A 62,500-nucleotide genomic window follows, 5' to 3' on the forward strand; every position below is an offset into this window, starting at 1 on the left:
AATAATAATAATAATAATAATAATAATAATAATAATATATTATTACATATAATAACATAGGATATCACTGAAGTAATGAGTGATAGCTTAGGGTTTTTTTGTTTAGGTTTTTTTAAAAGACTACATTACGAAATGAGTTAGTTAGTTAGTTAATTAATTAAGCAGGGTTTATCGAATCGTTTTGATTAAGAATCGTTTTTAGATTTGCCCAAAGATTGGGCCTGATTCATAGGTTTATCTTTGTTTATAGGCTGTATCATCAATTTTTTTAGATTTTGCAGATATCGTAAAAGTCGTCAGAGTGTTAAATTAGCGGCCTAATAGGCTACGCCCTATAGAGCCTTGACCGCTTATTAGAGCATCCGTACGTATTTACTGCCCACAATAATATTAATATTAATAATAATAACAATAATGATAATAATTCAAACTTTTCCGTTCCAAAACGATCTCTAAGCACTTACCAGTGTGGGAAAGTTGTTTATTTTCATTTCTTTGAGCCTCCTTCCAAGTGGGTACTCGTACCTTCTTAAAGATGATCCACTGCGATCACTGACGATAAAGCTCTCCTCGCCATCATCTTTTATAGCCAATCCGAGCTAAAAACAAGAAACTTTCGTTTCCTTTGATACACAGCTCACAGGTTAGAAATGCGCTAAAATAGTCGGTTGTAGATTTTTTTTTTCTGGTGTTTCGAGCGCGGAACCAATCTAAGGGAATCATAATTGGAAAAAAGGCTGATTAGGATTGTGTTCTCGAACACTAGTTTTAAAAGAACGATTCAAAATGAGAAATTATTTTAAACGCTGAAACCTTAAGTAGATTGGGTAAAGTAAACAACTCCGCCAAAGATTTTTATTTGTGAGCGGAAATCATGATCGCATCGTCAAAACTTCCCTTGGACATCCAACTGATTACTATCAATCCTTTCACAAAGAACTCGCTGAGGCATTCAAAAGGAAGACAAAATCTACAGTCTGAGACGACACAGCCAATTACACCCAAACAAAATTATATTTTGTTTTAATCGCCAGTTTAATTTTTTTTTAATCTAGCCGAAATCATATGTCAAGTGGAACAAAAAACGAGCGAGCTTCTTCCATCAAGTTAAGTCCCCGTAAGCCTTCATTGGATTCCCTTCATATAAACGTTATTTGATAATCGTGAAGTTAATCTATCATGCGAATCACTGGTTGTTCTAACGTTTCAGGAAAAACTAAATCAAATTTGCTTTCAAAACTGATTCCCTCATTTATCGCTGAAACAAGTTGAGTAGAGAAACCTTACAGAAACCTGAAGCCTTCAACAGGAAATCCGTCAGAATATATTTTGCAAGTAAGATATTCACTGCTAACGAATAGTTTTATACGCGGGACGGTAAAATGTTTAGGATTTGTGGCTAATTCATTAAAAAGATTTAGCATCGTATTTACGGCTTACAGCAAGACTCTGGATAAAATTTCCGATTTGCCAAAAAAAGAACATTAGCGAGAGATATCAAGAAACTTCTCCAAAGAGAGAAATGAACAAGAATACATGCAACAGAACTTTCAGCAGCATCCAATTCAAGCTGCCGTTTCTCATTTGCCATTTCATCCCGTAAACGTAAACTAAGCTAAATCTCTCTACTGATGAAGATGTGTGACAGGGAAGAAGAGTATCCCGTGTTGAGAATGAGCATTGGCCATTAAACTTTCAAGTTAAGAAACGTTTTCCCTGTGTAATTACGCTTGAAGTGAGCTGAATTTCTTTACTGATGAAGAAGATTAGTGTAACATGAAAGAAGAATATCCCGTGTTGAGAATGAGCATTGGCTATTAAACTTTCAGGTTAAGAAAGGTTTTCCCGGTTGTGTAGTTACGCTTGAAGTGAGCTGAATCTCTTTACTGATGAAGAAGATAAGTGTAACATGGAAGAAGAGCATCCCGTGATGATGAGAATGAGCATTGACCATTTAAATTTTCTTGTTAAGAAAAAATAGAAATAGAATGGAAGGAAGGGAAGTGAAACTGACAGGTTCACTGATTTTTCATGATGACATCCTGCAGCCATAAGTCTGTAACAAGCAAGACTTCTTCGTTTTTGGGCTGTCATCTGTAACTACCTGTCGAGTTTTTCAAATTGGCGGCCTGTCGGTGGCCAAATCCCCAAGCTTCACCTGCGTCAGTTAGAACAGTGACACGCGAAAAAGTCTCGTTTTCACGTCATGTTACGGCCACCATTTCGGTGTCCACAACAAGGAAACTGCGTCCATTTTGTTTCCCTTCTCTTCAAACGAGTCCATTCCAACTTTTTTTTCCTTTTTCATTAGTTTAACTAATCAGATAAGGAAAATCCAAACAGAGCATCAAAGTCTGTAAATTCCGTGTCAAAAGAACTGAAGGAAATGCCCTGAGAAATTCTTGTGATTTTTTTTCTTACTAAGAGCACGCGAAATTTGATTTTTTGGGAAAATTTTGAACCCAAAATCGCATAGCCTCAAATTGTTTTATGTGCAAAACTTCGTGAAACTTATTACGAAAAACCGACAATCTTGGTAGCGGGTGCGATGAATATTTCATTTTATTGGCTTACCAATCTCTAGAAACAAAAGATTTTAAATAGTAAGGGAATAAAAAGACATGAAAAAGAGACATAAAGAAACAGAGCGAGAGTTGGTAAAATGACCGTGGCATATGAATTTTATAATTCTTATTTTTTGCATATTCCAAGGGATGGAAATCACTTTCTCTTTACTTCCGCTCCTACATGACGCTATAGTATGATCTCATCAGAGCGCGACAGCAACGGTTCTACCCCTCAGGTGTAATGAGGACGTTTTGGAAAACGGTTTCCCGTTTCTATTCAATTAATCTAAAAATATCTTAACTGAAATTTACATTTTCCAAGAACGGACTTGACCTCTACCTTTCTGAAGTCTTTATTTCCTCTTGGTCAGTATCCACAATAGAACCTCATAATCGAGCAAAGATCGAAACACTCACAAACCCTAAAGGCTAGTTTTTCTCCGTTATTATCTCTGGTTTAAAAACGTGTAGCTAAAAAATGCGATTGCTGTTTATCTTTGGTTGTTCCGGTGGTCTGTGATCCATAATAGAAGATAAACCGGCCATCTTAAATTGCGTACTGGTGTTTAGGATTTATTCGTGGCTTTGAAGGTATATATCGCGCAAATGTGGCTGATTTTATGATACAGCTTTGTAAGCAAGGACCAGCGTAACAAAACAGAAGCACCGGATCCTGGTGAAGGACCTTATCAGCGATTTAAATATTATAAAAAGCTAAAAGAGCAAGGCTAAATTTGAAAGCTAATTGGGGAATTGTACAGAAAACAATAAAGAAAGTCGGCCGAAAGCCGGGAGAACCGCTTGACAATTCTTCCCTTTCGGGATAACTATACAATTTACAATCAAGTATCCATATGGCTTTTGTTGTAAAGAAGTTAATAAAGAAAATGTGACTGTTTTTACGTCAGTGGTTCAGTTGGAAGTTTCTTTTTTTTTGGCCTCAAAAGTCATTGAAGTCGGTTCTGACTTCGGTCCAGTTTATGTAACGTGGAATGGGACAAAACGTTAATCCTTTAGCGAGCAATTGAGGTTCGTCTTGAGTAAGAGTGGTGTTGCTTAAGTTAACGACAGCGGCAGTGTCAAGTTGCATATTGCGGTTACGACTTCTGCAGTGTCTGTCTTTGTTTTTACATTTGTGGCTGCGTCTGTGGTTGCTATGGATAAGAAATTGTTGACAGAAGTGTTGATAATGATGTCTTGATTACGAGTGTGTGGTTTGTGACTGATGGTTGACAGTTCGTTGTGTAGGGTCCGTTACTATGATAAGGATGATAAGGGTGTGTACGAGCAAAGGCAAGAGAAGCACACTTGTTTTTTACGTTGTCCAATTTAAAGAGCGGTAAAAAGGTTCAGCAGCTGAGTTACTGAGAAAATGTTTAATATAGTTCATGCTCGAAGAAGAGCTTGATGATTGAAGCTGACAGAGGGTCAAGTTTTAAAAGTTTCAACCGTTTTTCGCAGTGAACCCTAAGAAGTTTCATCATTTTAAAAGAAGTTTTGGAAAGACTGAGTTGAGTCCATCGTAGGTGGAATTTTCTATGGAATTCTGACTGAATAAGGGCTGGGGTACACTTGATGGCTAGGCAGGTATAATGTTATGGTCGCTGTAATAAATATGATTTGATAGGTGATGTTCGTAGCGGGTGAGTTTCAGTTGAAGTCGTTTCATTGGCGTTGTTGAGGAGCTTGCGTTGTTCTGTGTTGTTGAAATCTTGCAAAATATGTTTTGCTATAGGGCGCCCAGGATTAGGATGAACATCCATGCTTTTGACAATTGTGAAGGAAAATGAGGTGTGCAGATGTTGAAGAGCCCTACACTGGGACCTTAAGTCGCCTTAATTCCATAAACACAGCACACCTTAAAGTTAGCCTCAAACAGTTGAGAAGGAGTCAGCAAAGTAGTGACAGATCAAGGAAAGCATCTTAATGCAATTGTTTCTTAGTTGATTTCCAAAAAAAGGAATAATGGGTGGGGTAGGAGTTGCCTCCCGATACCCATTTGAAAGGTGCTGATGATCGTGGCGAACTCTAGCCGTAACACATAGGAGAGGCCAGAACACACAAGAGCACATGCAGCAGAGATAAATACCTGTGACAAGCCTGTTTTGTAGCTTTGCCTTGCAACATGCAGCTCTAATGGAGACACCACAAACAAGAAGAATCTATAGCTAGTCTCCACACATTTTATTTTTGGCAAGATATTATGCCATTAATCTTTTAATACAATACGCTAGTTTCGAATTGTGCCGCAACAAAAGAACAGAGTCGAGGTTCACGGGAATAATTTGCATTTTCCTTTGTTTTTAACAAAACAAAATGCTAATTATTCCCTTGAACTTTGACTCTGTTCTTTTGTTGCTGCACAATTGGAAAGTTGTCCATTATGCAGAGTTATGAAAGCATAAAAAAAGCTGAAAAATTAGCATTCTAGTCTTTTCAGAGTTAGATTGTAGATATATAAACTACTTTTCTGTTTGATAATATGATATTTCAGTTGTGAGAAAGCAATGATATTTTGATATTCTACGAGACTATCAATGGGTTGATATCATAATATCCAAGTACCTTGAGAAAATCAAACTAACAAAGTGAATATCACAATATTAAATGTGTACACCCCACTAGTTTCGTTTTGTACGAAAAAAGCATCGCACTCCCCACTTTTATATTTCCAATTATCTAAACAGAGGCTTTTGTCACAATGGTGTAAATTGCCTCCTAAAGTGGCATTGACTTATGCCTAAATAGTTCATTTCCGTGTTGCAGTAGTTCCGAGTTACTTTGCTTGAATTATTGGTCAGCCATCCCCTTCCCACTTTTATTGTTCCAATTTTCTAACCAAAGGCATATGTCACAGTGGTGTAAATTGCCTGCAGTGGTTTCAGTTCAGTTAAATTTTGAATTATTATTTAATTATCACTTTTTTATGCAATTTGCTTTTTGTAACCATTTTAATGAGTTTTACATGTGAATAACTTCAGAAGTCCGTGATGAAATTATCTATATAGTATCCAAAATAATTGTTTGTGGTTAATGCTTCAACCGGAAAAACAAAAGCGAAGCGATGTTATCAAGGAATTATCATAATTTATTACATTCCCGTTTATGCAAGATTGAATTTCTGTTTTATTTGTTCACTGTTAATAAACTTAGTGGAGCAGTATAACTAAGTACATAAGTGAGTGTGAAGATTAAAAATACTGATGCAAAATGAATGCTCCTGTTTTAAGCCGAATATACATCTTGGCTTTCGATTGCAGTTCTTTTATTGTTGCATTCCATTGCAAAGTGATTAATAACTGAATGAATGAATGGGAGAGATATTAAAAGGAAATTTATGCGTTATAAAAAAGACAAGACATCCAGAAACCAAGAGAATCCAAAGCATCCAGAGGCCCAAAGACACGGAGACGCAAACATTCAGCAACCCACAAATCCATAAACCCTAAGACCAAAGACCCAGAGACCCAGAAACCCAGAGGCCCAGGGACCTAAACACCCATAAACCCCAAAAACTAATTTGTCACTGGCTCAGAGACCCTGTTGCCCAGAGACTTAAAGACCCAGAAACCCAAAGACCCTAAGACCCAGAAACCTAGAGACCAAGAGACCCAAAGAACCAGAACCCTAGAGAACCAGTTACCCAGAGAACCAAAGACCCAGAAACCCAAAAAACTGAAGATCTAGTTACCCTTGGTGGTCCAGAAACCCCCAAACCAACCCAGAAACCCATCGGCCTTAAACTCGCAGAGATCAAGTGCTCTGGAATTTTTGAGAGAGTGCGCAATTTCAGTTGTTGATATACCAAGAAAGGCCCCAAATTGAGCTAGGAACACTTATGATATTTTGATATCTCATGATGTTATCGCCTTTGTCTCATGGCTTAAAGAGCAAGGAATATACATAGTCTAGGGTATTTTTGTCAGTTTGTGAATATCAATATCATGATAATATCAAAATATCAAGATATGATGATGACATTTGTAACAATATCAAAAGATCAATATATGAGGATGACATCAATTTTGTAACAACAGCAAAATATCAAAATATCATGATAATAACGAAATAGCAAATTTTAGAATGACCATATCAAGATATCAGTATCAATATAGAGGATATTACATGGCCGCGCGGGATACGAATGTTATCTTCTCGTGCTTTTAGTACTCGAAGATAAAATTCGTATCCCCAAGCGGCCATGTAACGTTCTGTGTATTATCATATAGATATTGATGAAATGTCCAGATTTAAAACAACTTGTTTTACTCATTTTCGAAATGACGAAGAAGTGGTCACCAACCGCTAAAACAAGCATGTTGTGCACATGAAACAAGATATGAACACAAATCATGATAATGTAAAATTTTGCAATAAAAATGTTAACACAGTAGAGAAGAATTATATTAAAGCACTAAAGTATCGTACAATGAAGAGGAAGCTCGCGTTTTATTGGCTAAACGTGTTCGTTACCACGAAGACACCTATATTCTCACATGTGAAAGATAAAAATGATATGTTCACTGCGCGCGGTGAAGATACGATATTTTAGTAAAAGGAGAAATCCTGTTATTTCATCAGTATCTATATAATAAATCACAATATCAAATCACTCATAGTACTTTGATATTCTGCAATGTCGCACCAGCTTTTCATGTGTCATGTGGCAAAGTTAAACCAAATACACATGTACTTGTAAATGTAAAATAATGTCAGTGGACCTGACGAAATATGCATTTACAGCTGGACAGAGAAGAGCAAATTTAACAAATTGCAAATATACAAGCAAACAAAAACGAGACATTACAACTCAATGATGCAAAGTGCTTCATCTATCACTACTGCCCGTACATGTACAGTTCTCTGATAGTAGCTGGACAAAAAAAAGGTCTCTACACTGCCTGTTGCTTACTGCTACTCCGGGGTGGGTGATACCATCTCCTTACATCTCGACAAGGGATCAGAGCATGACATCATATATCTTGACTTTACCAAGGCCTTTGACTCGGTTTGTCTGGCCAAACTTCTTTGGATTTTTAAAGCCCTAGGCATCAATGGTCCTCTCCTGATGTGGTTTAAAGACTATCTCTACAACAGGACACAACGTGTAGTGATCAACGCATGTCATTCATCATGGGCAGTTGTTAAGTCTGGTGTCCCCCAGGGCTCGCTACTAGGACCTCTTTTGTTTTTGGTGTATGTGAATGCTCTCGCACTAGTACCAAAATTAGCACAAGCAGAGAACTGAAACGTGTGGAGTCTCAGGTGGACCTTGGTGTCACTATTACTAGCGATCTCTCTTGGAACCTTCAAATTGATACTATTACCGCTAAAGCCAACAAGATGCTTGGATTCCTTAAAAGAAACTGCACCAAGGACATGTCTATGCAATTACACAGCTTAAGTTAGATCTCATCTTGGTTATTGTAGCCAAGTTTGGGCTCCTCATAGTGTTATTAGAGACCTTTCAGCCATAGAAAAAGTCCAACGTAGGGCAACCAAATTCCTCTATAACTATTCTAATGCCCTCAGTTACGAGGACCGCTTATTGGGACTCCAGCTCTTACCTATTATAATTAATTACTGGTTAGAATATCTGGACTTTGTTTTCTTGTTTTAAGTGCAAAACTAACGTATATACATTTGATCTCCGCAATTATATGTACCAGCCTAGATGCAGCACTAGAAGCTGTAGCTCAGGCAATAATTTTAGGTAGTTAACCATTCCTAAAACAAATAGTTTTCGCGATACCTACTTTTTTCGCATAGTCAATCTCTGGAATGCATTACCTAACGAAATTACTACTATTACCTCTGTTTCTCTGTTTAAGTCCAAGTTAAAATCCTTTTACTTCCAAAGACTGCAATACGTGTTTGATCAAAATCATACTATATGGTATAAAATTATCTGTCCTAAGTGTCGTAAGACAAATATCTCCACAAGTTGTCATTGCTAGCGATCTTCTAGTCAGGGTGGGGTTGGGTTCTTAATGTTTTACGCAGGGGCGGGCTGGTGGTTAACCTCGTAGGGGACCTATGTCCTAATGTTGATTCCACCATGTATGTTTTCATACTTAATCAGTAAATAAAATAAATAAAATAAAATAAGTAAGATCAAATTTGAAGGTCGTCAATTGCAAAAAAATGTCTCTTCAATATCAGCACCACAAACACGCAAACTTTTACAAGCGACGCCAACTGAGTTGACTTTATTTATTTGGTCATCAATCAAGGCACATCAAGGAGAAACAAGAATAACAATTGACTTGCCCTCTGGTGTAACGTCTGTCTTAAAGTGACGAAAGCATTTGGTAAGTCAATGATTTCCCGTAACCAGTTGGAGGGACAATTAAACAATCTTGACTGTTCAAAACAATCGCCTGTAGCGCTTCTTTCTGTTTCGGCTTAAATTTAAGGTTTCCTTGACTGTCCTCTACCTAAAAGAATCTCTTCAAGAATACTCGCGAAATCCTTTTTCTTTTTCGCAAAATCACTATAGAGAGTACGAACTTGTGCACTGATAGAAAAGCCCGTACTTCGGGTATCGCTGCTACTGAGCATGCTCCAAATCGAACTTTAACAGATCTCCCTTTGCGGGATCCAGGGAAAATAGCGACAAGAAAAGAAGAACAGCTGACTATTATCATCATTATAAATAAAGCACAAGGCGCGTTCAACAACACGGCCGCGTTTGTCATTGACAACTTAAGTAGTTTTCCTTTTCAAAAGGAAAACTACTTTGCCTACTTGATATTCCTCAATCTGTAGTCGATTACTTGATTCACACAAGCGATGTTGTGTCATCGATAACTGTCATTTTTGTTACAGACAAGTAAAAAGGTAATCGATAACAACTTGCCTCGTCTGTGGAGTCCCTTAGCACACTAAATGACATTTTAGCCTATCTTCGACAAAAATATGGAGGGAAAAGAAAGCGGAAATAATATAAGTATAATACTAGACTAATATTAATAATATATTGCTTGATCATGCATCTTAGGCTACGAAGTGTTCTTTCTGCTACCGAATGTGAGAGATTACGCCATATCTTCGAGAATCCGTATGTTATGCATATGCATAAATGCATCACTCTCAGTGTAGTCTGAAGCCATTGAAGCTACATAACCAAGAAAATAACGTCAAGTATCATGAGCAAAAGGCTTTAAACGATGAATATTGCACAGTCTCCGACGCCGTATACCTAATTTGAAAACACACGTGTGCTATTTTCAAGGATGCAATTGATGGTTCAAATGGCTCTCTTATTATGGGAAGGGGTTATCACGAGTAATTTCCTGGTTCAGTTCATCAGCTTAACTCGAAAATCGCTAACCTCTTTGTTTCCCACCAGCTGGCATTTTTAGAACGTCCTGTTCTACTTAATCCAGCGCTGCACGTTCGTGCGGGATGCCTTGGCCTGGTCCGGCTTAACTCTTAGGATATTAAAGTAACTGAGGAAGAAGTGCCGTCCTGGGAATTTCATCTGCATATGGCTTATCACAATTAATTTGATTTACAGTTTTCTCGGGCAAGGACTACAAATCTATAAAAATCTGCGGGAAGTTAAAGAGCCCACACACTCTTCGCGACGAGTTGGGCCTGACTGGGCTAGCTTGGAGGGCGTTTATGAATGAATGAGACCGTTATGACTCCAGCCAAAACTCTTTTATTCACATTATACGTTGAAGCATTATCTTAAATTAACAGCGATGTAAAAACTCATATTTGATCTCATTTAACCATTTAAAGAGGTGACATTAACTGTTATCCAGAAGATGGGAATAACAGTTTCCTTAGTACTGTAATTCGCAAATTAAATTCGTCGAGCCATTTCTAGGTCCCACTGGCAGTTTTGAAAACACAACGACTAAAGAATTCACCACTTTAAATGACGTGTTTGGTCGACACCGAAAATCAATGCCAACCTGATCAAGGATCTTATTAGCCACAAAGGGCGTAGTCACATTTTGGTGGTTCTAATTGGTTGATTGAGTTCCGACATGAGCTCCTCAGTCTTGGGCCCAGACATATCTCTTGTCGGCTTTAAAGTGAGTAAATGCTAATTACAATCGTTTACTTTTGAATTCTCTCTGTCACCGTGTAACAAGTGATCAACTCTCAACAAATATTCATTAACAATTAGAACCATAACGTTAAAACGAACAAGCGTTCAAACCATTTCGAAAATAATTTTACAACATTGACATTTTAAAACAAGCACACAAGAGTTCTCAGTTCCTCTTTCTGCTTTTGCTGACCCTAACATGCAGGCTCAATTGTTTCCGACCCAGATAAAAGCTACAGGTAGAGTCCTCTGGCCCCAGAGCCATAAATTATGACATTCCTTGAATAGAAATTTGTGAGTGTAATTTACAGGCTTACACCTAGAATCGCATTTTTTACAAGTGGCATAAGCCACAAACTTTGGTAATGTATCTTCGAATCTCTTCAAGTCATACTCGAAAGGACAGTGCGCGCTCCTCCACCTTTGAGTGTTCGGTGAAGCCAAGTCTCTTGTCCTTCTGTTGGCTTCTCTAATTTGCTCCCTGGTTGGTGGGTTGGAAGGTGGTACGATCATGAATTTTTGCCTGTGAATGAATCGAAGAATTTGTTCTGATGAAACGTTTCGGGGTCCTTGTTTGCGAAGGCTCAGGCAGTTAGCTAGTGCTCTCCAGTTCCTCTTGCTTCTTGTAGTCGAATGCGATGATGCTCTTGTAATGAGAAGAACACATCCAAAAAATACAATCTGTTTCATTCGGAGACAAAAGATGTAAAAAGGAGAAATTATCATCATCATCATCATCATCATCACTTTTGTTTGTTACTTATCCGTTTTTGTCATCACCCATTAGGCCATCCCCCTTGTTTTTTCTTTTAGCGTCGAATGCGTTTCCTGATATTGGGTCGGTCGGTCGGATTTTTAAAAAAAAACCTAAAAAAGTCTCGGAATGGGAGGCTTGGTACCCCAGCATCATTGCTGTGGAGCCTGGAAACAACAAGTCATGAACCATCGCTTCCATGGCTTATTCCATTTCGGCGCGGTAGCTGTGAGTCTGACGTAAATGTTGGTCGGATTTAGGTCGACTTGTTCGGGTGGACGGACGAATCGTCTTCCTAGACAGACAATTTTCAGATGGCTATGTCGTGTAAAATGTCGCTCTCTAATTGTTCTGAGACGACAATGTCACATTTTTAGTTCAGTTTATTTTGGTTTCTTATTTCGTCACCCCGGTTACAATAGACTTCCGGACATGCGAGCTTTTTGGTGACGCTTTTTTGCGATCTCTGAGAGTCTTGCAATTTACGACTTGCAAGATCTGCGTCTCGAAACACTTAGCCTTTAGTTGTAAATCTTGTTCCATTGCTTCAAGTGCATGGCAATACAGTCGGTAAGGCATCTTTTATTGGTTCAGTTTCATTTTCCATTTACTCTGTAATGTCAAGACTGCTCTTCTTATTTTGCTTTAGTGCTATTACGTAGACACGTTGCTTTACCTTTTTCTCTAAGGTTTTGTTTCCTTTGTCATTTGTATTTCGTTTGACGTTAAGCGGCCACCGTTAAACCTTCTGAATTAACCTGGTTTATCGTGGCTTATTAGTACCGAACGACACGTAATCGATATCCTGGTGCACTGCTTTCAAACGCGGAACATTTATTCGACCTTTCGACGATGCGAAGATCTAAACTAGCTTCCTATGTTGTAAGTCTACACTTTTGTCGAAAATGCGACTAATACACGGCTCAAATGTGTTAAACATCTCGAACTGGCCCTTTATCATTCCAAATGCCTACTACCCTTTGACAACAACACAAAACTTAGTATTTCATATATATCCTAAAGATTACAACTCCTGAATTGAATACGTCACAAACAGGGCCAATATGGAAGTTTGTTTTCCGCTTAATGAGCCAAAACATGCGATACATGGATCAATTTCATAAATGGCGGCGATTGCCTTATCAATCCTTTGTACTTCCGTTTAAGGTCTACTGCCCTCCTCATTTGGCACAATTTTTCTCTTGGATTTTGCACCTCTCTTGTTACGAGGCAAGAAAGGTTTAATAACTAACATAAAAACGAAAGAATTTTTTGGCCTCCATTTTGAAAGAGGTGTATGTCACTGTGGCAGGTCAAAAACAAAGTATTCAAATTCTTATGGACTCTGTATGAGATATCTGAAGACTATGTTTGGTTTATTGTCTTATTTCAGGACAATATCAATCGAACGCTACCTTAATTACAAATTAGCTCTGGTCGAGTGACAAACCGCTTAAAAATGGAATACAATTCATTTTAGTCTGGTCCCGCTAAACAAGAAAGAAAAAATGGCAAAAATATGTAAACAACCCTCGAAAAAAGAAAAAAACTGAGTCATTTGTATTCAAAAGTGGGCACGATAAACGCACGATTAAGGTACTGAAATGACGAGTTGGGATTCTGCCGAAAAAAGAAATGATATTTTCAGTGAAAAAATGGCGGGAAAGTTCTGTCTAAACGTGAGATACTAGTTTTGTGGAACGTGGAGGGAAATTCTGTCGAAACGTGTATATACAAGTCTTATGGCCACTAAATAAGACGGAAAAATGGCCGCAAATATATGTAAATAACCCTCAACAATAATAAAACATCCATTTGAATGCAAAAGTCGGCTACTGACGCACGTTAAACTGAATTTTTAAAATGGCGAGATTTCTCCCGAAAAGAATTTACCCAAAGTGTAAGCAAGCAGTGAAAACCTGGCGGGAAAATTCTATCGGAAAGCCGTGTGTACACTAGTCTTGTGGAAAATGGCGGGAAAATTATGGCAAAACGTCATTGAATGTCAGGTAGCACGTTTCGAGAGCTATTTTAAAGGTTTCCACAAATTAAGGAAATGACATTAAACTGGATTAAAACAGATTTAAACAATAAGCTCGGTAAACAGTAAACCCAAGCCTTCGATGCCCGCTAGCCTCGAATTTACCGAAATCAAATGCTCGTTTCAAATTTGAAATGAAAGCCAGCTAAGACAAGACAAAGAAAAAAATCAAAAGCGTACTCTTTGAATTGAATAGGTCGGACCACCAGAACACAACTTACCAAATCAAAAACTGCCTTAGCCATTGTTTTGTCTGTTCTTCTGTTGCTTTTTTGGAGCTAATGTTGAGGCGATGCTTGTTTTAAACTTGAGTCGATAGCAATATTGGCCTTACATTACAGCCTTAGCGACGTTAACTGGGGATTTTTTGGATAGCGAAATTGCAACGTTTAAGATGTAAACGTAAGCGTTATAGTGAATAACGTTGTCAAGGGAATTCTTTCGCCTACGCTAATTATTGACGCATACGTCAACTTTCGTGGTGCTTTTTTTCGTTTTTCATTGGTACCAAACTAGTTCTAACTGGAATTGCTGAACAAGCATTTTCAGTCTCCAGAATGTAGTGGATTAAAAATTACTGCAAGTGAAGTTCTTACTGGGGTTTTCCCGAGGGCGGAGCAGGAAGTAATACCTCACACCATATCCGTTGACTGTTTTACGAACACATCATTATTAATTTGATGGTTGTAAAACCGACTTCTTTACAGCCCTCTGTAGATCATGGTTGCTGAATGGCTTTTATGGGTGTGGTGATACAAGGAAATCAACAGGTGTCAACAATGAGAAAAGACTAGAGACCTTATTTTCAAAAGTCTTTATCTACGGTCATGTTAACGAGACACCACGTGGCCAAAATTCCCGTCTTCGTAGACCACCGCGTAGAACCGATGTGTTTCAATAACCGCAAATTATATGCGGCTCGAGTCCGAAAGGCCAAATGAGTAAAAGTCGATAGGCAAAGAATTTATGACTGGTCACAATCACAGCTCTGTCTCTAAGATGAACTAATTATTGATATAGGCAAACAACAAGAACGTGTATCCGTAAAGTATTATTCATATGCCAGGCTTCTCACAATGACAACATGTAATAGGGTTGGTAATGACAATAAGCGGTTAAGGGCCAAAAAAAAAAAAGCTGAGATCGCGAAACGTGTTCCTTTTTGGGCGATTGTACCGTACGTCAGGCATCCGTCTTCGTACATTCACAGCCACAAAGTAAAGAGCGTCCTCTTAGGCCACTTTCAGAAACGGAAGTTTTATCCTGCTTTTTTTTTTTTCTATAGCTCCTGTAGCTTTTCAAAAATATCCTTTGATATATTCTAAAGAGCAGTCATTTAACTTCTGCTGTCCGTTTATTACTTATGCCCTTTTTGCGGTCAGGACCAGTACTGTACGCTAAGCAAGGAATTTAGCGATCAGTGCAAGAAGAAGCAACTGGTTCAATAAAGGAAAAACGTCACATTGGACCTGCGGTACGCTTTTTCAGTACCTTCAGTAGTCGATTTGTTCGAAAGAGCAATTCAGTGCACTTCACTTCACACAATAGGAATAAGTCCATAAACTAAAAGATTGAATGTGTCTTATTCGTCAATCTTCTTTCGAAATCTTAGTATTTTTAGTCCTGAAGATCATCGAGGACCGGATTTGGTTTTTCCGGCTAGAGCAACTGCTTTAGATAGTCACTTCGATAGCATGAGAAAGTAATAATCAAATCTGAGTAATAAAAACACCCATGAAGAATCATTTCAACCTGAATTTCAAATTTATCTGCATGTAGCACATATCGTTTGTGCTGTTCAATGATTGCCTGTCCAGACTCTTGTACTTACACTTGCGTCAGACTTTAAAGTTGATTCACAACAATCGTCATTCATTCATGGGTTTGATCTCCCCACTATCTTAGTGAAGGAAGGACAGTCATGATATACGTTATTTACATTCGGCATTTTTTCAATCGAATACTTTTAATACCTTTAAACAACAAGTTTAATTTTGCTAACACTACAACTGCAACGTCAGCGGAAAGGTCGCTTCAAAACGTCGTGATATCTTAAGTCTTTTACCACCATTGCATCTTGATCTCCTTTTACAATATGTCAGTGCATAGTTTCTTATAACTGGTTTGATAAAGATAGAGAATGAACCACTTACTAATGTGTGCTCATCTTCACCTCCGTGAAGACCTTGCATTTGGCAATTTCACGTTGTCTTTTTGCAGAGAACGGCAAACTGAGAAAGGTACTGAAAAAGCGTACCGCACGTCCAATGCGACGCGTTTCCTTTATTGAATCAATAACGACGGTTTTAATTTTGTGGACCCGGTCGCTTCCGTGGAAGGAACCGTCGTGTTAATAGGAAGCTCTTCTTCAAATCATATGACAGTATCGTATAATTTTATTTTTAACCTTATATTTGCAGTAATTTGTGAATATACTTATTGTCAATGGTATTCGTACGTCCGAGTCGAGCATTCTTTATTAATCTAAATGGGATGTGAATTAGAATTTTAAAAAAAGGTTTTGGGAATTCAAAAATTAAATTGTCTAAAAAGCCCTAGGCCCTAGGCATCAATTGTCCTCTCCTGATGTGGTTTAAAAACTATCTCTACAACAGGACACAACGTGTAGTGATCAACGGATGTCATTCATCATGGGCAGTTGTTAAGTCAGGTGTCCTCCAGGGCTCGCTACTAGGACCTTATTTGTTTTTGGTGTATGTGAATGCTCTCGCACTGGTACCAAAACGTGCTATGGTCGCCATGTTTGCTGACGATTCAAAGCTCTTTAGTGTGATCTCAACCCAAGCCAACGTCGATGCCCTACAGTTTGATTTAGATACTCTGTGCTTTTGGGCCTTACAAAACGAGCTCGCTTTCCAGCCAATGAAATGCGAAAACCTTCGCATCACCCGCAAGAAGAACAGCTTTGACCGCACCTACTACATTAACACAAGCAGAGAACTGAAACGTGTGGAGTCTCAGGTGGACCTTGGTGTCACTATTACTAGCGATGTCTCTTGGAACCTTCAAATTGATACTATTACCGCTAAAGCCAACAAGATGCTTGGATTCCTTAAAAGAAACTGCACCAAGGACATGTCTATGCAACTACACAGCTTTAGTTAGATCTCATCTTGGTTTGGGCTTCTCAGAGTGTTATTAGAGACCTTTCAGCCATAGAAAAAGTCCAACGTAGGGCAAGCAAATTCCTCTATAACTATTCTAATGCCCTCAGTTACGGGGATCGCTTATTGGGACTCTAGCTTTTACCTATTAATTACTGGTTAGAATATCTGGACTTTGTTTTCTTTTTTTAAGTGCAAAACTAACGTATATACATTTGATCTCCGCAATTATATGTACCAACCTAGATGCAGCACTAGAAGCTGTAGCTCAGGCAATAATTTTAGGTAGTTAACCATTCCTAAAACAAATAGTTTTCGCGATACCTACTTTTTTCGCATAGTCAATCTCTGGAATGCATTACTAACGAAATTACTACTATTACCTCTGTTTCTCTGTTTAAGTCCAAGTTAAAATCCTTTTACTTCCAAAGACTGCAATACGTGTTTGATCAAAATCATACTATATCGTATAAAATTATCTGTCCTAAGTGTCGTAAGACAAATATCTCCACAAATTGTCATTGCTAGCGATCTTTTAGTCAGGGTTTGATGGGTTCTTAATGTTTTACGCAGGGGCGGGCTGGTGGTTAACCTCGTAGGGGACCTATGTCCTAATGTTGATTCCACCATGTATGTTTTTATCAGTAAATAAAATAAATAAGATTAAATTTGGAGGTCGCCTATTGCAAAAAATTGTCTCTTCAATATCAGCACCACAAACACGCAAACTTTTACAAGCGACGCCAACTGAGTTGAGTTTATTTATTTGGTCATCAATCAAGGCACTTAAAGGAGAAACAACAATAACAATTGACTTGCCCTCTGATGTAACATCTGTCTTAAAGTGACGAAAGCATTTGGTAAGTCAATGATTTCCCGCAACCAGTTGGAAGGACAATTAAGCAATCTTGACCGTTCAAAACAATCGCCTGTAGCGCTTCTTTCTATTTCGGCTTAAATTTAAGGTTTCCTTGTCCTCTACCCAAAAGAATCTCTTCAACAATACTCGCGAAATCCTTTTTCTTTTTTCGCAAAATCACTATAGAGAGTACGAACATGTGCACTGATAGAAAAGCCCGTATTTCGGGCCTCGCTGCTACTGAGCATGCTCCAAATCGAACTTTCGCAGATCTCCCTTTGCGGGATCCAGGGAAAATAGCGACAGGAAAAGAAGAACAGCTGACTATTATCATCATTATAAATAAAGCACAAGGCGCGTTCAACAACACGGCCGCGTTTGTCATTGACAACTTAAGTAGTTTTCCTTTTCAAAAGGAAAACTACTTTGCCTACTTGATATTCCTCAATCTGTAGTCGATTACTTGATTCACACAAGCTATGTTGTGTCATCGATAACTGTCATTTTTGTTACAGACAAGTAAAAAGGTAATCGATGACAACTTGCCTCGTCTGTGGAGTCCCTTAGCACACTAAATGACATTATAGCCTATCTTCGACAAAAATATGGAGGGAAAAAAAAGCGCAAATAATATAAGTATAATACTAGACTAATATTAATAATAGATTGCTTGATCATGCATCTTAGGCTACGAATTGTTTTTTCTGCTACCGAATGTGAGAGATTACGCCATATCTTCGAGAATCCGTATGTTATGTATATGCATATGCATAAATGCATCACTCTGTAGTCTGAAGCCATTGAAGCCACATAACCAATAAAATAACGTCAAGTATCATGAGCAAAAGGCTTTAAACGATGAATATTGCACAGTCTGCGACGCCGTATACCTATTTTGAAAACACACGTGTGCTATTTTCAAGGATGCAATTGATGGTTCAAATGGCTCTCTTATTATGGGAAGGGGTTATCACGGGTAATTTCCTGGTTCAGTTCATCAGCTTTAACTCGAAAATCACTAACCTCTTTGTTTCCCACCAGCTGGCATTTTTAGAACGTCCTGTTCTACTTATCCAGCGCTGCACGTTCGTGCGGGATGCCTTGGCCTGGTCCGGCTTAACCCTTAGAATATTAAAGTAACTGAGGAAGAAATGCCGTCCTGGGAATTTTATCTGCATATGACTTATCACAATTAATTTGATTTGCAGTTTTCTCGGGCAAGGACTACAAATCTATAAGAATCTGCGGGAAGTTAAAGAGCCCACACACTCTTCGCGACGAGTTGAATGGGCCTGACTGGGCTAGCTTGGAGGGTGTTTATGAATGAATGAGACCGTTATGACTCCAGCCAAAACTCTTTTATTCACATTATACGTTGAAGCATTATCTTAAATTAACAGCGATGTAAAAACTCATATTTGATCTCATTTAACCATTTAAAGAGGTGACATTAACTGTTATCCAGAAGATGGGAATAACAGTTTCCTTAGTACTGTAATTCGCAAATTAAATTCGTCGAGCCATTTCTAGGTCCCACTGGCAGTTTTCAAAACACAACGACTAAAGAATTCACCACTTTAAATGACGTGTTTGGTCGACACCGAAAATCAATGCCAACCTGATCAAGGATCTTATTAGCCACAAAGGGCGTAGTCACATTTTGGTGGTTCTAATTGGTTGATTGAGTTCCGACATGAGCTCCTCAGTCTTGGGCCCAGACATATCTCTTGTCGGCTTTATAAAGTGAGTAAATGCTAATTACAATCCTTTATATTTGAATTCTCTCTGTCACGGTGTAACAAGTGATCAACTCTCAACAAATATTCATTAACAATTAGAACCATAACGTTAAAACGAACAAGCGTTCAAACCATTTCAAAAATAATTTTACAACATTGACATTTTAAAACAAGCACACAAGAGTTCTCAGTTCCTCTTTCTGCTTTTGCTGACCCTAACATGCAGGCTCAATTGTTTCCGACCCAGATAAAAGCTACAGGTAGAGTCCTCTGTCCCCAGAGCCATAAATTATGACATTCCTTGAATAGAAATTTGTGAGTGTAATTTACAGGCTTACACCTAGAATCGCATTTTTTACAAGTGGCATAAGCCACAAACTTTGGTAATGTATCTTCGAATCTCTTCAAGTCATACTCGAAAGGACAGTGCGCGCTCCTCCACCTTTGAGTGTTCGGTGAAGCCAAGTCTCTTGTCCTTCTGTTGGCTTCTCTAATTTGCTCCCTGGTTGGTGGGTTGGAAGGTGGTACGATCATGAATTTTTGCCTGTGAATGAATCGAAGAATTTCTTCTGATGAAACGTTTCGGGGTCCTTGTTTGCGAATGCTCAGGCAGTTAGCTAGTGCTCTCCAGTTCCTCTTGCTTCTTGCACTCGAATGCGATGATGCTCTTGTAATGAGAAGAACACATCCAAAAAATACAATCTGTTTCATTCGGAGACAAAAGATGTAAAAAGGAGAAATTATCATCATCATCATCATCATCATCATCACTTTTGTTTGTTACTTATCCGTTTTTGTCATCACCCATTAGGCCATCCCCCTTGTTTTTTCTTTTAGCGTCGAATGCGTTTCCTGATATTGGGTCGGTTGGTCGCAATTTAAAAAAGAAAGCTAAAAAAGTCTCGGAATGGGAGGCCTGGTACCCCAGCATCATGGCTGTGGAGCCTGGAAACACCTAGTCATGAACCATCGCTTCCATGGCTTGTTCCATTTCGGCGCGGTAGTTGTGAGTCTGACGTAAATTTTGGTCGGACTGAGGTCGACTTGTTCGGGTGGACGGACGAATCGTCTTCCTAGACAGACAATTTTCAGATGGCTATGTCGTGTAAAATGTCGCTCTCTAATTGTTCTGAGACGACAATGTCACATTTTTAGTTCAGTTTATTTTGGTTTCTTATTTCGTCACCCCGGTTACAATAGACTTCCGGACATGCGAGCTTTTTGGTGACGCTTTTTTGCGATCTCTGAGAGTCTTGCAATTTACGACTTGCAAGATCTGCGTCTCGAAACACTTAGCCTTTAGTTGTAAATCTTGTTCCATTGCTTCAAGTGCATGGCAATACAGTCGGTAAGGCATCTTTTATTGGTTCAGTTTCATTTTCCATTTACTCTGTAATGTCAAGACTGCTCTTCTTATTTTGCTTTAGTGCTATTACGTAGACACGTTGCTTTACCTTTTTCTCTAAGGTTTTGTTTCCTTTGTCATTTGTATTTCGTTTGACGTTAAGCGGCCACCGTTAAACCTTCTGAATTAACCTGGTTTATCGTGGCTTATTAGTACCGAACGACACGTAATCGATATCCTGGTGCACTGCTATCAAACGCGGAACATTTATTCGACCTTTCGACGATGCGAAGATCTAAACTAGCTTCCTATGTTGTAAGTCTACACTTTTGTCGAAAATGCGACTAATACACGGCTCAAATGTGTTAAACATCTCGAACTGGCCCTTTATCATTCCAAATGCCAACTACCCTTTGACAACAACACAAAACTTAGTATTTCATATATATCCTAAAGATTACAACTCCTGAATTGAATACGTCACAAACAGGGCCAATATGGAAGTTTGTTTTCCGCTTAATGAGCCAAAACATGCGATACATGGATCAATTTCATAAATGGCGGCGATTGCCTTATCAATCCTTTGTACTTCCGTTTAAGGTCTACTGCCCTCCTCATTTGGCACAATTTTTCTCTTGGATTTTGCACCTCTCTTGTTACGAGGCAAGAAAGGTTTACTAACTAACATTAAAACGAAAGAATTTTTTTTTTTTTGGCCTCCATTTTGAAAGAGGTGTATGTCACTGTGGCAGGTCAAAAACAAAGTATTCAAATTCTTATGGACTCTGTATGAGATATCTGAAGACTATGTTTGGTTTATTGTCTTATTTCAGGACAATATCAATCGAACGCTACCTTAATTACAAATTAGCTCTGGTCGAGTGACAAACCGCTTAAAAATGGAATACAATCCATTTTAGTCTGGTCCCGCTAAACAAGAAAGAAAAAATGGCAAAAATATGTGAACAACCCTCGAAAAAAGAAAAAAACTGAGTCATTTGTATTCAAAAGTGGGCACGATAAACGCACGATTAAGGTACTGAAATGACGAGTTGGGATTCTGCCGAAAAAAGAAATGATATTTTCAGTGAACAAATGGCGGGAAAGTTCTGTCTAAACGTGAGATACTAGTTTTGTGGAACGTGGAGGGAAATTCTGTCGAAACGTGTATATACAAGTCTTATGGCCACTAAATAAGACGGAAAAATGGCCGCAAATATATGTAAATAACCCTCAACAATAATAAAACATCCATTTGAATGCAAAAGTCGGCTACTGACGCACGTTAAACTGAATTTTTAAAATGGCGAGATTTCTCCCGAAAAGAATTTACCCAAAGTGTGGGCAAGCAGTGAAAACCTGGCGGGAAAATTCTGTCGGAAAGCCGTGTGTACGCTAGTCTTGTGGAAAATGGCGGGAAAATTATGGCGAAACGTCATTGAATGTCAGGTAGCACGTTTCGAGAGCTATTTTAAAGGTTTCCACAAATTAAGGAAATGACATTAAACTGGATTAAAACAGATTTAAACAATAAGCTCGGTAAACAGTGAACCCAAGCCTTCGATGCCCGCTAGCCTCGAATTTACCGATATAAAATGCTCGTTTTAAATTTGAAATGAAAGCCAGCTAAGACAAGACAAAGAAAAAAATCAAAGGCGTACTCTTTGAAGGGAATAGGTCGGACCACCAGAACACAACTTACCAAATCAAAAACTGCCTTAGCCATTGTTTTGTCTGTTCTTCTGTTGCTTTTTTGGAGCTAATGTTGAGGCGATGCTTGTTTTAAACTTGAACCGATAGCAATATTGGCCTTACATTACAGCCTTAGCGACGTTAACTAGGAATTTTTTGGATAGCGAAATTGCAACGTTTAAGATGTAAACGTAAGCGTTATAGTGAATAACGTTGTCAAGGGAATTCTTTCGCCTACGCTAATTATTGACGCATACGTCAACTTTCGTGGTGCTTTTTTTCGGTTTTCATTGGTACCAAACTAGTTCTAACTGGAATTGCTGAACAAGCATTTTCAGTCTCCAGAATGTAGTGGATTAAAAATTACTGCAAGTGAAGTTCCTACTGAGGTTTTCCCGAGGGCGGAGCAGGAAGTAATACCTCATACCATATCCGTTGACTGTTTTACGAACACATCATTATTAATTTGATCGTTGTAAAACCGACTTCTTTAGAGCCCTCTGTAGATCATGGTTGCTGAATGCCTTTTATGGGTGTGGTGATACAAGGAAATCAACAGGTGTCAACAATGAGAAAAGACTAGAGACCTTATTTTCAAAAGTCTTTATCTACGGTCATGTTAACGAGACACCACGTGGCCAAAATTCCCGTCTTCGTAGACCACCGCGTAGAACCGATGTGTTTCAAGAACCGCAAATTATATGCGGCTCGAGTCCGAAAGACCAAATGAGTAAAAGTCGATAGGAAAGAATTTATGACTGGTCACAATCACAGCTCTGTCTCTAAGATGAACTAATTATTGATATAGGCAAACAACAAGAACGTGTATCCGTAAAGAATTATTCATATGCCAGGCTTCTCACAATGACAACATGTAATAGGGTTGGTAATGAAAATAAGCGGTTAAGTGCCAAAAAAAAAAGCTGAGATCGTGAAACGTGTTCCTTTTTGGGCGATTGTACCGTACGTCAGACATCCGTCATCGTACATTCACAGCCACAAAGTAAAAAGCGTCCTCTTAGGCCACTTTCAGAAACGGAAGTTTTATCCTGCTTTTTTTTTTTTTCTATAGCTCCTGTAGCTTTTCAAAAATATCCTTTGATATATTCTAAAGAGCAGTCATTTAACTTTTGGTGTCCGTTTATTACTTATGCCCTTTTTGCGGTCAGGACCAGTACTGTACGCTAAGCAAGGAATTTAGCGATCAGTGCAAGAAGAAGCAACTGGTTCAATAAAGGAAAAGCATCACATTGGACCTGCGGTACGCTTTTTCAGTACCTTCAGTAGTCGATTTGTTCGAAAGGGCAATTCAGTGCACTTCACCTCACACAATAGGAATAAGTCCATAAACTAAAAGATTGAATGTGTCTTATTCGTCAATCTTCTTTCGTAATCTTAGTATTTTTAGTCCTGAAGATCATCGAGACCCGGATTTGGTTTTTTCCGGCTAGAGCAACTGCTTTAGATAGTCACTTTGAGAAAGTAATAATCAAATCTGAATAATCAAAAACCCATGAAGAATCATTTCAACCTGAATTTCAAATTTACCTGCATGTAGCACATATCGTTTGTGCTGTTGAATGATTGCCTGTCCAGACTCTTGCGTCAGACTTTAAAGTTGATTCACAACAGTCGTCATTCATCCATGGATTTGATCTCCCCACTATCTTAGTGAAGGAAGGATACTCATGATATACGTTATTTTCATTCGGCATTTTTTTTAATCGAATACTGTTAATACCTTTAAACAACAAGTTTAATTTTGCTAACACTACAACTGCAACGTCAGAGGAAAGGTCGCTTCAAAACGTCGTCATATCTTAAGTCTTTTACCACCATTGCATCTTGATCTCCTTTTACAATATGTCAGTGCATAGTTTCTTATAACTGGTTTGATAAAGATAGAGAATGAACCACTTACTAATGTGTGCTCATCTTCACCTCCGTGAAGACCTTGCATTTGGCAATTTCACGCTGTCTTTTTGCAGAGAACGGCAAACTGAGAAAGGTACTGAAAAAGCATACCGCACGTCCAATGCGACGCGTTTCCTTTATTGAACCAATAACGACGGTTTTAATTTTGTGGACCCGGTCGCTTCCGTGGAAGGAACCGTCGTGTTAATAGGAAGCTCTTCATTAAATCATATGACAGTATCGTATAATTTTATTTATAACCTTATATTTGCAGTAATTTGTGAATATACTTATTGTCAATTGTATTCGTACGTCCAAGTCGAGCATTCTTTATTAATCTAAATGGGATGTGAATTAGAATTTTAAAAAAAGGTTTTGGAAATTCAAAAATTAAATTGTCGAAAAAGCCCTAGGCCCTAGGCATCAATTGTCCTCTCCTGATGTGGTTTAAAACCTATCTCTACAACAGGACACAACGTGTAGTGATCAACGGATGTCATTCATCATGGGCAGTTGTTCAGTCAGGTGTCCTCCAGGGCTCGCTACTAGGACCTCTTTTGTTTTTGGTGTATGTGAATGCTCTCGCACTAGTACCGTGCTATGGTCGCCATGTTTGCTGACGATTCAAAGCTCTTTAGTGTGATCTCAACCCAAGCCAACGTCGATGCCCCACAGTTTGATTTAGATACTCTGTGCTCTTGGGCCTTACAAAACGAGCTCGCTTTCCAGCCAATGAAATGCGAAAACCCTCGCATCACCCGAGGGAAGAACAGCTTTGACCGCACCTACTACATTAACACAAGCAGAAAACTGAAACGTGTGGAGTCTCAGGTGGACCTTGGTGTCACTATTACTAGCGATCTCTCTTGGAACCTTCAAATTGATACTATTACCCCTAAAGCCAACAAGATGCTTGGATTCCTTAAAAGAAACTGCACCAAGTACATGTCTATGCAACTACACAGCTTTAGTTAGATCTCATCTTGGTTATTGTAGCCACGTTTGGGCTCCTCAGAGTGTTATTAGAGACCTTTTAGCCATAGAAAAAATCCAACCTAGGGCAACCAAATTCCTCTATAACTATTCTAATGCCCTCAGTTACGGGGATCGCTTATTGGGACTCCAGCTTTTACCTATTAATTACTGGTTAGAATATCTGGACTTTGTTTTCTTTTTTTAAGTGCAAAACTAGCGTATATACATTTGATATCCGCAATTATATGTACCAACCTAGATGCAGCACTAGAAGCTCTAGCTCAGGCAATAATTTTAGGTAGTTAACCATTCCTAAAACAAATAGTTTTCGCGATACCTACTTTTTTCGCATAGTCAATCTCTGGAATGCATTACCTAACGAAATTACTACTATTACCTCTGTTTCTCTGTTTAAGTCCAAGTTAAAATCCTTTTACTTCCAAAGACTGCAATACGTGTTTGATCAAAATCATACTATATCGTATAAAATTATCTGTCCTAAGTGTCGTAAGACAAATATCTCCACAAATTGTCATTGCTAGCGACCTTTTAGTCAGGGTTTGATGGGTTCTTAATGTTTTACGCAGGGGCGGGCTGGTGGTTAACCTCGTAGGGGACCTATGTCCTAATGTTGATTCCACCATGTATGTTTTTATCAGTAAATAAAATAAATAAGATTAAATTTGGAGGTCGCCTATTGCAAAAAATTGTCTCTTCAATATCAGCACCACAAACACGCAAACTTTTACAAGCGACGCCAACTGAGTTGAGTTTATTTATTTGGTCATCAATCAAGGCACTTAAAGGAGAAACAACAATAACAATTGACTTGCCCTCTGATGTAACATCTGTCTTAAAGTGACGAAAGCATTTGGTAAGTCAATGATTTCCCGCAACCAGTTGGAAGGACAATTAAGCAATCTTGACCGTTCAAAACAATCGCCTGTAGCGCTTCTTTCTATTTCGGCTTAAATTTAAGGTTTCCTTGTCCTCTACCCAAAAGAATCTCTTCAACAATACTCGCGAAATCCTTTTTCTTTTTTCGCAAAATCACTATAGAGAGTACGAACATGTGCACTGATAGAAAAGCCCGTATTTCGGGCCTCGCTGCTACTGAGCATGCTCCAAATCGAACTTTCGCAGATCTCCCTTTGCGGGATCCAGGGAAAATAGCGACAGGAAAAGAAGAACAGCTGACTATTATCATCATTATAAATAAAGCACAAGGCGCGTTCAACAACGTGGCCGCGTTTGTCATTGACAACTTAAGTAGTTTTCCTTTTCAAAAGGAAAACTACTTTGCCTACTTGATATTCCTCAATCTGTAGTCGATTACTTGATTCACACAAGCTATGTTGTGTCATCGATAACTGTCATTTTTGTTACAGACAAGTAAAAAGGTAATCGATAACAACTTGCCTCGTCTGTGGAGTCCCTTAGCACACTAAATGACATTATAGCCTATCTTCGACAAAAATATGGAGGGAAAAGAAAGCGCAAATAATATAAGTATAATACTAGACTAATATTAATAATAGATTGCTTGATCATGCATCTTAGGCTACGAATTGTTTTTTCTGCTACCGAATGTGAGAGATTACGCCATATCTTCGAGAATCCGTATGTTATGTATATGCATATGCATAAATGCATCACTCTGTAGTCTGAAGCCATTGAAGCCACATAACCAATAAAATAACGTCAAGTATCATGAGCAAAAGGCTTTAAACGATGAATATTGCACAGTCTGCGACGCCGTATACCTAATTTGAAAACACACGTGTGCTATTTTCAAGGATGCAATTGATGGTTCAAATGGCTCTCTTATTATGGGAAGGGGTTATCACGGGTAATTTCCTGGTTCAGTTCATCAGCTTTAACTCGAAAATCGCTAACCTCTTTGTTTCCCACCAGCTGGCATTTTTAGAACGTCCTGTTCTACTTATCCAGCGCTGCACGTTCGTGCGGGATGCCTTGGCCTGGTCCGGCTTAACCCTTAGAATATTAAAGTAACTGAGGAAGAAATGCCGTCCTGGGAATTTTATCTGCATATGACTTATCACAATTAATTTGATTTGCAGTTTTCTCGGGCAAGGACTACAAATCTATAAGAATCTGCGGGAAGTTAAAGAGCCCACACACTCTTCGCGACGAGTTGGGCCTGACTGGGCTAGCTTGGAGGGTGTTTATGAATGAGACCGTTATGACTCCAGCCAAAACTCTTTTATTCACATTATACGTTGAAGCATTATCTTAAATTAACAGCGATGTAAAAACTCATATTTGATCTCATTTAACCATTTAAAGAGGTGACATTAACTGTTATCCAGAAGATGGGAATAACAGTTTCCTTAGTACTGTAATTCGCAAATTAAATTCGTCGAGCCATTTCTAGGTCCCACTGGCAGTTTTCAAAACACAACGACTAAAGAATTCACCACTTTAAATGACGTGTTTGGTCGACACCGAAAATCAATGCCAACCTGATCAAGGATCTTATTAGCCACAAAGGGCGTAGTCACATTTTGGTGGTTCTAATTGGTTGATTGAGTTCCGACATGAGCTCCTCAGTCTTGGGCCCAGACATATCTCTTGTCGGCTTTATAAAGTGAGTAAATGCTAATTACAATCCTTTATATTTGAATTCTCTCTGTCACGGTGTAACAAGTGATCAACTCTCAACAAATATTCATTAACAATTAGAACCATAACGTTAAAACGAACAAGCGTTCAAACCATTTCAAAAATAATTTTAAAACATTGACATTTTAAAACAAGCACACAAGAGTTCTCAGTTCCTCTTTCTGCTTTTGCTGACCCTAACATGCAGGCTCAATTGTTTCCGACCCAGATAAAAGCTACAGGTAGAGTCCTCTGTCCCCAGAGCCATAAATTATGACATTCCTTGAATAGAAATTTGTGAGTGTAATTTACAGGCTTACACCTAGAATCGCATTTTTTACAAGTGGCATAAGCCACAAACTTTGGTAATGTATCTTCGAATCTCTTCAAGTCATACTCGAAAGGACAGTGCGCGCTCCTCCACCTTTGAGTGTTCGGTGAAGCCAAGTCTCTTGTCCTTCTGTTGGCTTCTCTAATTTGCTCCCTGGTTGGTGGGTTGGAAGGTGGTACGATCATGAATTTTTGCCTGTGAATGAATCGAAGAATTTCTTCTGATGAAACGTTTCGGGGTCCTTGTTTGCGAATGCTCAGGCAGTTAGCTAGTGCTCTCCAGTTCCTCTTGCTTCTTGCACTCGAATGCGATGATGCTCTTGTAATGAGAAGAACACATCCAAAAAATACAATCTGTTTCATTCGGAGACAAAAGATGTAAAAAGGAGAAATTATCATCATCATCATCATCATCATCATCATCACTTTTGTTTGTTACTTATCCGTTTTTGTCATCACCCATTAGGCCATCCCCCTTGTTTTTTCTTTTAGCGTCGAATGCGTTTCCTGATATTGGGTCGGTCGGTCGCAATTTAAAAAAGAAAGCTAAAAAAGTCTCGGAATGGGAGGCCTGGTACCCCAGCATCATTGCTGTGGAGCCTGGAAACACCTAGTCATGAACCATCGCTTCCATGGCTTCTTCCATTTCGGCGCGGTAGTTGTGAGTCTGACGTAAATTTTGGTCGGACTGAGGTCGACTTGTTCGGGTGGACGGACGAATCGTCTTCTAGACAGACAATTTTCAGATGGCTATGTCGTGTAAAAATTTTCACATTAGACGCTCTCTAATTGTTCTGAGACGACAATGTCACATTTTTAGTTCAGTTTATTTTGGTTTCTTATTTCGTCACCCCGGTTACAATAGACTTCCGGACATGCGAGCTTTTTGGTGACGCTTTTTTGCGATCTCTGAGAGTCTTGCAATTTACGACTTGCAAGATCTGCGTCTCGAAACACTTAGCCTTTAGTTGTAAACCTTGTTCCATTGCTTCAAGTGCATGGCAATACAGTCGGTAAGGCATCTTTTATTGGTTCAGTTTCATTTTCCATTTACTCTGTAATGTCAAGACTGCTCTTCTTATTTTGCTGTAGCGCTATTACGTAGACACGTTGCTTTACCTTTTTCTCTAAGGTTTTGTTTCCTTTGTCATTTGTATTTCGTTTGACGTTAAGCGGCCACCGTTAAACCTTCTGAATTAACCTGGTTTATCGTGGCTTATTAGTACCGAACGACACGTAATCGATATCCTGGTGCACTGCTTTCAAACGCGGAACATTTATTCGAACTTTCGACGGTGCGAGGATCTAAACTATTGTAGCTTCCTATGTTGTAAGTCTACACTTTTGTCGAAAATGCGGCTAATACACGGCTCAAACATCTCGAACTGGCCCTTTATCATTCCAAATGCCAACTACCCTTTGACAACAACACAAAAACTTTGTATTTCATATATATCCTAAAGATTACAACTCCTGAATTGAATACGCCACAAACAGGGCCAATATGGAAGTTTGCTTTCCGCTTAATGAGCCAAAACATGCGATACATGGATCAATTTCATAAATGGCGGCGATTGCCTTATCAATCCTTTGTACTTCCGTTTAAGGTCTACTGCCCTCCTCATTTGGCACAAGTTTTTTCTTGGATTTTGCACCTCTCTTGTTACGAGGCAAGAAAGGTTTACTAACTAACATTAAAACGAAAGATTTTTTTTTTGGCCTCCATTTTGAAAGAGGTGTATGTCACTGTGGCAGGTCAAAAACGAAATATTCAAATTCTTATGGACTCTGTATGAGATATCTGAAGACTATGTTTGGTTTATTGTCTTATTTCAGGACAATATCAATCGAACGCTACCTCAATTACAAATTAGCTCTGGTCGAGTGATAAAGTGACAAACCACTTAAAAATGGAATACAATCCATTTTAGTCTGGTCCCACTAAACAAGAAAGAAAAAATGGCAAAAATATGTGAACAATCCTCGAAAAAAAGAAAAAAACTGAGTCATTTGTATTCAAAAGTGGGCACGATAAACGCACGATTAAGGTACTGAAATGACGAGTCTGGATTCTGCCGAAAAAAGAAATGATATTTTCAGTGAAGAAATGGCGGGAAAGTTCTGTCTAAACGTGAGATACCAGTTTTGTGGAACGTGGAGGGAAGTTCTGTCGAAACGTGTATAGACAAGTCTTATGGCCACTAAATAAGACGGAAAAATGGCCGCAAAGATATGTAAATAACCCTCAACAATAATAAAACAGCCATTTGAATGCAAAAGTCGGCTACTGACGCACGTTAAACTGAATTTTAAAAATGGCGAGATTTCTCCCGAAAAGAATTTACCCAAAGTGTGGGCAAGCAGTGAAAACCTGGCGGGAAAATTCTGTCGGAAAGCCGTGTGTACGCTAGTCTTGTGGAAAATGGCGGGAAAATTATGGCGAAACGTCATTGAATGTCAGGTAGCACGTTTCGAGAGCTATTTTAAAGGTTTCCACAAATTAAGGAAATGACATTAAACTGGATTAAAACAGATTTAAACAATAAGCTCGGTAAACAGTGAACCCAAGCCTTCGATGCCCGCTAGCCTCGAATTTACCGATATAAAATGCTCGTTTTAAATTTGAAATGAAAGCCAGCTAAGACAAGACAAAGAAAAAAATCAAAGGCGTACTCTTTGAAGGGAATAGGTCGGACCACCAGAACACAACTTACCAAATCAAAAACTGCCTTAGCCATTGTTTTGTCTGTTCTTCTGTTGCTTTTTTGGAGCTAATGTTGAGGCGATGCTTGTTTTAAACTTGAACCGATAGCAATATTGGCCTTACATTACAGCCTTAGCGACGTTAACTAGGAATTTTTTGGATAGCGAAATTGCAACGTTTAAGATGTAAACGTAAGCGTTATAGTGAATAACGTTGTCAAGGGAATTCTTTCGCCTACGCTAATTATTGACGCATACGTCAACTTTCGTGGTGCTTTTTTTCGGTTTTCATTGGTACCAAACTAGTTCTAACTGGAATTGCTGAACAAGCATTTTCAGTCTCCAGAATGTAGTGGATTAAAAATTACTGCAAGTGAAGTTCCTACTGAGGTTTTCCCGAGGGCGGAGCAGGAAGTAATACCTCATACCATATCCGTTGACTGTTTTACGAACACATCATTATTAATTTGATCGTTGTAAAACCGACTTCTTTAGAGCCCTCTGTAGATCATGGTTGCTGAATGCCTTTTATGGGTGTGGTGATACAAGGAAATCAACAGGTGTCAACAATGAGAAAAGACTAGAGACCTTATTTTCAAAAGTCTTTATCTACGGTCATGTTAACGAGACACCACGTGGCCAAAATTCCCGTCTTCGTAGACCACCGCGTAGAACCGATGTGTTTCAAGAACCGCAAATTATATGCGGCTCGAGTCCGAAAGACCAAATGAGTAAAAGTCGATAGGAAAGAATTTATGACTGGTCACAATCACAGCTCTGTCTCTAAGATGAACTAATTATTGATATAGGCAAACAACAAGAACGTGTATCCGTAAAGAATTATTCATATGCCAGGCTTCTCACAATGACAACATGTAATAGGGTTGGTAATGAAAATAAGCGGTTAAGTGCCAAAAAAAAAAAGCTGAGATCGCGAAACGTGTTCCTTTTTGGGCGATTGTACCGTACGTCAGACATCCGTCATCGTACATTCACAGCCACAAAGTAAAAAGCGTCCTCTAAGGCCACTTTCAGAAACGGAAGTTTTATCCTGCCTTTTTGTTTTTCTATAGCTCCTGTAGCTTTTCAAAAATATCCTTTGATTTATTCTAAAGAGCAGTCATTTAACTTTTGGTGTCCGTTTATTACTTATGCCCTTTTTGCGGTCAGGACCAGTACTGTACGCTAAGCAAGGAATTTAGCGATCAGTGCAAGAAGAAGCAACTGGTTCAATAAAGGAAAAGCATCACATTGGACCTGCGGTACGCTTTTTCAGTACCTTCAGTAGTCGATTTGTTCGAAAGGGCAATTCAGTGCACTTCACCTCACACAATAGGAATAAGTCCATAAACTAAAAGATTGAATGTGTCTTATTCGTCAATCTTCTTTCGTAATCTTAGTATTTTTAGTCCTGAAGATCATCGAGACCCGGATTTGGTTTTTTCCGGCTAGAGCAACTGCTTTAGATAGTCACTTTGAGAAAGTAATAATCAAATCTGAATAATCAAAAACCCATGAAGAATCATTTCAACCTGAATTTCAAATTTACCTGCATGTAGCACATATCGTTTGTGCTGTTGAATGATTGCCTGTCCAGACTCTTGCGTCAGACTTTAAAGTTGATTCACAACAGTCGTCATTCATCCATGGATTTGATCTCCCCACTATCTTAGTGAAGGAAGGATACTCATGATATACGTTATTTTCATTCGGCATTTTTTTTAATCGAATACTGTTAATACCTTTAAACAACAAGTTTAATTTTGCTAACACTACAACTGCAACGTCAGAGGAAAGGTCGCTTCAAAACGTCGTCATATCTTAAGTCTTTTACCACCATTGCATCTTGATCTCCTTTTACAATATGTCAGTGCATAGTTTCTTATAACTGGTTTGATAAAGATAGAGAATGAACCACTTACTAATGTGTGCTCATCTTCACCTCCGTGAAGACCTTGCATTTGGCAATTTCACGCTGTCTTTTTGCAGAGAACGGCAAACTGAGAAAGGTACTGAAAAAGCATACCGCACGTCCAATGCGACGCGTTTCCTTTATTGAACCAATAACGACGGTTTTAATTTTGTGGACCCGGTCGCTTCCGTGGAAGGAACCGTCGTGTTAATAGGAAGCTCTTCATTAAATCATATGACAGTATCGTATAATTTTATTTATAACCTTATATTTGCAGTAATTTGTGAATATACTTATTGTCAATTGTATTCGTACGTCCAAGTCGAGCATTCTTTATTAATCTAAATGGGATGTGAATTAGAATTTTAAAAAAAGGTTTTGGAAATTCAAAAATTAAATTGTCGAAAAAGCCCTAGGCCCTAGGCATCAATTGTCCTCTCCTGATGTGGTTTAAAACCTATCTCTACAACAGGACACAACGTGTAGTGATCAAAGGATGTCATTCATCATGGGCAGTTGTTAAGTCAGGTGTCCTCCAGGGCTCGCTACTAGGACCTCTTTTGTTTTTGGTGTATGTGAATGCTCTCGCACTAGTACCAAAACGTGCTATGGTCGCCATGTTTGCTGACGATTCAAAGCTCTTTAGTGTGATCTCAACCCAAGCCAACGTCGATGCCCCACAGTTTGATTTAGATACTCTGTGCTCTTGGGCCTTACAAAACGAGCTCGCTTTCCAGCCAATGAAATGCGAAAACCCTCGCATCACCCGAGGGAAGAACAGCTTTGACCGCACCTACTACATTAACACAAGCAGAAAACTGAAACGTGTGGAGTCTCAGGTGGACCTTGGTGTCACTATTACTAGCGATCTCTCTTGGAACCTTCAAATTGATACTATTACCCCTAAAGCCAACAAGATGCTTGGATTCCTTAAAAGAAACTGCACCAAGTACATGTCTATGCAACTACACAGCTTTAGTTAGATCTCATCTTGGTTATTGTAGCCACGTTTGGGCTCCTCAGAGTGTTATTAGAGACCTTTTAGCCATAGAAAAAATCCAACGTAGGGCAACCAAATTCCTCTATAACTATTCTAATGCCCTCAGTTACGGGGATCGCTTATTGGGACTCCAGCTTTTACCTATTAATTACTGGTTAGAATATCTGGACTTTGTTTTCTTTTTTTAAGTGCAAAACTAGCGTATATACATTTGATATCCGCAATTATATGTACCAACCTAGATGCAGCACTAGAAGCTCTAGCTCAGGCAATAATTTTAGGTAGTTAACCATTCCTAAAACAAATAGTTTTCGCGATACCTACTTTTTTCGCATAGTCAATCTCTGGAATGCATTACCTAACGAAATTACTACTATTACCTCTGTTTCTCTGTTTAAGTCCAAGTTAAAATCCTTTTACTTCCAAAGACTGCAATACGTGTTTGATCAAAATCATACTATATCGTATAAAATTATCTGTCCTAAGTGTCGTAAGACAAATATCTCCACAAATTGTCATTGCTAGCGACCTTTTAGTCAGGGTTTGATGGGTTCTTAATGTTTTACGCAGGGGCGGGCTGGTGGTTAACCTCGTAGGGGACCTATGTCCTAATGTTGATTCCACCATGTATGTTTTTATCAGTAAATAAAATAAATAAGATTAAATTTGGAGGTCGCCTATTGCAAAAAATTGTCTCTTCAATATCAGCACCACAAACACGCAAACTTTTACAAGCGACGCCAACTGAGTTGAGTTTATTTATTTGGTCATCAATCAAGGCACTTAAAGGAGAAACAACAATAACAATTGACTTGCCCTCTGATGTAACATCTGTCTTAAAGTGACGAAAGCATTTGGTAAGTCAATGATTTCCCGCAACCAGTTGGAAGGACAATTAAGCAATCTTGACCGTTCAAAACAATCGCCTGTAGCGCTTCTTTCTATTTCGGCTTAAATTTAAGGTTTCCTTGTCCTCTACCCAAAAGAATCTCTTCAACAATACTCGCGAAATCCTTTTTCTTTTTTCGCAAAATCACTATAGAGAGTACGAACATGTGCACTGATAGAAAAGCCCGTATTTCGGGCCTCGCTGCTACTGAGCATGCTCCAAATCGAACTTTCGCAGATCTCCCTTTGCGGGATCCAGGGAAAATAGCGACAGGAAAAGAAGAACAGCTGACTATTATCATCATTATAAATAAAGCACAAGGCGCGTTCAACAACGTGGCCGCGTTTGTCATTGACAACTTAAGTAGTTTTCCTTTTCAAAAGGAAAACTACTTTGCCTACTTGATATTCCTCAATCTGTAGTCGATTACTTGATTCACACAAGCTATGTTGTGTCATCGATAAATGTCATTTTTGTTACAGACAAGTAAAAAGGTAAGCGATAACAACTTGCCTCGTCTGTGGAGTCCCTTAGCACACTAAATGACATTATAGCCTATCTTCGACAAAAATATGGAGGGAAAAAAAAGCGCAAATAATATAAGTATAATACTAGACTAATATTAATAATAGATTGCTTGATCATGCATCTTAGGCTACGAATTGTTTTTTCTGCTACCGAATGTGAGAGATTACGCCATATCTTCGAGAATCCGTATGTTATGTATATGCATATGCATAAATGCATCACTCTGTAGTCTGAAGCCATTGAAGCCACATAACCAATAAAATAACGTCAAGTATCATGAGCAAAAGGCTTTAAACGATGAATATTGCACAGTCTGCGACGCCGTATACCTAATTTGAAAACACACGTGTGCTATTTTCAAGGATGCAATTGATGGTTCAAATGGCTCTCTTATTATGGGAAGGGGTTATCACGGGTAATTTCCTGGTTCAGTTCATCAGCTTTAACTCGAAAATCACTAACCTCTTTGTTTCCCACCAGCTGGCATTTTTAGAACGTCCTGTTCTACTTATCCAGCGCTGCACGTTCGTGCGGGATGCCTTGGCCTGGTCCGGCTTAACCCTTAGAATATTAAAGTAACTGAGGAAGAAATGCCGTCCTGGGATTTTTATCTGCATATGACTTATCACAATTAATTTGATTTGCAGTTTTCTCGGGCAAGGACTACAAATCTATAAGAATCTGCGGGAAGTTAAAGAGCCCACACACTCTTCGCGACGAGTTGAATGGGCCTGACTGGGCTAGCTTGGAGGGTGTTTATGAATGAATGAGACCGTTATGACTCCAGCCAAAACTCTTTTATTCACATTATACGTTGAAGCATTATCTTAAATTAACAGCGATGTAAAAACTCATATTTGATCTCATTTAACCATTTAAAGAGGTGACATTAACTGTTATCCAGAAGATGGGAATAACAGTTTCCTTAGTACTGTAATTCGCAAATGAAATTCGTCGAGCCATTTCTAGGTCCCACTGGCAGTTTTCAAAACACAACGACTAAAGAATTCACCACTTTAAATGACGTGTTTGGTCGACACCGAAAATCAATGCCAACCTGATCAAGGATCTTATTAGCCACAAAGGGCGTAGTCACATTTTGGTGGTTCTAATTGGTTGATTGAGTTCCGACATGAGCTCCTCAGTCTTGGGCCCAGACATATCTCTTGTCGGCTTTATAAAGTGAGTAAATGCTAATTACAATCCTTTATATTTGAATTCTCTCTGTCACGGTGTAACAAGTGATCAACTCTCAACAAATATTCATTAACAATTAGAACCATAACGTTAAAACGAACAAGCGTTCAAACCATTTCAAAAATAATTTTACAACATTGACATTTTAAAACAAGCACACAAGAGTTCTCAGTTCCTCTTTCTGCTTTTGCTGACCCTAACATGCAGGCTCAATTGTTTCCGACCCAGATAAAAGCTACAGGTAGAGTCCTCTGTCCCCAGAGCCATAAATTATGACATTCCTTGAATAGAAATTTGTGAGTGTAATTTACAGGCTTACACCTAGAATCGCATTTTTTACAAGTGGCATAAGCCACAAACTTTGGTAATGTATCTTCGAATCTCTTCAAGTCATACTCGAAAGGACAGTGCGCGCTCCTCCACCTTTGAGTGTTCGGTGAAGCCAAGTCTCTTGTCCTTCTGTTGGCTTCTCTAATTTGCTCCCTGGTTGGTGGGTTGGAAGGTGGTACGATCATGAATTTTTGCCTGTGAATGAATCGAAGAATTTCTTCTGATGAAACGTTTCGGGGTCCTTGTTTGCGAATGCTCAGGCAGTTAGCTAGTGCTCTCCAGTTCCTCTTGCTTCTTGCACTCGAATGCGATGATGCTCTTGTAATGAGAAGAACACATCCAAAAAATACAATCTGTTTCATTCGGAGACAAAAGATGTAAAAAGGAGAAATTATCATCATCATCATCATCATCATCATCACTTTTGTTTGTTACTTATCCGTTTTTGTCATCACCCATTAGGCCATCCCCCTTGTTTTTTCTTTAGCGTCGAATGCGTTTCCTGATATTGGGTCGGTCGGTCGCAATTTAAAAAAGAAAGCTAAAAAAGTCTCGGAATGGGAGGCCTGGTACCCCAGCATCATTGCTGTGGAGCCTGGAAACACCTAGTCATGAACCATCGCTTCCATGGCTTGTTCCATTTCGGCGCGGTAGTTGTGAGTCTGACGTAAATTTTGGTCGGACTGAGGTCGACTTGTTCGGGTGGACGGACGAATCGTCTTCCTAGACAGACAATTTTCAGATGGCTATGTCGTGTAAAAATTTTCACATCAGACGCTCTCTAATTGTTCTGAGACGACAATGTCACATTTTTAGTTCAGTTTATTTTGGTTTCTTATTTCGTCACCCCGGTTACAATAGACTTCCGGACATGCGAGCTTTTTGGTGACGCTTTTTTGCGATCTCTGAGAGTCTTGCAATTTACGACTTGCAAGATCTGCGTCTCGAAACACTTAGCCTTTAGTTGTAAACCTTGTTCCATTGCTTCAAGTGCATGGCAATACAGTCGGTAAGGCATCTTTTATTGGTTCACTTTCATTTTCCATTTACTCTGTAATGTCAAGACTGCTCTTCTTATTTTGCTTTAGTGCTATTACGTAGACACGTTGCTTTACCTTTTTCTCTAAGGTTTTGTTTCCTTTGTCATTTGTATTTCGTTTGACGTTAAGCGGCCACAGTTAAACCTTCTGAATTAACCTGGTTTATCGTGGCTTATTAGTACCGAACGACACGTAATCGATATCCTAGTGCACTGCTTTCAAACGCGGAACATTTATTCGACCTTTCGACGATGCGAAGATCTAAACTAGCTTCCTATGTTGTAAGTCTACACTTTTGTCGAAAATGCGACTAATACACGGCTCAAATGTGTTAAACATCTCGAACTGGCCCTTTATCATTCCAAATGCCAACTACCCTTTGACAACAACACAAAACTTAGTATTTCATATATATCCTAAAGATTACAACTCCTGAATTGAATACGTCACAAACAGGGCCAATATGGAAGTTTGTTTTCCGCTTAATGAGCCAAAACATGCGATACATGGATCAATTTCATAAATGGCGGCGATTGCCTTATCAATCCTTTGTACTTCCGTTTAAGGTCTACTGCCCTCCTCATTTGGCACAAGTTTTTTCTTGGATTTTGCACCTCTCTTGTTACGAGGCAAGAAAGGTTTACTAACTAACATTAAAACGAAATAATTTTTTTTTTTTGGCTTCCATTTTGAAAGAGGTGTATGTCACTGTGGCAGGTCAAAAACAAAATATTCAAAATCTTATGGACTCTGTATGAGATATCTGAAGACTATGTTTGGTTTATTGTCTTATTTCAGGACAATATCAATCGAACGCTACCTTAATTACAAATTAGCTCTGGTCGAGTGATAAAGTGACAAACCACTTAAAAATGGAATACAATCCATTTTAGTCTGGTCCCGCTCAACAAGAAGGAAAAAATGGCAAAAATATGTGAACAATCCTCGAAAAAAAGAAAAAAACTGAGTCATTTGTATTCAAAAGTGGGCACGATAAACGCACGATTAAGGTACTGAAATGACGAGTCGGGATTCTGCCGGAAAAAGAAATGATATTTTCAGTGAAGAAATGGCGGGAAAGTTCTGTCTAAACGTGAGATACTAGTTTTGTGGAACGTGGAGGGAAGTTCTGTCGAAACGTGTATATACAAGTCTTATGGCCACTAAATAAGACGGAAAAATGGCCGCAAATATATGTAAATAACCCTCAACAATAATAAAACAGCCATTTGAATGCAAAAGTCGGCTACTGACGCACGTTAAACTGAATTTTTAAAATGGCGAGATTTCTCCCGAAAAGAATTTACCCAAAGTGTGAGCAAGCAGTGAAAACCTGGCGGGAAAATTCTATCGGAAAGCCGTGTGTACACTAGTCTTGTGGAAAATGGCGGGAAGATTCTGGCGAAACGTCATTGAATGTCAGGTAGCACGTTTCGAGAGCTATTTTAAAGGTTTCCACAAATTAAGGAAATGACATTAAACTGGATTAAAACAGATTTAAACAATAAGCTCGGTAAACAGTAAACCCAAGCCTTCGATGCCCGCTAGCCTCGAATTTACCGAAATCAAATGCTCGTTTCAAATTTGAAATGAAAGCCAGCTAAGACAAGACAAAGAAAAAAATCAAAAGCGTACTCTTTGAATTGAATATGTCGGACTACCAGAACAAAACTGCCTTAGCCATTGTTTTGTCTGTTCTTCTGTTGCTTTTTTGGAGCTAATGTTGAGGCGATGCTTGTTTTAAACTTGAGTCGATAGCAATATTGGCCTTACATTACAGCCTTAGCGACGTTAACTAGGAATTTTTTGGATAGCGAAATTGCAACGTTTAAGATGTAAACGTAAGCGTTATAGTGAATAACGTTGTCAAGGGAATTCTTTCGCCTACGCTAATTATTGACGCATACGTCAACTTTCGTGGTGCTTTTTTTCGGTTTTCATTGGTACCAAACTAGTTCTAACTGGAATTGCTGAACAAGCATTTTCAGTCTCCAGAATGTAGTGGATTAAAAATTACTGCAAGTGAAGTTCCTACTGAGGTTTTCCCGAGGGCGGGGCAGGAAGTAATACCTCACACCATATCCGTTGACTGTTTTACGAACACGTCATTATTGATTTGATCGTTGTAAAACCGACTACTTTAGAGCCCTCTGTAGATCATGGTTGCTGAATGCCTTTTATGGGTGTGGTGATACAAGGAAATCAACAGGTTTCAACAATGAGAAAAGACTAGAGACCTTATTTTCAAAAGTCTTTATCTACGGTCATGTTAACGAGACACCACGTGGCCAAAATTCCCGTCTTCGTAGACCACCGCGTAGAACCGATGTGTTTCAATAACCGCAAATTATATGCGGCTCGAGTCCGAAAGGCCAAATGAGTAAAAGTCGATAGGCAAAGAATTTATGACTGGTCACAATCACAGCTCTGTCTCTAAGATGAACTAATTATTGATATAGGCAAACAACAAGAACGTGTATCCGTAAAGAATTATTCATATGCAAGGCTTCTCACAATGACAACATGTAATAGGGTTGGTAATGAAAATAAGCGGTTAAGTGCCAAAAAAAAAAGCTGAGATCGTAAAACGTGTTCCTTTTTGGGCGATTGTACCGTACGTCAGACATCCGTCATCGTACATTCACAGCCACAAAGTAAAAAGCGTCCTCTTAGGCCACTTTCAGAAACGGAAGTTTTATCCTGCTTTTTTTTTTCTATGGCTCCTGTAGCTTTTCAAAAATATCCTTTGATATATTCTAGAGAGCAGTCATTTAACTTTTGGTGTCCGTTTATTACTTATGCCCTTTTTGCGGTCAGGACCAGTACTGTACGCTAAGCAAGGAATTTAGCGATCAGTGCAAGAAGAAGCAACTGGTTCAATAAAGGAAAAGCGTCACATTGGACCTGCGGTACGCTTTTTCAGTACCTTCAGTAGTCGATTTGTTCGAAAGAGCAATTCAGTGCACTTCACTTCACACAATAGGAATAAGTCCATAAACTAAAAGATTGAATGTGTCTTATTCGTCAATCTTCTTTCGTAATCTTAGTATTTTTAGTCCTGAAGATCATCGAGACCCGGATTTGGTTTTTCCGGCTAGAGCAACTCCTTTAGATAATCACTTTGATAACATGAGAAAGTAATAATCAAAACACCCATAAAGAATCATTTCAACCTGAATTTCAAATTTATCTGCACGTAGCACATATCGTTTGTGCTGTTCAATGATTGCCTGTCCAGACTCTTGTACTTACACTTGCGTCAGACTTTAAAGTTGATTCACAACAATCGTCATTCATCCATGGGTTTGATCTCCCCACTATCTTAGTGAAGGAAGGATACTCATGATATACGTTATTTACATTCGGCATTTTTTTAATCGAATACTGTTAATACCTTTAAACAACAAGTTTAATTTAATTTTGCTAACACTACAACTGCAACGTAAGCGGAAAGGTCGCTTCAAAACGTCGTGATGTCTTAGTCTTTTACCATCATTGCATCTTGATCTCCTTTTACAATATGTCAGTGCATAGTTTCTTATAACTGGTTTGATAAAGATAGAGAATGAACCACTTACTAATGTGTGCTCATCTTCACCTCCGTGAAGACCTTGCATTTGGCAATTTCACGTTGTCTTTTTGCAGAGAACGGCAAACTGAGAAAGGTACTGAAAAAGCATACCGCACGTCCAACGCGACGCGTTTCCTTTATTGAACCAATAACGACGGTTTTAATTTTATGGACCCGGTCACTTCCGTGGAAGGAACCGTCGTGATAATAGAAAGCTCTTCTTCAAATCATATGACAGTATCGTATAATTTTATTTATAACCTTATATTTGCAGTAATTTGTGAATATACTTATTGTCAAATGAATGGTATTCGTACGTCCGAGTCGAGCATTCTTTATTGATCTAAATGGGATGTGAATTAGAACTTTAAAAAAAGGTTTTAGGAATTCAAAAATTAATTTGTTTAAAACGCCCTAGGCCCTAAGCCCTAGGCATCAATTGTCCTCTCCTAATGTGGTTTAAAAACTATCTCTACAACAGGACACAACGTGTAGTGATCAAAGGATGTCATTCATCATGGGCAGTTGTTAAGTCAGGTGTCCTCCAGGGCTCGCTACTAGGACCTGTTTTGTTTTTGGTGTATGTGAATGCTCTCGCACTAGTACCAAAACGTGCTATGGTCGCCATGTTTGCTGACGATTCAAAGCTCTTTAGTGTGATCTCAACCCAAGCCAACGTCGATGCCCTAGAGTTTGATTTAGATACTCTGTGCTCTTGGGCCTTACAAAACGAGCTCGCTTTCTAGCCAATGAAATGCGAAAACCTTCGCATCACCCGCAAGAAGAACAGCTTTGACCGCACCTACTACATTAACACAAGCAGAGAACTGAAACGTGTGGAGTCTCAGGTGGACCTTGGTGTCACGATTACTAGCGATCTCTCTTGGAACCTTCAAATTGATACTATTACCGCTAAAGCCAACAAGATGCTTGGATTCCTTAAAAGAAACTGCACCAAGGACATGTCTATGCAACTACACAGCTTTAGTTAGATCTCATCTTGGTTATTGTAGCCAAGTTTGGGCTCCTCATAGTGTTATTAGAGACCTTTTAGCCATAGAAAAAGTCCAACGTAGGGCAACCAAATTCCTCTATAACTATTCTAATGCCCTCAGTTACAGGGATCGCTTATTGGGACTCCAGCTCTTACCTGTTAATTACTGGTTAGAATATCTGGACTTTGTTTTCTTTTTTTAAGTGCAAAACTAACGTATATACATTTGATCTCCGCAACGATATGTACCAACCTAGATGCAGCACTAGAAGCTCTAGCTCAGGCAATAATTTTAGGTAGTTAACCATTCCTAAAACAAATAGTTTTCGCGATACCTACTTTTTTCGCATAGTCAATCTCTGGAATGCATTACCTAACGAAATTACTACTATCACCTCTGTTTCTCTGTTTAAGTCCCAAGTAAAAATCCTTTTACTTCCAAAGACTGCAATACGTGTTTGAGCAAAATCATACTATATCGTATAAAATTATCTGTCCTAAGGGTCGTAAGACAAATATCTCCACAAGTTGTCATTGCTAGCGATCTTTTAGTCAGGGTGGGATGGGTTCTTAATGTTTTACGCAGGGGTGGTCTGGTGGTTAACCTCGTAGGGGACCTATGTCCTAATGTTGATTCCACCATGTATGTTTTGATCAGTAAATAAAATAAATAAGATTAAATTTGGAGGTCGTCAATTGCAAAAAATTGTCTCTTCAATATCAGCACCACAAACGCGCAAACTTTTACAAGCGACGCCAACTGAGTTGACTTTATTTATTTGGTCATCAATCAAGGCACTTCAAGGAGAAACAACAATAACAATTGACTTGCCCTCTGATGTAACGTCTGTCTTAAAGTGACGAAAGCATTTGGTAAGTCAATTATTTCCCGTATCCAGTTGGAAGGACAATTAAGCAATTTTGACCGTTCAAAACAATCGCCTGTAGCGCTTCTTTCTGTTTCGGCTTAAATTTAAGGTTTCCTTGTCCTCTACCCAAAAGAATCTCTTCAAGAATACTCGCGAAATCCTTTTTCTTTTTTCGCAAAATCACTATAGAGAGTACGAACACTGATAGAAAACCCCGTATTTCGGGCCTCGCTGCTACTGAGCATGCTCCAAATCGAACTTTAACAGATCTCTCTTTGCGGGATCCAGGGAAAATAGCGACAGGAAAAGAAGAACAGCTGACTATTATCATCATTATAAATAAAGCAGAAGGCGCGTTCAACAACGTGGCCGCGTTTGTCATTGACAACTTAAGTAGTTTTCCTTTTCAAAAGGAAAACTACTTTGCCTACTTGATATTCCTCAATCTGTAGTCGATTACTTGATTCACACAAGCGATGTTGTGTTATAAATAACTGTCATTTTTGTTACAGACAAGTAAAAAGGTAATCGATAACAACTTGCCTCGTCTGTGGAGTCCCTTAGCACACTAAATGACATTATAGCCTATCTTCGACAAAAATATGGAGGGAAAAGAAAGCGGAAATAATATAAGTATAATACTAGACCAATATTAATAATATATTGCTTGATAATACATCTTAGGCTACGAAGTGTTCTTTCTGCTACCGAATTTGAGAGATTACCCCATATCTTCGAGAATCCGTATGTTTTGCATATGCATAAATGCATTACTCTGTAGTCTGAAGCCATTGAAGCCACATAACCAAGAAAATAACGTCAAGTATCATGAGCAAAAGGCTTTAATTTGAAAACACACGTGTGCTATTTTCAAGGATGGAATTGATGGTTCAAATGGCTCTCTTATTATGGGAAGGGGTTATCACGGGTAATTTCCTGGTTCAGTTCATCAGCCTAACTCGAAAATCGCTAACCTCTTTGTTTCCCACCAGCTGGCATTTTTAGAACGTCCTGTTCTACTTAATCCAGCGCTGCACGTTCGTGCGGGATGCCTTGGCCTAGTCCGGCTTAACTCTTAGGATTATAAAGTAACTGAGGAAGAAGTGCCGTCCTGGGAATTTCATCTGCATATGGCTTATCACAATTAATTTGATTTGCAGTTTTCTCGGGCAAGGACTACAAATCTATAAGAATCTGCAGGAAGTTAAAGAGCCCACACACTCTTCGCGACGAGTTGGGCCTGACTGGGCTAGCTTGGAGGGCGTTTATGAATGAATGAGACCGTTATGACTCCAGCCAAAACTCTTTTATTCACATTATACGTTTAAGCATTATCTTAAATTAACAGCGATGTAAAAACTCATATTTGATCTCGTTGAACCATTTAAAGAGGTGACATTAACTGTTATCCAGAAAATGGGAATAACAGTTTCCTTAGTACTGTAATTCGCAAATTAAATTCGTCGAGCCATTTCTAGGTCCCATTGGCAGTTTTCAAAACACAACGACTAAAGAATTCACCTCTAAGAATAACGTGTTTGGTCGACACCGAAAAATCAATGCCAACCTGATCAAGGATCTTATTAGCCACAAAGGGCGTAGTCACATTTTGGTGGTTCTAATTGGTTGATTGAGTTCCGACATGAGCTCCTCAGTCTTGGGCCCAGACATATCTCTTGTCGGCTTTAAACTGAGTAAATGCAAATTACAATCGTTTACTTTTGAATTCTCTCTGTCACCGTGTAACAAGTGATCAACTCTCAACAAATATTCATTAACAATTAGAACCATAACGTTAAAACGCACAAGCGTTCAAACCATTTCAAAAATAATTTTACAACATTGACATTTTAAAACAAGCACACAAGAGTTGTCAGTTCCTCTTTCTGTTTTTGCTGACCCTAATATGCAGGCTCAATTGTTTCCGACCCAGATAAAAGCCACAGGTAGAGTCCTCTGTCCCCAGAGCCATAAATTATGACATTCCTTGAATAGAAATTTGTGAGTGTAATTTACAGGCTTACACCTAGAATCGCATTTTTTACAAGTGGCATAAGCCACAAACTTTGGTAATGTATCTTCGAATCTCTTCAAGTCATACTCGAAAGGACAGTGCGCGCTCCTCCACCTTTGATTGTTCGATGAAGCCAAGTCTCTTGTCCTTCTGTTGGCTTCTCTAATTTGCTCCCTGGTTGGTGGGTTGGAAGGTGGTACGATCATGAATTTTTGCCTGTGAATGAATCGAAGAATTTCTTCTGATGAAACGTTTTGGGGTCCTTGTTTGCGAAGGCTCAGGCAGTTAGCTAGTGCTCTCCAGTTCCTCTTGCTTCTTGCAGTCGAATGCGATGATGCTCTTGTAATGAGAAGAACACATCCAAAAAATACAATCTGTTTCATTTGGAGACAAAAGATGTAAAAAGGAGAAATTATCATCATCATCATCATCAACACTTTTGTTTGTTACTTATCCGTTTTTGTCATCACCAATTAGGCCATCCCCTTTGTTTTTTCTTTTAGCGTCAAATGCGTTTCCTGATATTGGGTCGGTCGGTCGGATTTTTAAAAAAAACCTAAAAAAGTCTCGGAATGGGAGGCCTGGTACCTTAGCATCATTGCTGTGGAGCCTGGAAACAACAAGTCATGAACCATCGCTTCCATGGCTTGTTCCATTTCGGCGCGGTAGCTGTGAGTCTGACGTAAATTTTGGTCGGATTTAGGTCGACTTGTTCGGGTGGACGGACGAATCGTCTTCCTAGACAGACAATTTTCAGATGGCTATGTCGTGTAAAAATTTTCACATCAGACGCTCTCTAATTGTTCTGAGACGACAATGTCACATTTTTAGTTCAGTTTATTTTGGTTTCTTATTTCGTCACCCCGGTTACAATAGACTTCCGGACATGCGAGCTTTTTGGTGACGCTTTTTTGCGATCTCTGAGAGTCTTGCAATTTACGACTTGCAAGATCTGCGTCTCGAAACACTTAGCCTTTAGTTGTAAATCTAGTTCCATTGCTTCAAGTGCATGGCAATGCACTCGGTAAGGCATCTTTTATTGGTTCAGTTTCATTTTCGATTTACTCTGTAATGTCAAGATTGCTCTTCTTATTTTGCTTTAGTGCTATTACGTAGACACGTTGCTTTACCTTTTTCTCTAAGGTTTTGTTTCCTTTGTCATTTGTATTTCGTCTGACGTTAAGCGGCCACAGTTAAACCTTCTGAATTAACCTGGTTTATCGTGGCTTATTAGTACCGAACGACACGTAATCGATATCCTGGTGCACTGCTTTCAAACGCGGAACATTTATTCGACCTTTCGACGATGCGAGGATCTAAACTAGCTTCCTATGTTGTAAGTCTACACTTTTGTCGAAAATGCGGCTAATACACGGCTCAAACATGTTAAACATCTCGAACTGGCCCTTTATCATTCCAAATGCCAACTACCCTTTGACAACAACACAAAATTTAGTATTTCATATATATCCTAAAGATTACAACTCCTGAATTGAATACGCTACAAACAGGGCCAATATAGAAGTTTGTTTTCCGCTTAATGAGCCAAAACATGCGATACATGGATCAATTTCATAAATGGCGGCGATTGCCTTATCAATCCTTTGTACTTCCGTTTAAGGTCTACTGCCCTCCTCATTTGGCACAAGTTTTTTCTTGGATTTTGCACCTCTCTTGTTACGAGGCAAGAAAGGTTTACTAACTAACATTAAAACGAAAGACTTTTTTTTTTTTTTGGCCTCCATTTTGAAAGAGGTGTATGTCACTGTGGCAGGTCAAAAACAAAATATTCAAATTCTTATGGACTCTGTATGAGATATCTGAAGACTATGTTTGGTTTATTGTCTTATTTCAGGACAATATCAATCGAACGCTACCTTAATTACAAATTAGCTCTGGTCGAGTGATAAAGTGACAAACCACTTAAAAATGGAATACAATCCATTTTAGTCTGGTCCCACTAAACAAGAAAAAAAATGGCAAAAATATGTGAACAATCCTCGAAAAAAAGAAAAAAACTGAGCCATTTGTATTCAAAAGTGGGCACGATAAACGCACGATCAAGGTACTGAAATGACGAGTCGGGATTCTGCCGGAAAAAGAAATGATATTTTCAGTGAAGAAATGGCGGGAAAGTTCTGTCTAAACGTGAGATACTAGTTTTGTGGAGCGTGGAGGGAAGGTCTGTCGAAACGTGTATATACAAGTCTTATGGACACTAAATAAGACGGAAAAATGGCCGCAAATATATGTAAATAACCGTCAACAATAATAAAACAGCCATTTGAATGCAAAAGTCGGCTACTGACGCACGTTAAACTGAATTTTTAAAATGGCGAGATTTCTCCCGAAAAGAATTTACCCAAGCAGTGAAAACCTGGCGGGAAAATTCTATCGGAAAGCCGTGTGTACACTAGTCTTGTGGAAAATGGCGGGAAGATTCTGGCGAAACGTCATTGAATGTCAGGTAGCACGTTTCGAGAACTATTTTAAAGGTTTCCACAAATTAAGGAAATGACATTAAACTGGATTAAAACAGATTTAAACAATAAGCTCAGTAAACAGTGAACCCAAGCCTTCGATGCCCGCTAGCCTCGAATTTACCGAAATCAAATGCTCGTTTTAAATTTGAAATGAAAGCCAGCTAAGACAAGACAAAGAAAAAAATCAAAAGCGTACTCTTTGGAGTGGAATAGGTCGGACCACCAGAACACAACTTACCAAATCAAAAACTGCCTTAGCCATTGTTTTGTCTGTTCTTCTGTTGCTTTTTTGGAGCTAATGTTGAGGCGATGCTTGTTTTAAACTTGAGTCGATAGCAATATTGGCCTTACATTACAGCCTTAGCGACGTTAACTGGGGATTTTTTGGATAGCGAGATTGCAACGTTTAAGATGTAAACGTAAGCGTTATAGTGAATAACGTTGTCAAGGGAATTCTTTCGCCTACGCTAATTATTGACGCATACGTCAACTTTGGTGGTGCTTTTTTTCGTTTTTCATTGGTACCAAACTAGTTCTAACTGGAATTGCTGAACAAGCATTTTCAGTCTCCAGAATGTAGTGGATTAAAAATTACTGCAAGTGAAGTTCTTACTGGGGTTTTCCCGAGGGCGGGGCAGGAAGTAATACCTCATGCCGTATATAGACCTTATTCATAAATGGCGGTCACATTTATAATTCTTTTGTCCGAGTGCAAATTAGCCTACCAAGCCTCATTTTAGAGCAAGAATTCTTTTCAATTCGCTGTATGGTATCGAGGCTTGGTAGGCTAATTTGCACTTGGACAAAAGAATCATAAATTGACCGCCATTTACGAATAAGGTCTATATCCGTTGACTGTTTTACGAGCACATCATTATTGATTTGATCGTTCTAAAACCGACTACTATAGAGCCCTCTGTAGATCATGGTTGCTGAATGGCTTTTATGGGTGTGGTGATACAAGGAAATCAACAGGTTTCAACAATGAGAAAAGACTAGAGACCTTATTTTCAAAAGTCTTTGTCTATCTACGGTCATGTTAACGAGACACCACGTGGCCAAAATTCCAGTCTTCGTAGACCACCGCGTAGAACCGATGTGTTTCAATAACCGCAAATTATATGCGGCTCGAGTCCGAAAGGCCAAATGAGTAAAAGTCGATAAGCAAAGAATTTATGATGGGTCACAATCACAGCTCTGTCTCTAAGATGACCTAATTATTGATATAGGCAAACAACAAGAACGTGTATCAGTAAAGAATTATTCATATGCCAGGCCTCTCACAATGACAACATGTAATAGGGTTGGTAATGAAAATAAGCGGTTAAGTGCCAAATAAAAAAAGCTGAGATCGTGAAACGTGTTCCTTTTTGGGCGATTGTACCGTACGTCAGGCATCCGTCATCGTACATTTACAGCCACAAAGTAAAGAGCGTCCTCTTAGGCCACTTTCAGAAACGGAAGTTTTATCCTGCTTTTTTTTTTTTTTCTATGGCTCCTGTAGCTTTTCAAAAATATCCTTTGATATATTCTAAAGAGCAGTCATTTAACTTCTGCTGTCCGTTTATTACTTATGCCCTTTTTGCGGTCAGGACCAGTACTGTACGCTAAGCAAGGAATTTAGCGATCAGTGCAAGAAGAAGCAACTGGTTCAATAAAGGAAAAGCGTCACATTGGACCTGCGGTACGCTTTTTCAGTACCTTCAGTAGTCGATTTGTTCGAAAGAGCAATTCAGTACACTTCACTTCACACAATAGGAATAAGTCCATAAACTAAAAGATTGAATGTGTCTTATTCGTCAATCTTCTTTCGTAATCTTAGTATTTTTAGTCCTGAAGATCATCGAGGCCCGGATTTGGTTTTTCCGGCTAGAGCAACTGCTTTAGATAGTCACTTCGATAGCATGAGAAAGTAATAATCAAATCTGAATAATCAAAACACCCATGAAGAATCATTTCAACCTGAATTTCAAATTTACCTGCATGTAGCACATATCGTTTGTGCTGTTCAATGATTGCCTGTCCAGACTCTTGTACTTACACTTGCGTCAGACTTTAAAGTTGATTCACAACAATCGTCATTCATTCATGGGTTTGATCTTCCCACTATCTTAGTGAAGGAAGGATAGTCATGATATACGTTATTTACATTCGGCATTTTTTCAATCGAATACTTTTAATACCTTTAAACAACAAGTTTAATTTTGCTAACACTACAACTGCAACGTCAGCGGAAAGGTCGCTTCAAAACGTCGTGACATCTTAAGTCTTTTACCACCATTGCATCTTGATCTCCTTTTACAATATGTCAGTGCATAGTTTCTTATAACTGGTTTGATAAAAATAGAGAATGAACCACTTACTAATGTGTGCTCATCTTCACCTCCGTGTAGACCTTGCATTTGGCAATTTCACGCTGTCGTTTTGCAGGGAACGGCAAAGAAAGGTACTGAATAAGCGTATCGCACGTCCAATGCGAGGCTTTTCCTTTATTGAACCAATAACGACGGTTTTAATTTTGTGGACCCGGTCGCTTCCGTGGAAGGAACCGTCGTGTTAATAGGAAGCTCTTCTTCAAATCATATGACAGTATCGTATAATTTTATTTTTAACCTTATATTTGCAGTAATTTGTGAATATACTTATTGTCAATGGTATTCGTACGTACGAGTCGAGCATTCTTTATTAATCTAAATGGGATGTGAATTAGAATTTAAAAAAAAGGTTTTGGGAATTCAAAAAATAAATTGTCGAAAAATCGCGTGAGGTTACTCGAGATAGTAAGGAATAGAATTCATGAAGGCTGTACAGTATAGTTACGAACAAGTTAAAGTTCAATATTTATTACGAATGCGGAATTCACTAGAAGTTTTTAACTGTAGAACCTCACTACTTTGAGGCCGCATATCGGGATATAACTTTCAATGCTAACTTACCATTAACAATATTGCACTCAAGCATTCGAGAAACTTACAAATAAAAGTTTATATTTATATCGCTCAGTCATCTGTTTGGAAACACTTTCTTGTTTCGCGCCAGTGCCTGCTGCCTTGCCAACTAAGGCCAAATCAAAAAATATATATAAATAAAATTACTGAAAATGAATTTCACAGATCAGTTTACTGTCCGTCAAGAGAAAATGTTGTGTCCGTGGATCTACAAATCTCACATGGAATTAGTTCAAAGTCCTACCTTACGAGTTACTTCTAATTTTAGTGCATAAGTTAATCTCGCAATTATTATTTACTCAGTGACCTTGCAGTCTGAGGGTCACTGAAGTACTAAATAAAAACCAAGTTCCAAATTCTTCAATTATCTTTTAATTTCAATACGTAGTCTGGTTTCTCGTATGGAATGCGGAGTCATAGTTCTTTTATGGTCCGCGAACTTCAGAAGAAAAGAAACTTTCGAAGCAAACCTTGCACGAAGGTTGTTAAAAGATAGCAAGATTGAAAGGCCAGGTACTTTTTCTTCGAAATCAGATGAGCCTGCAAACGCATTTCGCAATCTCAAATCTTAAGTGCAAAGGAGAAGGATAGCCTCCTTGCAGCCGTTTTTCGTGTCGGAAGGATAAACAAAAGATTTTATAAATGGCAAATATCGAAGGAGGTCACTGAGCCATAGTACGTCCACAAGCTAATGATCCACAGAACAACTCCATGTAATTATGGTAATTTTTAAAAAGAACCTCTTGATCTACTCAGAAATAGAGTGCATTTTGAAGAGCTTCCTAAAAAACAATGGATGGTGTCGTCTGTTCAATGTAAAGTTGAAACTGGGATATGTTAAGCTGGTCTAAAACGACCTTTAAACCTGGAGCAGATACTGGTTTTTATCAGAGGGGGTTCGATGAAAGTAGGCCGCCGAAACCTCTGGAGGGAGGTTCCGGCGGCATCTTCCCCTGGAAAATTTCAAGTCGTAGGAAGCCTTTTTTAAAGTTGAATGCCATTCTTTTTGCATCAAAATATAAGAAACCTGCAAAAAAAAAACGATCCAAATTTGCATTTGCAAAACTTTGATAAAAATGTACTGCATTTTATCTTTTTGTCAATTTTGTGATTCGTCGAAGACGAGATCAACAAGGCGCATTCTTCAGAGGTATCTTTTCGCATTTTACTGCTCGGCATCCGCGTTGCTTTCTCTAATAGCGATCGATGTAACGAATAAAAATAAAAAAGGCAATAAATGGCCGTATTCAACACTGTATACGTTTCCAAAACATTTCTCGGCTTGTGTACCGGTCAGGCCAAGTTTTTACATTCACCTTTATAGCAAACTCCACCTTACGCCTCACTGGATGGCATACCATGGGCGTTTTGACTCTATCCTATGGTCAGAGAGAGGAGGTAAAAAATTTGCGCAGGTAAACTGGATTGTGTGTTAAGAATTTTAGTGCTTGCAGGGGTCTTAAGCGGAATTCAACCTCATTAAAAATCTGACTAGTTGTTGACTGAAAAATGCCAAGGAAATGGAATGCTTTGCAAACGTTTTCTAACGTTTGAAGCCAGAGTCTGAGCACGCTCCCACTCCAATTGATTCTGCTGAACTTGTGTCATTAAAATCTGCGGCCATTCAATATTAAACTGAGCTTGAACGAAATAACAAAGACCAGCTTAGTGACAAAAGCAACAATCTTTATCCTCTCGTAGTTGCTAACTCAAGAAAACAAGTGACAACCTTGTGAAAGCAAACATTACATAGAGGAGCAAATAATTTTGTTTGACTAAGTGCTCGAAAATGGACGCAAAATTATAATTATCCAGTTTTCGAAATGGCCTCCTGTTAGTTGGTAAATATTTATGTAATTACAGCTTGAAAACCCGGGCAACGAAAAACAAAAAAGAAAAACAACAAACGAGCTTTTGAAATTCGGTTACATAAATAGTCAAAAAGAAGGCTAAAATGCTAATATAATAATTGGAAATTCAGTTTTCAATTTAACCATAAAGTCTTAGACAGGAGATGACGTTTGATGACAATTTTTGGGTTTAGCAATTAAATATTGCGTTATTTCCGATGCAGCCTTATCATTCCCCTGTAAATGCAGTTAGAACAGTGTGATGCTTACACAACTCTTTTTCATCCGCATGGGCATGCGATTTCATTACTGATTTACACCAACTGTTCCGAATCAAATAAGTGGTCGGCAACCAAACTCCAGACACACAGTTAGCAATAACAACGGCATGTACAAATGTTGGAGCCAGTGCCACGAAGCAAGGGGGCTCATGAATTTGTGTCGTCTAACATCGAAGCCGTTTGCCGGGGCCATTAAAAGACTCAGAAAAGTTGTAGGGGACTGGCTTTCAAGTTTAAACACGGGTTTGATCACCTTCAATGCCCAAAAAATCGCTACGAAAAATTATCGTTCAGTGAAATCTCACTGATCTGTGATTGAGTTCAACCCTTTTTTATTTGCGTTATGGCGAAAGATTCGAAGAAACCTGTTTGAATTGTTCACAATTTCAACATTTTGAAGCCATGCACATATTATCAGCAACTGTCGCTATGGTAACTATCGCGTCTGGTCGATGCTCGAACTTGGCAATTGAAGACAGTCGCGAACACTGTTGACAAGTTTTTGGGCAGTTCATGATCTGTAGCAACTTCCTTCGTAAGTCAACATTAGAAACTGCGAGGCTTTGCTGAATTTTGTCCCCTATCTATTCTAAAGGACCATTCGATGCCTTTAGATGACCTATTACAACGTTAAGGCTCAACGTGCAGTATTTAAAGCATACAGCTGAGGCCGGTGAGAATCGGCCAGCAAGATTATTCCCCTGTTAACCGTTTATTGGAATTACTATTATTTCTTTCTCAGAAAGTTTCCAGACATCAACTAAACGTATCTATGACCACTCGGTGTGGCGTTTGTTGATTTTCTAACGTCAAAGGTTGGCTGGTGTGTTTATTTTCCAACGTCAAACGTGAATCGCAAAGCCGTAGCAACTTGATGATTAGAGAACATTAATTGTGAATGAATGACTTTTTGACATCTTTGACGTCCGTAAAAATATGAAAGGTTGATACTTGATACAAAAGTTTCAAACGTAGCCGACCTCAAAGTAACTTATTTTGGTCTAATGTGATGACGAAGGTTTACATTTTACATTCTTGTAATCACCTCTCAATGATTTTAACTTGTCTTGCACGAAAGCTCCCTGTGAAATATCTACCCAACCAAGAACCAATGCATGAATTTAAATTATCTTTTTTTTTTCTTTCAGAAACCTCTCTCCTTTGAAAATGAAACGTTCCCCGGGGAACATAACTCCGTTTCTGAGTCTTCTCTATTCTTAATTTGGGCATTTGCGCATAGAGCTCACATAGCTCCAAACTGTTTTAAATCCGGGTAAGCAGAGAACTTTGTCTCAAGCCTCTTTTCATCAACCAGCAGGCGATAATACCTTTTGTACCGGCCCTCGATTGGACACTTTTACCGCGGAAAAACATTGTATATTTCATAACTCCTATTACTGATTTTCTGTAAATTAAGGGTTTTTTTCTCTTTCTTTGGGCATGAATAATACGGCTATCGCCAGCTAGGAATTCCTTTACGATTGAAAACCTTTTCAAAATGAACTAGACAGCAAGATAAATGAAGGCTACTTAACTTTTTACAACGACCACAGAATCAGCAGCGAAAACATTCACCCGCGAAAAATCTTTCCGCCGGGCTTTTCGATATAGCTTTCAGTAGAATAAGAATTATAAAAGAATAAAACTGGTATTATTTTCCATTTCGAAAAAGAATGCACAATTATGACTCAATTATCTCCTTGCCCTGACATTCTCCACAAAACATCAAAATCTTAGAAATTATGCTTTTCTTTTTTCTCGGTTAGTGAGTTTGGACACCTAACTCGACCCACGCAAACACTTGCGCGGAGGTCGCGCATCAGTGATTTGTTTTATTTATTTCCACTTTGTCTCAAGTGGTATGATTAAATTGAAGAACTTAAAGGATCTTTGAACATTTAACTCACGTCATTTAACTGCCCTTTATAGATTTGGGATTGTAAACAACCTCGAGACACTTAGGACTGATTGAGTCAGCATGATGTATGTGCTCTCCGCAATTAGTGTATTCGTAAGACCAAGAAAAAAAATGCTATGACCTTTAAAATAATCGCTTAGGTAAACAGAAAGGCACTATTTCAAAAAATATGGTTTAGTAATCGCGTGGACGTAATAAGTGTGACCTACGCTTTGCAAACTGAAGATCTGAGTTCTTCCTGTTTACGGTTAATGTTACAAAAGATCATTGTTACATGTAGACCAAAAACAGAAATCCTTATTTCAATAGGGATATAGCCTTGAGTTTTCGGCAAACGGCAAACACCTCTTATTTTAGCAGATTCCTTGCTTCTCAGCTGCATATATCGACCTACTTGTCAAAGAAGAGATCAAAGTTAGAATACGAAAATGTTTTGCACATTTATGATAAGCAGCATCCTACAGTTTCCCGTTTGTCGTTTCTCGTAAACGCGATAAGTTACCACTCGAAAATGCGAGCTTTGACAGAAAAAAAAACGACTCCATCAATTGCCATGTTCAAGCATCGACCAGACGCAGGAGCTCCAGACGCGATAGTTACCATAGCGACAGTTGTTGATAATATTTGCATGGCTTTAAAATTGTTGAAATTGTGAACAACTCAAACAAGTTTCTTCGAATCTTTCGCCATAGCACAAATAAAAAAGGGTTTAATTCAATCAGTGAGATTTCACTGAACGAGAATTTTTCGTAGTGATTTTTTGGGCATTGAAGGTGATCTAACATTAGCCTGTTCCAGGCTCCCAGATAGTCGGGAAAACGAAAACAACTGCGTGGGAAAGAGGCGAGGCGGGGCGACTCGCCTCGACCCAAGCCCCCACTCATTTTTCGCACGCATTTTTTTCCTCTTTCCCTACTGTCTGGGAGCCTGGAACAGGCTAATCAAACATGAGTTTAAACTTGAAAGCCAGTCTCCTACAATTTTTCTGAGTCTTTTATTTGCCCTGGCAAACGGCTTCGACATTTACTTCAGCATTCGTTCGATTTTGTTGAAGGATGTTGACTGCTGGGGTGAGCAAACGGTTTCCACGCATCATCAACATTTGATTCAACAAAGCTTCACGACAGGTCCGGTATTCAGTCCCAGGCTGCAGCCGCGGTTGTTCCATGGATGTGGCTTGTTAACATGGATACGAACATGGATATGTTACAGGTAAATTTTAAAATTTAAATCTAAACTAGATATATCTTAAATCAACCTAGGTTAAAATGTTTTCAATCTTGTTTGGAATTGCAAGAAGTAAAGATAAATGAAAATCCAACAGTTATTAGAGAGTATCTGTATATTTGCAAGTAAATTGGTCCTGGAGGTGAGTGGATGAACTAAGTGTAGCTAAAATTTTTCATGAGTATTTTATAAAACCCAAATGGTTGTTAAGTCTAGGAACTGATTTTAAACGGTTAGCATTAAGGTTGGGATTAGGTATACTGTACATGATAACCGATTCTATTGAAATATCTTCAAAGGAATAAAAGAACTGAAACATACATGATGTATTGTTGATTTTGAATTTGCTTAGTTATTTGCTCTATCTTTTGCTTACTTCGAATTCGTAATAATCAACAGCAAGTGAAAACAGAACTTTCAATAGTCAGGAAAACGGATTTCATAATCTATTGATCAGAAACCATTTTGTGGGCTCTTGTAAGTGTTATTTATTTTGAATGACCAAACGAAATATTTGGGTTTTGTTAATTTCGCTGATTCTGTTTTTAATGATAAATCCAAACTTTGTGATTATTTTGGCTCAGTCTCCTTAAAGTTGTACAATTTGAGCAAATAGCACATTTGGATGAAGGGGCGTTTCCTTTTCCATTCTATCAATTTGCAGCGCCACATAATCCTGAAGTTTGATCTTGTTGTTGTTGTTGTTTTTCTTCTTCTTCTTCCCCTTCAGGTGTATGATAACTGCAGACTGCCTACAAATAGTCCTGATAAACAGTATGTAAGTCTAAGCACCCATTTCAGAACGGCCAGCTAAAAATATCAGTTTTAGGGTTAATCTGCAGTCCGCGGACTGCAGTTTGCAATTGTCAGACACCACTCTCCTTTAATGTCTGGCTCATCCACTTTTTCAAATTATTAATTACCCTTTTCCTGCTCTGTATTTGATGTAGCTGTGACTTGGTGTAGCTGTGTTTGTGGCAAAAAGTTCGTCATCAATTTTTTCACAATTATTTTCGTTTATCAGATTAAAACTTCGACCAAAATCGCACCATCCAGAACACACGTTCTGGTGTTCTAGCAAGGTGTGATTTTTCCTGATATCTGAGAGAAAATAGCCACGAATACTTTGAAAAATGATTTTATATAACATGAAGAGAACCAGTTACACTATATGCTCCTTAAAACAGTTACAGGTTATTTTACGAAAATTACTTGAATCTGTTTGCACAAGAGAAAGAAAATTGGTTTGTTATCATGACTAGAAATGATACCTTTTTCCTGGTGCATTTTGCATAGCGACGTAAATAAGCTTTGTACAATATTTTGACGATTTGTCCTTCAGAATCAAGAGCCACTTTTTGCAAACAATTTTTGCCTTTGTTGCACTGGAGACTCAGAGCATTTTAATCTTCCTTAGATAAATTTAGCTACCTTTTAACTTCTTCATAGAGTTCCATCTGCGGCCATATAACGGTGGATGAGCTAAGTCTCACTTTATGTCATTTCCGAATGTGCGAAATGGTAGTTGTCGTGAAAATAGCTTAAACTCATTGGTAGAAAAAATATCTGGCAGATTTCCGTTGCTGATTCGATGGCTTAGCGGTAAATACAGGGGAGACGTAATCTCCAATTGGTGTGAGGGTCCGAATCCCTGGAGAGGCAGGGAATGTTGTGGAAGCTCAAGGTAAGTGGCAAAGTCCGTTGGTAACCGTTGTAGTGTAAGGAATAGCAAGGAAGAAGGGAGGAGGGAAGAAGGGAGAGACGTTAAATGGAAGAAGAAAGGAGGGCAAAGGAAAGATGGAGGAAGAATTTAATCAATCTCTCTAATTTCATTATTTTCTTTTTTATCCCCCCTAAAAATCCAGCACGGTTGAAAGGGTATACTGTATACGTTTCCAAAACATTTCTCGGCTTGTGTACCGGTCAGGCCAAGTTTTTACATTCTCCTTTATAGCAAACTCCACCTTACGCCTCACTGAATGGCATACTATGGGCGTTTTGACTCTATCGTATGGTCAGAGAGAGAAGGTAGAAAATTTGCGCAGGTAAACTGGATTGTGTGTTAAGAATTTTAGTGCTTGCAGGGGTCTAAAGTGGAATTCAACCACACTAAAAATCTGACTGGTTGTTGACTGAAAAATGCCAAGGAAATGGAATGCTTTGCAAACGTTTTCTAACGTTTGAAGCCAGAGTCTGAGCACGCTCCCACTCCAATTGATTCTGCTGAACTTGTGTCATTAAATCTGCGGCCATTCAATATTAAACTGAGCTTGAACGAAATAACAAAGACCAGCTTAGTGACAAAAGCAACAATCTTTATTCTCTCGTAGCTGCTAACTCAAAAAAACAAGTGACAACCTTGTGAAAGCAAACATTACATAGAGGAGCAAATAATTTTGTTTGACTAAGTGCTCGAAAATGGACGCAAAATTATAATTATCCAGTTTTCGAAATGGCCTCCTGTTAGTTGGTAAATATTTATGTAATTACAGCTTGAAAACCCGGGCAACGGAAAAAAAAAAAAGAAAAACAACAAACGAGCTTTTGAAATTCCGTTACATAAATTGTCAAAAAGAAGGCTAAAATGCTAATGTAATAATTGGAAATTCAGTTTTCAATTTAACCATAAAGTCTTAGACAGGAGATGACGTTTGATGACATTTTTTGGGTTTAGCAATTAAATATTGCGTTATTTCCGATGCAGCCTTATCATCCCCCTGTAAATGCAGTTAGAACAGTGTGATGCTTACACAACTCTTTTTCATCCGCATGGGCATGTGATTTCATTACTGAATTACACCAACTGTTCCGAATCAAATAAGTGGTCGGCAACCAAACTCCAGACACACAGTTAGCAATAACAACGGCATGTACAAATGTTGGAGCCAGTGCCACGAAGCAAGGGGGCTCATGAATTTGTGGCGTCTAACATCGAAGCCGTTTGCCGGGGCCATTAAAAGACTCAGAAAAGTTGTAGGGGACGGGCTTTCAAGTTTAAACACGTGTTTGATCACCTTCAATACCAAAAATACCCAAAAAATCGCTACGAAAAACTATCGTTCAGTGAAATCTCACTGATCTGTGATTGAGTTCAACCCTTTTTTATTTGCGTTATGGCGAAAGATTCGAAGAAACCTGTTTGAATTGTTCACAATTTCAACATTTTGAAGCCATGCACATATTATCAACAACTTTAGCTATGGTAACTATCGCGTCTGGTCGATGCTCGAACTTGACAATTGAAGACAGTCGCGAACACTTTTGACAAGTTTTTGGGCAGTTCATGATCTGTAGCAACTGCGTAAGTCAACATTAGAAACTGCGAGGCTTTGCTGAATTTTGTCCCCTATCTATTCTAAAGGACCATTCGATGCCTTTAGATGACCTATTACAACGTTAAGGCTCAACGTGCAGTATTTAAAGCATACAGCTGAGGCCGGTGAGAATCCGCCAGCAAGATTATTCCCCTATTAACCGTTTATTGGAATTACTATTATTTCTTTCTCAGTAACTTTCCAGACATCAACTAAACGTATCTATGACCACTCGGTGTGGCGTTTGTTGATTTTCTAACGTCAAAGGTTGGCTGGTGTGTTTATTTTCCAACGTCAAACGCGAATCGCAAAGCCGTAGCAACTTGATGATTAGAGAGAACATTAATTGTGAATGAATGACTTTTTGATATCTTTGACGTCCGTAAAAATGTGAAAGGTTGATACTTGATAAAAAATTTGCAAAGTTTCAAACGTAGCCGACCTCAAAGTAACTTATTTTTGTCGAATGTGATGACGAAGGTTTACATTTTACATTCCTGTAATCACCTCTCAATGATTTTAACTAGTCTTGCACGAAAGCTACCTGTGAAATATCTACCCAAGCAAGAACCAGTGCATGATTTTAAATTATCTTTTTTTTTTTCTTTAAGAAACCTCTCTCCTTTGAGCCAAACGGAAAATCAAACTTTGCCCGGGGAACATAACTCTGTTTCTGAGTCTTCTCTATTCTTAATTTGGGCATTTGCGCATAGAGCTCACATAGCTCCAAACTGTTTTAAATCCGGGTAAGCAGAGAACTTTGTCTCAAGCCTCTTTTCATCAGCCAGCAGGCGATAGTACCTTTTGTACCGGCACTCGATTGGACACTTTTACCGCGGAAAAACCTTGTAAATTAATAACTCGTATTACTGATTCTCTGTAATTTAAGGGGTTTTTGCTCTTTCTTTGGGCATAAACAATACGGCTATCGCCAGCTAGGAGTTGCTTTACAATTGAAAACCTTTTCAAAATGAACTAGACAGCAAGATAAATGAAGGCTACTTAACTTTTTACAACGACCACAGAATCAGCAGCGAAAACATTACCGCGTGAAAAATCTTGGCGCCGGGCTTTTTGATATACCTTTCAGTAGAATAAAAATTATAAAAGAATGAAACTGGTATTATTTTCCATTTCGAAAAAGAATGCACAATTATGACTCAATTATCTCCTTGCCCTGACATTCTCCACAAAACATAAAAATTTTAAAACTTATGTTTTTCTTTTTTCTCGGTCAGTGAGTTTGGACACCTAACTCGACCCACGCAAACAATTGCGCGGAGGTCGCGGATCAGTGATTTGTTTTATTTATTTCCACTTTGTCTCAAGTGGTATGATTAAATTGAAGAACTTAAAGGACCTTTGAACATTTAACTCACGTCATTTAACTGCCCTTTATAGATTTGGGATTGTAAACAACCTCGAGACACTTAGGACTGATTGAGTCAGCATGATGTAAAACTATGTGATCTCTGCAATTAGTGTAGTCGTAAGACCTGGAAAAAAATGCTATGACCTTTAAAATAATCGCTTAGGTAAACAGAAAGGCAATATTTCAAAAAATATGGTTTAGTAATCGCGTGGACGTAATAAGTGTGACCTACGCTTTGCAAACTGAAGATCTGAGTTCTTCCTGTTTACGGTTAATGTTACAAAAAGATCATCGTTACATGTAGACCAAAAATAGAAATCCTTATTTCAATAGGGATATTTAGCCTTGAGTTTTCGGCAAACGGCAAACACCTCTCATTTCAGCAGATTCCTTGCTTCTCAGCTGCAGATATCGACCTACTTGTCAAAGAAGAGATGAAAGTTAGAATACGAAAATGTTTTGCACTTTTACGATAAGCAGCATCCTGCAGTTTCCCGTTTGTCGTTTCTCGTAAACGCGATAAGTTACCACTCGAAAATGCGAGCTTTGACAGGAAAAAAACGACTTCATCAATTGCCGTGTTCGAGCATCGACCAGACGCAGGAGCTCCAGACGCGATAGTTACCATAGCGACAGTTGTTGATAATATTTGCATGGCTTCAAAATTGTTGAAATTGTGAACAACTCAAACAAGTTTCTTCGAATCTTTCGCCATAGCACAAATAAAAAAGGGTTTAATTCAATCAGTGAGATTTCACTGAACGAGAATTTTTCGTAGTGATTTTTTGGGCATTGAAGGTGATCTAACATTAGCCTGTTCCAGGCTCTCAGATAGTCGGGAAACGAAAACAACTGCGTGGGAAAGAGGCGAGGCGGGGCGACTCGCCTCGACCCAAGCCCCCACTCATTTTTCGCACGCATTTTTTTCCTCTTTCCCTACTGTCTGGGAGCCTGGAACTGGCTAATCAAACATGAGTTTAAACTTAAAAGCCAGTCTCCTACAATTTTTCTGAGTCTTTTAATGGCCCTGGCAAACGCCTTCGACATTTACTTCAGCATCCGTTCCATTTTGTTGAAGGATGTTGACTGCTGGGTTGAGCAACGGTATCAACACATCATCAACATTTGATTCAACAAAGCTTCACGACAGGTCCAGTATTCAGTCCCAGGCTGCAGCCGCGGTTGTTCCATGGATGTGGCTTGTTAACATGGATACGAACATGGATATGTTACAAGTAAATTTTAAAATTTAAATCTAAACTAGATATATCTTTAATCAACCTAGGTTAAAATGTTTTCAATCTTGTTTGGAATTGCAAGAAGTAAAGATAAATGAAAATCCAACAGTTATTAGAGAGTATCTGTATATTTGCAAGTAAATTGGTCCTGGAGGTGAGTGGATGAACTAAGTGTAACTAAAATTTTTCATGAGTATTTTATAAAACCCCAGTGGTTGTTAAGTCTAGGAACTGATTTTAAACGGTTAGCATTAAGGTTGGGATTAGGTATATTGAACATGATAACCGATTCTATTGAAATATCTTCAAAGGAATAAAAGTTTTAAAAGAACTGAAACATACATGATGTATTGTTGATTTTGAATTTGCTTAGCTAAATCCAAACTTTGTGATTATTTTGACTCAGTCTCCTTAAAGTTGTACAATTTGAGCAAGTAGCACATTTGGATGAAGGGGCGTTTCCTTTTCCATTTTATCAAGTTGCAGCGCAACATAATCCAGAAGTTCGATCTTCTTCTTGTTGTTGTCAGTCTTCTTCTTCCCCTTTAGGTGTATGATAACTGCAGACTGCCTACAAAGAGTCCTGATAAACAGTATGTAAGTCTAAGCACCCATTTCAGAACGGCCAGCTAAAAATATCTGTTTTAGGGTTAAACTGCAGTCCGCGGACTGCAGTTTGCAATTGTCAGACACCACTTTCCTTTAATGTCTGGCTCATCCACTTTTTCAAATTTTTAATTACCATTTTTCTGCTCTGTATTTGATGTAGCTGTGAGTTGGTGTAGCTGTGTTTG

At 38.7% G+C, this 62,500-nt stretch overlaps 5 long non-coding RNA genes across 5 annotated transcripts; 1 reads left to right on the forward strand and 4 right to left on the reverse strand.

The window, feature by feature from the left end:
* Positions 1 to 10,210: 10,210 nt before the first annotated feature.
* Positions 10,211 to 13,961, reverse strand: LOC138037778 (uncharacterized). Its single transcript, XR_011130096.1, has 2 exons — positions 13,649 to 13,961; positions 10,211 to 11,313 (listed from the first exon to the last, which is right to left on the reverse strand). It is a non-coding gene; the product is annotated as an uncharacterized lncRNA (long non-coding RNA).
* Positions 13,962 to 18,754: 4,793 nt separating this feature from the next.
* LOC138037779 (uncharacterized) lies at positions 18,755 to 22,464 on the reverse strand. The gene is made up of 2 exons (XR_011130097.1): positions 22,198 to 22,464; positions 18,755 to 19,852 (listed from the first exon to the last, which is right to left on the reverse strand). It is a non-coding gene; the product is annotated as an uncharacterized lncRNA (long non-coding RNA).
* Positions 22,465 to 27,284: 4,820 nt separating this feature from the next.
* LOC138037780 (uncharacterized) lies at positions 27,285 to 31,009 on the reverse strand. The gene is made up of 2 exons (XR_011130098.1): positions 30,743 to 31,009; positions 27,285 to 28,382 (listed from the first exon to the last, which is right to left on the reverse strand). It is a non-coding gene; the product is annotated as an uncharacterized lncRNA (long non-coding RNA).
* A 6,433-nt stretch (positions 31,010 to 37,442) lies between these two features.
* On the forward strand, positions 37,443 to 43,595 carry LOC138037781 (uncharacterized). The gene is made up of 2 exons (XR_011130099.1): positions 37,443 to 37,596; positions 41,680 to 43,595. It is a non-coding gene; the product is annotated as an uncharacterized lncRNA (long non-coding RNA).
* Positions 43,596 to 44,352: 757 nt separating this feature from the next.
* On the reverse strand, positions 44,353 to 47,955 carry LOC138037782 (uncharacterized). The gene is made up of 2 exons (XR_011130100.1): positions 47,797 to 47,955; positions 44,353 to 45,449 (listed from the first exon to the last, which is right to left on the reverse strand). It is a non-coding gene; the product is annotated as an uncharacterized lncRNA (long non-coding RNA).
* Between the last annotated feature and the right edge of the window lie 14,545 nt (positions 47,956 to 62,500).

This window comes from Montipora capricornis, chromosome 2, assembly GCF_036669925.1.
Source record: "Montipora capricornis isolate CH-2021 chromosome 2, ASM3666992v2, whole genome shotgun sequence".
Lineage (NCBI taxonomy): Eukaryota > Metazoa > Cnidaria > Anthozoa > Scleractinia > Acroporidae > Montipora > Montipora capricornis.